Consider the following 52,393-nt stretch of genomic DNA (forward strand, 5'->3'; position numbering starts at 1 on the left):
GGAGGCTTCTCCATGGTCTCAGGAGAAGCAGATAATTCAGTTTTCAATATTATAACTATTACAACTACATATATGTGCACCCGAGGGATTGTCACTGCATTGTTGGTGCTTAAAGGGAAACTGTCACTTGTCATAAATATGTTTTTTTTTTTACTTGGACTAAATGCCACTGGCCTCCTGAATCCGGATATGTTTTTCTTTTGTTCCTGCGCCTCTCAGTTCCTGAAATATGGCCTATTCTTCTCAGCAAGGGGGCGTGGTCTTTTCCTGATGACCACACCCACTTAGCTATGAAAGACTAGACTTTGATACAGAGAAGAAGAGGCCATAGCTTAGGAACCAAGAGTTGCAGGAACAAAAGAAAAACATTGCCGGATTCAGGAGAACAGCGGCATTTATACCAGGTAAATAATAAAAATATTTATAACAAGTCACAGTTCTTCTTTAAAGGGATTGTCCAGTTTAGAAAACCCATTGTCATACACCCTTTTTGGTCATTTTTAATAGAAGGGTAACCTCTGTTCAGGATCCTCACCTCTTGGAGTAGAGGTCAGGTACAAAGAGTTTCACTTGCTCCGGAGGACCCGCTATGTCCTACATTACACGGATAACCCATTGTTATAAATGGACACTGTGCAATACTTCTTTTCTCCTGTGGTGGCGCTGTACGGAAATTATACACGTACAGTTCTTTTAGGCTTCCCACACATTACAATTATGCTGTGGATAGGATGATCAGCTTATTGTCAAGGAACCCTGCTAAAAATTAGAGAATGTCGAAAGTGGAAAACCCTTTTAGTACCTCTAGCAGATTTCCAGTACTTGGTATAAAAGAACATCTTTTTACAAATACAATATAAATAAAGTGCAAGACAAATAGATGCAAACATTGTAATAATTGCATCATAGTGACGCAGCCTGGTCACACTGCTCAGATTCCTGGCCGGGTCCGGGTCCCGATGCCGAAGTTGTCAAGTGACCTATAGAAAATGTAAAAAAGTAAAATGTTAGAAAGCGGATCAGAGAGGCCACCCATGATACAACTGCTATGGGGTCCGTAAGAAGCCCCTCTCGCTTTACCACCACAGCCATAGTAGTGAGGAACAAGCCAGCAGAGACTGACCTAGAAAGCAGAGACTGTCCTAGACGGCAGACACTATCCTAAATGGCAGAGGCTCTCCTAGACGGCAGAGACTGTCCTAGATGGCAGATACTGACCTAGATGACAGAGACTGTCCTAGACAACAGACACTATCCTAGATGGCAGAGACTGTCCTAGACGGAAGACACTATCCTAGATGGCAGAGACTGTCCTAGACGGAAGACACTATCCTACATGGCAGAGACTGTCCTAGACGGAAGACACTATCCTACATGGCAGAGACTGTCCTAGACGGCAGAAACTGACCTAGGTGGCAGAGACTGTCCTAGACGGCAGAGACTGTCCTTGACAGCAGACACTATCCTAGATGGCAGAGACTGTCCTAGACGGCAGAGACTGACCTAGATGGCAGAGACTGTCCTAGACAACAGACACTATCCTAGATGGCAGAGACTGTCCTAGACGGCAGAAACTGACCTAGATGGCAGAGACTGTCCTAGACGGCAGAGACTGTCCTTGACGGCAGACACTATCCTAGATGGCAGAGGCTCTCCTAGATGGCAGAGACTGTCCTAGATGGGAGAGACTGACCTAGACAACAGACACTATCCTAGATGGCAGAGACTGTCCTAGACAACAGACACTATCCTAGATGGCAGAGACTGTCCTAGACGGCAGAGACTGACCTAGATGGCAGAGACTGTCCTAGACGGAAGAGACTGACCTAGATGGCAGAGACTGACCTAGACAACAGACACTATCCTAGATTGCAGAGACTGTCCTAGACGGCAGAGACTGACCTAGATGGCAGAGACTGTCCTAGACAACAGACAGTATCCTAGATGGCAGAGACTGACCTAGATGGCAGAGACTGACCTAGACAACAGACACTATCCTAGACAGCAGAAACTGACCTAGATGGCAGAGACTGTCCTAGACAACAGACACTATCCTAGATGGCAGAGACTGACCTAGACGGAAGAGACTAACCTAGATGGCAGAGACTGTCGTAGACAGTAGACGCTATCCTAGTTGGTAGAGACTGACCTAGACGGCAGAGACTGTCATAGACAACAGACACTATCCTAGATGGCAGAGACTGACCTAGATGGCAGAGGCTCTACTAGGTAACAGGTGCCGTCCTAGGCAACAGACAATCCTAGACAGCAGAGGCTCTCCTAGATGGCAGAGACTGACCTAGACAGAAGAGACTGAACTAGACAGCAGAGACTGACCTTAAAAAAGAGCTTATGTTATTTCAATATTTATGGGCCAAGCAGCTGCCAGGTGCTTACGCTTATTCCAGTGGATGTAATGGATAGGACTGGTAAGAGCTAGAGTTGAGCGATTTTGTTCAGATTCGGTCGCCGAATCTGAATTTGCCATATTCGTGCCCAATGTTTGTCTTATGATCGGTTCCAAACATATTCGGTAATTTCTACTCCTATTGACTATAATGATGTTCGGCTGTGATTGACGAATATTGCAAAAACAATATTCGCTGCCGATCGTATTTGGAACTGAATCCGAACAAATTCGCTCAACTCTAGTAAGAACGCCTATCAGTCTGTGGCAGATGTGGCCGCACTGTAGGGTGAACTACCCATACTGCTCAGGTCTAACGCTTCTATTGACTTATAATAATAATAATCTTTATATAGCGCCAACATATTCCGCAGCGCTTTACAGTTTAACAGTTTCAAAACACAAGTCATAAGTAATAACATTAACAATACAATAATTAAAGCAAAATCAGACGACCCTGCTCGTGAGAGCTTGCACTCTACAATGAGGTGGGGGAGATACAAAGTACAGGTGTGTATTTACAATTATGTATTTACAGGGATGGTGTGGGAGGACTGGCCCCCGTCGAGTGTCCGGGCCGGAACCAAGGGTGCCGTCATCTGGGTTCCGGGGGAAACTGTCCCAGGGGGACAGAGTTCGGGGACAGTCCGGTGTGACAGACAGATGGGCTGGGGAAGGACCAGTATAAAGGAGGTGGGGAATTCCAGGGACTGAAAGCGAGAGCAACTTACCAGTGCCAGGGGAGACGCTCACTGAGGACTCCAGAGGGACGGCGCCAAGGCGATCATCCGAGACTTGCTGCCCCGCTTCAGCCCGCGGCCACTGCGGCCCAAGTTCAACCCGCTGCCGCTGTCGCCTCACCTCAGCCCGCGGCTGCAGCCTACCCGCGGTCGCCCGCGGCCGCTGCCGTCTCACTCCAGGCCGCGGCTGCGGCTTGTTCCCCGCCACCCGCAGCCGCCCTGCTCTCACCAGTGGCCGCGGCAAGTACAGTGCCGTCGGCGGCCACCACTGTCCCGCTCCGGTCCGCAGCAGGGGCCGAGCCTCTGCTGGCCGCGAACTCCCCGTCGCAGCCGTTAGCTGCGCAGGTGGCCTGTCATTCGCCACCCCACATCGCTGTCGCTTGCCCCAGTCCGGGGGGCTGCGGCCCATCCATCCAAGGACTCCGCCGGGGCCTGTGGGGCTTCAGTGTCATCAGCGCGCCGGAGTGCGCGAAGACTTCGTCTACGCCTCAGCAACTGGGCCCAGCAACTACTACGCCGAAAGACCACCATCCCGAACGGCGAGGGACCTCTGGACGGCTAAGTTGACTATATAATTAAGGACCCATAGTCGGCCATACCGCGGCCCTATAGTGACCGGCTATTGCCGGAAGTAGTCGTGTTCCACCCGTTTGTGTTTGCTTGTATAGAGCCCCTGCGAGGGCAACCCGTGTTACCCCTTTTGATATCAGGCCGTGACTGAAGAAAGTTCCCTCTAGTCTTATAAACGTTATTATAGAAAGAAAGCACCAAATCGTCTCGCGACTCATCACTGCATCCTGCGTACCTGCAAACAACACATTTGGCGTAGTCGGCAGGATGCAGTCTCCGAGCGCAGATGGAGTGCGCCTGATCAGAGTGCGGCTGCGGGCGCTGCTGATGATGGGGGCCCCCGCTCCAGCATCTCCCTTGGGGCTATGCTAAGTAACTTGCCCCGGTTTTCTGGCTCCGATACGCTGTTGTGGAGCTGGACAGAGCGTATGCAGGGCCTTTTCCGCATGCACCCCATGACCCCCGATTTAGAGGCTGAGGTGGCCCTTATGGTGCTAGATGGGGAAGCCCAGATGTCGGTAATGTCGAGACCCCCGGGGCGTCGCAACACCTTCGCCAGGGTCTTGCAGATCCTGGAAGAGACCCACGGGGAGCCAACAGACATGGGGGGGTTGAGAACCCGGTTGTTCAGTCGGATGCAGGGGGAGGGGGAGACACTGCATCCTGCGTACCTGCAAACACCACATTGGTCCAGCCATCTTGAGGGAGTGAGGGATAGATGGGGATAGTGAATGGGCTACACATACATATAATTACCTTGATTAGGGAACCTGATAGGCCGCGCTGAAAAAATGCATTTTGAGGGAGCGCCTAAAACTATGCAAATTGTGGATAGTCCTAATTTCTTGGGGTAGAACATTCCAGAGGATTGGCGCAGCACGGGAGAAGTCTTGGAGTCGGGAGTGGGAGGTTCAGATTAGTGCAGAGGTTAGTCGAAAGTCGTTTGCAGAGCGCAGCGGTCGGTTAGGCTGATAGACAGAAATGAGGGAGGAGATGTAGGCGGGTGTAGGGGACTTGTTCACCTATTGGAGGACCCCGAGCTTCTTGGCCCACATGGGTGTTTTAGTTTACATGACTTATAAGTGGACCACAGACCAGTCCCATAAACTAATACAGATCCTAAACTATACAGTGGGAAAATGATATTGCAATTGCATCAAATACTTATTTAATGCAAGGATACATTAAAGGACAAGAATACAAAATTATATAATGGCTTTGACTGTTCCTGGAGATACAGTTTGACGGAGGTCACAAATTCTATCTCACAGGAACACTGACTACACTTTACAGATGTGGGAGAGAAAGGAAGCTGTCACTGGCTGCTACCAGAGTTCAGAGGAGGCAGTGGTCAAAAGCCCTGGAGTGATTGCCTAAAACCTGCAGCAAGGTGCATAATAAACGCTGAAGGTCTCCATGTTTGGTCTCTAAGACTTTCTTTCTTCTGACCCAAAAACACAAGAAGTTGGCTCCAATATGCTCAAAACTATATAAATAAGCCACAGAAGTTTTGGGATTTTGTTCTGTGGAGTGATGATACAAAACTATTACTCTCGGGACTATGGATCACTGTATGTCTGGGGGGATGAAGAATGAAGCATCTGCTGAAAGAACACCCTGCCTATAGAGAAACATTGTGGTGGCTTGATGATGCCTACAGTGAAGTATTATGGTGTCTCAGTGATGTCCACAGTAGAGCATGGTGGTGGCTTGGTGATGCCTACAGTGAAGCGTGGTGGTAGATCAATGATGCCTACAGTGAAGCATGGTTGAGGCTCAGCGATTCCTACAGTGAAGCGTGGTGGTACCTCAGTGATGCCAACAGTGAAGCATGGCGATGGCTCAGTAATGTATACAGTAGAGCATAGTGGTGGTTCAGTGATGTCTACAGTCAAGCATGATGGTGGATATTTACAATGCAATAAGGCAATGAGATGAGAACAAGCAGATTTTGGGAATTTTGGGAATAAACCAAATTTTCAATAAGGGATGCATAATTTTGATTGAAACTGTAAAAACAGCTCCCAAACCAGACCAGGAATTGGATGATGTGAGCACATTTCACAGAGGATATATCACTGAGGTTTATTGCTGCTTTTCTTGGATTTCAGGAGATCTTAAGAGGACAAATAAATGAACATGACTGATGTCCTTTGAGCCGCCACCTCCACCCTGGCTCTGACTATTCAGGTCCTGGCACTCCTATAGCCTTACTCAGCTTTGCCCTGTAGTTGGCTGATGGCAGTGGTCTCCTGTCTCCACTAGTAATCAGTACAATCACTTATGTAGAAGATATACAAGTCAAACAGATAATGACTTACCTGCCCCACCATATAATCAGGCCGAATAATAATAATGTAACGAAGATTACCAGGATCATCACACTGCTCTGTATGCTGTCATCTACAAGAGAAAAATAATAAATATCTGATGCATTAATTACAAGCAGACGAAGACATATTTAAAGGGATTTTCCATTTTTATATAATAAAACTTAATGTGTTATTCCATGAAGGCAGTCCCTCTCCATATGTCCTGTTAGGCCACATGGAGAACATAAAGATAGAGGTCATCCGCTAAGGATCACCAATGGGGCCACTCTATACAAGAAGCTCCTGTTCCTACATTACAGGGAGGGGGACATTCATCTGAATAGCCGCCACATATACAGTAATGCTGCATGCAGCCGCCGATATGGTGAAAATGCCTGAATGGCGGAGGCGTTCCCTGATAGAATCAGCCATTTGGAAAGTGACAACCACTTTTTCGTTTATCCTATTTTCTCTCATATTAAAATAAAAACTGAGAAACGTATATATATAAAAAATTATTCTCTTTGTTTAGCAGCTATGTCCTCCCTACTCCTCCTGTGTGAGGCTGTAAGACACCTGGCTGCAGCAGGAGCCTCCCCCCACTGCGCTGTCTGCAGCAAACTAAAATCTGTCACCCTAAAGTAAGTGATGCCATTTCTGATTGCAACATTTTAACCTCTTAGATGCTGCTGTTGATTGTCCCGTTGAGTCTAGTGTCATGTTTCTAATCTTATGACGCCCAGCCCATGTAGATACCATAATAGATCTTTATGCAATATTGCAGTATTGCAGTGTATATTGTATTCGATCAGATATGTTCAAGCTCCCTAAGGGGACTAATAAAACGTGAGCAAAATTTTAAAAAATAACTTTAAAAAGAACAGAAATGTACTAAAAACACGTGTTTTTTTTGGTCTGCGGGTTTAATTTGCACAACATATCAATTTATGCTGTGGATAAAGGTGCGAGTTTGCTGTGCAAAATGCAAAATGAACGGCTTCTTTGCACCTCTTTGGCAGTGATATCTGCAGCAGTTAATACCTCTGCGTGTATTGCTGTGAGGGGTCAGCAGTAAATATGTTTCATGGGATTGCAGCCTCAGAAGCAGAGGGCAACTTACCCGCATCCTCCGAGTCGCTTTCTATAGCAGGTGTGAGAGTTGTTGCTATGGAGTCAGTAGACGGCTTCTTTACAACGTGCCTCTCTGTGGGTGCCCAGCTGTTAACATTGTGAGAAAAGCCACAAGAGTTGTCATCTATAAAGAAAAAAAAAGTTTGCATTGTATGAAAAGATCGGACAGATTGTAGCAGATGAAGTTGTCATGAAGCACTACCCACAGATAAAGAGATCACAATGAGAGGCAGCTGAGCTGCATGATCTGTCTTCATAATGTAGAAAATAGATGTTGAATTTGCAAATTCAGCTCTGCTGCATCTGCTCCTACATCCTAGAAGTAGATCTTATCAGATTTCACCATTGATGTCAGAATAATATGACTTTTAGAGAGCAAGTGCAAGATGAATGCCACAATAATATGGCTATTATAGATAAAATGCAAGTGCAAGAGTAAAACCACAATAATATGGCTATTATAGATCAAGTGCAAGTACAAGATTAATGCCACAATAATATGGCTATTATAGATAGAGGATATGTATGATGGGTATATGGGCACGGGCCTATGGGATCGCGGATATGTATGATGGGCATATGGGCACGGGACTATGGGATCGTGGATATGTATGATGGGTATATGGGCATGGGACTATGGGATGGAGGATAATTATAATTTGTTATAACTAACCACAGTTAGTTACTATGCCCGGGCAGCGCCAGGCTCTTCAGCTATTATAGATAAAATGCAAGTGCAAGAGTAAAACCACAATAATATGGCTATTATAGATAAAGTACAAGATTAATGATACAATAATATGGCTATTATAGATAAAGTGCAAGATTAATGATACAATAATATGGCTATTATAGATAAAGTACAAGATTAATGATACAATAATATGGCTATTATAGATAAAGTGCAAGTGCAATGTTAGTGATATGGAATATCCTGACGACAATATTAAAATGCTTGTACAAAAAACCCATAAGGAGAAGAATACATACAAGCATATAGACTATAGATGCCACAAGTACATGGCTATTATAATGGAAGGAGAATTGTAATCCTGGTTGTAAATACAATGCAATCCTCCCTAAATATAAGTTATGACTGGATTCTGTAAGACCCATCTCTGGTAGCAAATAATCAAATAAGCCGGCAATAAACAGTATATTACCTAGATCCTTGAGACCACCAGAGGAAAAGGTAGGTGCTCTATCCACCCCACACCCGACGCCGTTTCACCTACGCTTCTCCCGGGGGGGTGTCTAACTAGAAGGAACCCGGTAGTACATATATAATCAATCCACCAACAGGGTGTTGCCGCGTCATATAGAGGTAAGCCTCGTATTTGGCGCACATGGCATGTTTGCTCTGTCTCTTGTTGCAAAAGGGACTTCTGGGTTAGTGCGCGGTGGACAGTATGCTGGAACGCATATCTGTCACCTGATCTCGCACTCCAGGAAGTTAGAAGGGATAACGCCAGCGCGCATGCGCACAACCAAAGTCGACTCCACAGGCGGGGCAGAAGGCAAGAAAAAAGAATGGATTGGAATTTGGCAAACCACATGTCACTATCTCTTTTCCCATTTTAGGAATTTTTTGTGGGGTTCTCTCATTTTTTGTATTCAGTAATATATACTGTGACATAAATTTTGAACCGGGTTTTGGGGTCTCCCTACTTGTTCTCTTATATTGTATGCCCTCTGTTGATTTGTTCACATTATTATTGTCTTGATTATGTGTATTTATGGACTAATAAAAATAATTTTGTACCTTTTGACATAACAAATCTCTAATATACGTATATATACAGCTCTGGCAGAAATTAAGAGACCAAAATGTTCAGTTTGTCTGATTCTTCTCTTTATAGGTATATTTTTGAGTAAAATGTAAATTGCTCTTTTATTCTATAATCTACTGACAACGTCTCCGAATTTCCAAGCAATAAATTTTGTATTTTTTTTCTAAAAATGAGAAATGGTCAAAATTTAAAAAAAACAAAACAGTGTTTGCAGACCTCAAATAATGCAAAAGAAAACAAGTTCATAATCATTTAGAAACAACAATACTAATGTTTTAACTCAGGAAGAATTCAGAGATCAAAATTTTGTGGAATAACCATGATTGTTAATCACAGCTTTCCTGCCTCTTGGCTGCTTTCCACCAGTCTTTCACATGCTTCTGGTACAATTAGTAAGCAGTTCTTCTTTGTTTGATGGCTTGTGACTATCCATCTTCCTTTTGATTACATTCCAGAGGTTTTCAACGTGGTTCAGGTCTGGAAAATGGGCTGCCCATGACAGGGATTTGATGTGGTGATCTCTTAGTTTTTGCCAGAGCTGTATATATATATTTAGAGGTCAATCCATATCATTACGAGGATATTTAAACTCTCTACAATCCTTTGTTAGGGAATATGTATACTGTTATATCTCCTCATTCCTGGCATATTCTCGTGTATAATAATGAATTAATCATATATATTGTGGGTTGTCCTGATGAAGAGGTACCGTATGTATACCGTATGTACACCTCGAAACGCATTGACAAATAAAACCGCATCTGGTTTCCTATTGTATATTGGATCCTCGGCAGCGCAGGTTTAATGTCCACTTTCATCTCCAAGTTTGCTTACTCTCTGCTTTGGTGGATCTTCAGCAGGTGTCTATATTTAAAAGCTCACAAAGGGGTTGTGATTCTCACAACCGCCCTAGGTGAGCAAATCCCGTTTTACTTTTTCCTTTGTAATCCGGGTAAGACTCTATTGCACTTATTGTGATTCCCGGGTTTTATATAAATACAAAAAAATTATAAAATGTAGGATTCCCTACAGACCTACCATTATTGACCATCAAGTACCCACAACAGGACTGGCGACCGAGCTGGTCTTTTTCTACCAAGTAGGGATAATGTCCTAATGGCGACGTTGGATCAGGATTTTCTAATTTGGAAATAAAGTAAAAGTTTCATGTAGCTACATGGGTAATGTCACACGATTATCCTCCTCAGCATAAAGGGAACTGAAAACCTCAAATCAAATTCAATAAGAAAAGTAAAATTAAAGGAACTTGTCCAACAAACATCCCCAGAGAGGCCATTGGTAACTATAGGCCTGGACTATTGGATGCACAAATAAGCTAACAGGCTAAAGGGTATACAAACGGATTATACGCAAAAGTAAAACATCTCAGTAAAAATGCCCAAGGGGGACTAAAATCTGAAACATTAAGGTTAATAAAAATATGACCCAATGATCCCTTTAACCCCTTCACCCCAAGGGTGGTTTGCACGTTCATGACCGGGCCAATTTTTACAATTCTGACCACTGTACCTTTATGAGGTCATAACTCTGGAACGCTTCCATGGATCCCGGTGATTCTGACATTGTTTTCTCGTGACATATTGTACTTCATGTTAGTGGTAAAATTTCATTCAAATAACTTGCGTTTATTTGTGAGAAAAAGGGAAATTTGGCGAAAATTTTGAAAATTTTGCGATTTTCCAACTTTGAATTTTTATGCCCTTAAATCACAGAGATACGGCACACAAAAAACTTGATAACTAACATTTCCCACATGTTTACTTTACATCAGCACAATTTTGGAACCAAAATTTTTTTTTGTTAGGAAGTTATAAGGGTTAAAAGTTGACCAGCGATTTCTCATTTTTACAACACCATTTTATTTTTAGGACCACATCACATTTGAAGCCACTTTGAGGGGTCTATATGATAGAAAATACCCAAAAGTGACACCATTCTAAAAACTGCACCCCTTAAGGTGCTCAAAACCACATTCAAGAAGTTTATTAACCCTTTAGGTGCGTCACAGGAATTTTTTTGAATATTTAAAAAAAAATGAACATCTAACTTTTTTTCATAAAAAAAATACTTCAGGTTCAATTTTTTTTATTTTACCAAGGGTAACAGGAGAAATTGAACTGCAAAAGTTATTGTGCAATTTGTCCTGAGTACGCAGATACCTGATATGTGGGGGGGAACGACTGTTTCGGCGCATGGCAGAGCTCAGAATGGAAGGAGCGCCGTTTGACTTTTTCAATGCAAAATTGGCTGGAATTCAGATTGGACACCATGTCACGTTTGGCGAGCCCCTGATGTACCTAAACAGTGGAAACCCCCTACAAGTGACCCCATTTTGGAAACTAGACCCCCCAAGGAACTTATCTAGATATGTGGTGAGAACTTTGAACCCACAAGGGCTTTACAGAAGTTTATAACGTACAGCGGTACAATTAAAAAATCATATTTTTTCCACAAAAATGATCTTTTCACCCCAATTTTTATTTTCCCAAGGGTAACAGGACCCTAAAAGTTATTGTGCAATTTGTCCTCAGTACGCTGATACCCCACATGTGGGGGTAAACCACTATTTGGGCGCATGGCAGAGCTCGGAAGGGAAGCAGCGCCATTTGACGTTTTTGGCTGGAATTGAGATCGGACACGATGTCGCGTTTGGAAAACCCCTGATGTACCAAAACAGTGGAAACCCCCCACAAATGACACCATTTTGGAAACTAGACCCCCTAAGGAACTTATCTAGATGTGTGGTGAGAACTTTGAACCCCCATGGGCTTCACAGAAGTTTATAACATAAAGCCATACAATTAAAAAATCATTTTTTCCACAAAAATGATCTTTTCACCCTCAATTCTTATTTTTCCAAGGGTAACAGGACCCTAAAAGTTATTGTGCAATTTGTCCTGAGTACGCTGATACCCCACATGTGGGGGTAAACCACTATTTGGGCGCATGGCAGAGCTCGGAAGGGAAGCAGCGCCATTTGACATTTTGGGCTGGAAACTAGACCCCCTAAGGAACTTATCTAGATGTGTGGTGAGCACTTTGACCCCCCCAGTGCTTCACAGAAGTTTATAACACCCGGGCGTGAAAATAAAAAATTCGTATTTTTTCCACAAACATGATCTTTTAATCACCATTTTTTTATTTTCCCAAGGGTACCAGGAGAAATTGGACCCCAAAAGTTGTTGTCCAATTTGTCCTGAGTATGCTGATACCCCATATGTGGGAGAAAACTACTGTATGGGCACACGTCGGGGCTCGGAAGGGAAGTAGTGACATTTTGGAATGCAGACTTTGATGGAATGGTCTGCGGGTGTCATGTTGCCTTTGGAGAGCCCCTAATGTACCTAAACAGTGGAAACCCCCCACAAATGACCCCATTTTGAAAACTAGACCCACTAAGGAACTTATCTAGATGTGAGGTGAGCACTTTGAACCCCCAAGGGCTTCACAGAAGTTTATAATGCCAGGGCATGAAAATAAAAAAATCGTATTTTTTCCACAAACATGATCAATTAGTCCCCAATATTTTCATTTTCCCAAGGGTAACAGGAGAAATTGGACCCCAAAAGTTGTTGTCCAATTTGTCCTGAGTACGCTGACACCCTATATGTGGGAGAAAACTACTGTATGGACACACGTCGGGGCTCGGAAGGGAAGCAGTGACGTTTTGGAATGCAGACTTTGATGGAATGGTCTGCGGGTGTCATGTGCGTTTGGAGAGCCCCTGATGTACCTAAACTATTGAAACTCCCCACAAGTGACCCCATTTTGGACACTAGACCCCCCACGGAACTTATCTAGATGTGTGGTGAGCACTTTGAACCCCCAAGTGCTTCACAGAAGTTTATAACACTCGGACGTGAAAATAAAAAAATCATTTTTTTCCACAAAAATGATATTTTTGCCCCCAATTTTTTATTTTCCTAAGGGTAACAGGAGAAATTGGACCCCAAAAATTGTTTTGCAATTTGTCCTGAGTAGGCTGATACCCTACATGTGGGGGTAAAACACTGTTTGGGCGCATAGCAGAGCTTGGAAGGGAAGGAGCACCATTTGACTTTTTCAACTCAGAATTGGCTGGAATTGAGATCAGACGCCATGTTGCATTTGGAGAGCCCCTGATGTGCCCATACAGTGGAAACCCCCAATTCTAACTCCAACCCGAACCCCAACACGCCCCTAACCCTAACCCTAGCCCTAACCCTAGCCCTAACCCTAACCCTAGCCCTAACCCTAACCCTAGCCCTAACCCTAACCCTACCCTAACCCTACCCCAACACACCCCTAGCCCTAACCCTAGCCCTAACCCTAATGGAAAAATGGAAATAAATACATTTTTTTAATTTTATTATTTTTCCCTAACTAAGGGGGTGATAACGGGGAGGGGTTTGATTTACTATTTATGGCGGTTTTTATGTTTGGCGGCTGTCGCACGCTAAAAGACGCTTTTTATTGTAAAAATAGTTTTTGCATCACCACATATTGAGAGCTATAATTTTTCCGTATTTTGACCCACCGAGTCATGTGAGGTCTTATTTTTTGCGGGACAAGTTGACGTTTTTATTGGTACCATTTTCGGGCACGTGAAATTTTTTGATCGCTTTTTATTCCGATTTTTGGGACGCAGAATGAACAAAAACCAGCGTTTCATGAATTTCTTTTGGGGGGGGTGCGTTTACACCGTTCCGCGTGCGGTAAAATTGATAAAGCGGTTTTATTCTTCGGGTCAGTACGGTTACAGCGATACCTCATTTAGGTCGGTTTTTATGTTTTTGTCGGTTTTATGCAATGAAAACTATTTTATATAAAAAATAATTATTTTTGCATCGCTTTATTCAGCGAGCTATAACTTTTTAATTTTTTCGCTGATGATGCTGTATGGCGGCTCGCTTTTTGCGGGACAAGATGACGTTTTCAGCGGTACCATGGCTATTTATATGCGTCTTTTTGATCGCGCGTTATTACACTTTTTGTTTGGCGGTATGATAATAAATCATTATTTTTTGCTTCATTTTTTATTTTTATTTTTTAAGGGGTTCGCTAAAGGGGTTAACTAATGGGACAGTTTTATAGGGCGGGTCGTTACGGACGCGGCGATACCTAATATGTGTACTTTTATTGTTTGTTTTTTTTATTATTTCTAAAAAATGGATTTATTGGGGGAATATTTTTTTTTTTTTCTAATTTATTTGGCGATTTTTTTTTAATTATTTTTACACTTTTTTTTATTTATTTTTTTACTTTATTAAATAGTCCCAGGTGGGACATCACTGTCCTGTGACAGATCGCTGATCTGTCACGTCACAGATCACTGTGACAGATCAGCGATCTGACACAGGCACTGCAGAAGGCTTCCTCATGCCTGCGCTTTGCAGGCACTGAGGAAGCCAGCTTCCTGCAGGCCCCCGTCGCCATCTTGGATTCGGGGGCCTGGAGGAAAGGAGCGCCCCACAGCAGCGCTGCACATTGCGCTGCCGTGGGGGGCTCAGGGAAGCACGGAGGGAGCCCCCTCGCTGCCGATGCTTCCCTTTAACCCCCGGTACACCGCGATCGTGTTTGATCGCGGTGTGCAAGGGGTTAACGTGTCGGGGGCGGTCCGTGACCGCCCCTGACACATTGTGCCGGGTGTCAGCTGTGATAATCAGCTGACACCCGGCCGCGATCAGCGGCGCTCACCACGTGGGCGCCGCTGATCGCGCCGACGTACTATCCCGTCCCCGGTCATACGGGCCCGGGTACCGTGGACGGGATAGTACGTCGGATGGCAGGAAGGGGTTAAGAATGTTATCTCTGTATGAAACGGATTCAGGGCCTCTGTCACATGGCCAGTAACTGATGCACACCTCCCAACCGTCCTGGATCCAGCAGGACAGTCCTGAATTTGGGGAGCTGTCCTACTGTCCCAGGGAGGCTGGGAGTATGTCACAGATACAGTTAACCCCTTTATTACCAATGGTGGTTTGCACGTTAACTCCCGGGCCAATTTTTACAATTCTGACCATTGTCCCTTTATGAGGTAATAACGCTGGAATGCTTTCATGGATCCCGGTGATTCTGACATTGTTTTCTTGTGACATATTGTACTTCATGTTAGTGGTAAAATTTCATTCATATAACTTTCGTTTATTTGTGAAAAAAATGGAAAATTTGCAAAAATTTTGAAAATTTCGCAATTTTCCAAGTTTGAATTTTTATGCTCTTAAATCACAGAGATACGGCAAACCTTAATAAGTAACATTTCCCACATGTTTACTTTACATCACCACAATTTGGGAACCAAAATATTTTTTTTGTTAGGAAGTTATAAGGGTTAAAAGTTGACCAGCGTTTTCTCATTTTTGCAACACCATTTTATTTTTACGGACCACATCACATTTGAAGTCACTTTGAGGGGTCTATATAATAACACCATTCTAAAAACTGCACCCCTCAAGGTGCTCAAAACTAGATTCAATAAGTTAATTAACCCTTCAGGTGCTTCACAGAAATTTTTTGAATGTTTAAAAAAAATGAACATTTAACTTTTTTTCACAAAAAAAATTACTTCAGGTTCAATTTTTTTATTTTACCAAGGGTAACAGGAGAAATTGGACTGCAAACGTTATTGTGCAGTTTGTCCTGAGTACGCTGATACCTGACATGTGGGGGGAACCACTGTTTCGGCGCATGGCAGAGCTCGGAAGGGAAGGAGCGCCGTTTGACTTTTTCACTGCAAAATTGGCTGGAATTCAGATCGGATGCCAGGGTCAAGTTTGGAGAACAGTGGAAACCCCTCACAAGAGACTCCATTTTGGAAACTAGACCCCCCAAGGAACTTATCTAGATGTGTGTTGAGCACTTTGAACCCCCAAGGTCTTCACAGAAGTCTATAATGTACAGCCGTACAATTAAAAAATCATATTTTTTTCCACAAAAATGATCTTTTCACCCCCAATTTTTATTTTCCCAAGAGTAACAGGACCCTAAAAGTTATTGTGCAATTTGTCCTGAGTACGCTGATACCCCACATATGGGGGTAAACCACTATTTGGGCACATGGCAGAGCTCGGAAGGGAAGCAGCGCCATTTGACTTTTTTGGCTGGAATTGAGATCGGACGCCATGTCACGTTTGGAAAGCCCCAGATGTGCCAAAAGAGTGGCTAGGGCTAGCCCTAATGGGAAAATGAAAATAAATATATATTTTTTAATTTTATTATTTTTCCCTAACTAAGAGGGTGATAACGGGGGGTTTGATTTACTATTTATGGCGGTTTTTATATTTGGCAGCTGTCGCATAAGATGAGGTGCAGAGTGTACATTAATGGGAAAAAAATGAACTTTTTTGAATTTACCAAATGGCTGCAATGAAACAGAGAGTGAAAAATTTAAAGGGGTCTGAATACTTTCCATACCCATTGTATATACAGTATATTGTAAGACAGTAACCCGTGTCACAGGTAGGGGTCACTGTGTACTCTCCCCAGGATACGCATGGAGGCGTATTGAAGCCAGGGGAGTGCATTGCCCTCACAGATGTAGCTGTGATTGCAATGGTGAAGCAGTGACAGGTGTTATCTGTAGGGGTCACTGTGTAGTCTCCCCAGGATATGCGAATGAAGGCCATAGGAGTGCATGGCAGTCACGAGCGTAGCTGTGACTGCAATGCAAACCAAAAATAATAAAAGCAAGTGTAGGACATACTATTGTCCAAGACAGATGTAGGGAAAACCTGCTCTGGAATGTGGTGTTGTGCAGTCCGTTTCGTTCCAGGTCCCGGGTTTTCCATGTGGCTTAAGGCCACAGATTCTTATGTTAAAAGCCCTGCAGGAAAGGGTATAGGTGTGTCAGAGTCAGTGTCTGTCTGGTGTCTGGAAGAGGACAGAGCAAGAGTCTCTGCAGAGCTTTGCCGATGTGCAGAGACACAGGACAGAGCAGAGCCAAGCAGCCAGGGGAGCTGAGACGCCTGGCATCCGCAGCATACACAGCGCTGCAGTCGCCCACGGGAACTGGTCAGAGGAGGGTTAGCGTGTTTAGGGACTGAAATTTAAAGGACATCATGGACTATGCAATGCTGTGAGCAACGTGACCTTTAACATGGCGGTGCAGTCACCCGTGGCAACTGGTCAGAGGTGGACTGGCGTGTGTCTTGACTGCAATCCAGAGGACATGTGCCCAGCTGCTGGATACTGGGTACTATGTAGTGCTGTGCTTTTGTGAAACTGGACATTAATGATATGCATTGAAGAAAACACATTAAAGTGACTTTTGTATTTGAACGTTGTGGGTCCCTGCCTTGTCACTGCATACAGTGCTACCGCGGCACTACAATATATATATATATATATACTTAAAACTATTATTTGATGGACATGGATTATACAGTCTGAGCCTTCCTGTCTCCTACCGTCATCCATGAGCCGGGAATATCCAGATGACGCTCGGTCGATCTCTGACTCAGGAGGTGGAGAGGATAAATTGATGTTTCCTGAATCATCAAAACCTAGATATCCGGTAGGACAATTTAAAACATGTAAAAAATTAGCAAATGTAACCCAAGAACATAATCACAACAAAGGAATAGAAACTTTCACAGCTTTTTAAAAAAAAAATAATATGACCCAAGACCCTAATGTCAGTGCCCCGGAGCAAAATGAGCTCACAGATGATAGATATGATAGTGACTGTCCTATTATAATTTTAGCCTATAAATACAATACATAAATAATCATTATTATTATATTAATAAAATATTAACAACAAGAACAATAATAGTAAAAAAATATATAGAATAATAAAAATATAATGCAAAAATAATAAATAACAATAATAAATAATTAAATTAATCATAAAAATAAAAAATAATAACATAACCCGTATAATTATAGCAATTTAATAATAAAAATACAATAATTATATTAATTATGGTAAATAACCTATAATTAAAATAATAAGAAATAATTAAAAATAATAAACAATAAAATAACAATAATACAAATAATGTACTAATAAAAATAATAAGTAATATACATTGTAATACAATATTAATAACAATGATACATAATAAAAATAACAAACAAGAAGAATAATTATTGGAATAAAATAATAATAGTAATTAATAATCATCCAAATATAGTACCGGAGATCTGCTCGACCACAAGAGGTTCAATGTCATTTAGGTCTTCGTCACAGTATCCCTCATTGGGGAGATCGAGGCGTCTTTGTACCGGGGGTCTTCGTCTTTTCCTAAAAATCCTGAAAGGACAATAGAAGTAAAATCATAAGTGTCAGATTTGCTGTGGATTTCACCTGTGGATTCACCTAGATAAAATCCAAGGTCCCGATTCATCATTTACGTTATATATATTTATATATATTTTTTTGGCGTCAAATTCTTTAAAAAATGGCACATTCAGTTTGATGACTTTCTCCACAAAATCAAAGTTGCTGAGCCCGATTCATTATTGCTGTTGCGCCTATTTTTCCTCTAGTTTTTTTTTTCCTGCTTTGAGACTTTTTTGGGGGAAGAGAGGGGGGGGAATTTTTTTTTATTTTTTTATTTTTTTTTTTTTATTTGCACCTATTTCGAAGTCAATCATCTGCTTGTTATTTTCTCTGTTCACTATTGTGGCCGTTGTTTTTTTTTTTAATCCAGATTTTTGCCGAAAACTTTTTTTTTGTAAAAAAAAAAGTCTCAAAATCTTTCACAACTTTTCTCGTTAAAAAGTTGCAAGAACGTTTAACCCCTTCCTGACGGGGAGGGGGGGGCAGTTTCCGTTTTGGTGCTGTCATTTTTTTTTTTTCCTCCCGTCCTTCCCTTTTATTTTTCTGTGAGGGCTTGTTTACTGCGGGACGAGTTCTACTTTTAAATGACACCATTCATTTTACCAAATAGTATACTGGAAAGAGAGAGGAGAAATTGTGAAAAAACGTAATTCTGACATTGTCTTTTGGGAATTGCTTTTGCGGTGAACATTTTATGGTAAAAATGATCTTGTAGTATGAATCTGCTCATCAGTGCGATTACGGAGATACCTAAGATGTCCAGGTTTTTTTTTTTCTTAATTATTTTAATGATTAAAAAAAAAAAATTATTTGGGTTGTGTCGCCATTTTACAAGACCCGGAACGTTTTTATTTTTTAGTTGATGGAGCTGTGTGATAGGTTACTTTTTTGAGGGATGAGAACGTCTTTATTGATACCACCTTGGGATGGCTGTGACCTTTTAGTTGCTTGTTACATCATTTTTTGTGAAATTGAAGCGACAAATATAATCCTAATTTTTGCATTCTTGATATTTTTTTTTAACCGATTAGGTTAATTGTTTACATATTTTAATAGATTGGACTTTTCCTAACACAGAGATACCATTTAGGCGGATTTATTTAATATCTTGATTTTTAAAGTTTTTTTAATATTTTTTTAAACATTTTTTTTTTTTTTTTTTACTTTTGACTGTACTTGCAAGTCCCCTTAGGCTGCTAGAGGCACATGATGGCTGAATGACTCAGCCATCACCTGCCGGCAAAGATGCGGATTCAGCTTCTGAGCCCGGTTCAAAAACAGGGAGCTGATAAATGGCGTAACTGTACAAGGAGCCCTCTGTGAGCGCAGGGGTCCAGTGTACTCGTACTGATGACGGACAGCTTTCTCCCTATGCACAATAATAGGGAACGGTGGGAAGGTGGAGTCTCCATATCAAAAATACATTAATTCTATTTTTTTTTCCAAAAAAGTGGAATAAAAGTACAAAAAATTAGCAAAAAGTGTTTCTAACAAAATGTGTTACTTTTTTTGCTGGCAGAAAACGGGAGCAAATATCTTTGTCAACAGGTTTTTACTAAACATGATGTAGGGGCAGAGACCCTGATTCCAGCGATGTACGGCATCATTAGGACTAAGCTCACCTGACCATGTTCTCCTTGTAAGACACGGTACATTGTGTTGGACTGAACGATACGTTGCCCAGATCATCCCAACAGAAACTGTCTTCATCACATATGTAGTAGCCATTGGAGAGAAGGCGGAGGCTGTGGCGGCAAGGACTCGTATTAATGCCGGGTGGGATTGAGGAGGCGCTCTTGGGGGAGTCCATCTTCAGCGGCACAGAATTCTCTCTGTAAGAAAAAGAAGGTGAATGTTTTATTCTATACGTATAGAGTCATCACCACCATCCGCTTCTGTTATGGGGTCTCTGCTATCTAACTTCCAGATGACCCTCACTGACGTAGACTGAAAAATGAACTCTAAACATAATTCTCATTTTAAAGCCTCAATTCACACAATGCAGAAATGTACGTGGGTCATATGCTAGTTCTATACCCCTGCAGGTTCACTGTGGCACTACGTAGGGCTTTCGCCATAGACTTCAATCCCCGTCATTGCAGTTTTTACATCCTGAACGATATATAAATATACACATCCAGTACATACGGTCCCTTGAAAAGTCTTCATACCCCATGAACATTTCCACATTTTCTCAAGTTATGCTCACAAACTTAAATGTATTTTATTGGGATTTTATTTGATACCAACACAAAGTAGCAAGAGTGTGAGAAGGGCAAAGGAAATGATACATGGGTTTGCAAATATTTAAAAAATATAAATTTGAAAATTGTAACGTGCAATTATATTCACTCCCCCCCCCCCCCCCCCGAGTCTAAACTTTGTACGACCACCCTTCACTGCAATTACTTTTGCAAGTTTTGGGGGGTCTCGACCATCAGATGCCAGATGCAGAAGTGTGATCAATCAGTCCATAGAACACGTTTATACTGCTCCAGAGTACAGTGGTGACGGCTTTACACCACTCAATCTGACACATTGTGCTTGGTGATGTACGGTTGCATGCAGCTGCCCAGCAGGAGGCCGCAGGCTACAGTATATACTGGGAGTGAGGGGCCAATGTTATATACAAGCGGCCAGATGTTATACACTGGGGGGGGGCGAGGGGCCGGATGTTATACACCAGGGAGTGAGGAGCAATATTTTATTTACTGGGGGCAACTGGCCGGATGTTATACACCAGGGAGTGAGGAGCAATATTTTATTTACTGGGGGCAACTGGCCGGATGTTATACACCAGGGGGTGAGGGGCTGTTTTCATATACTAATGATGGATCTATTGATTGTGATCTGGTGATTTATTTCTATACTATGATAGTTATGATGCTGTATTCATGTACTGTTGATGGTTATGGTGCTGTATATCCTGTGTTGATGGTAGTTCAGATGCAGTACAGTATGCATGTTCAGATGGCGATTTGGGTACTGTAATCATACTCTGATGTTAAGTCTGGTGCTATATTCATGTACTGTTGGTGGTCCTGGTGCTGTGTTCATGTACTGATGGTAGTTCTGGTGATGTATTCTTGTACTGATGGTGGTTTTGGTTCTATATTCATGCACTGATGGTGATTCTGCTCCTGTATTTATGTACTGATAATAGTTCTGGAGCTTTATTCATGTACTGATGGAGATTATGATGCTGTATTCATGTACTGATAGTGGATCTGATCCTGTAGTAATGTTGATATAGTAAGCCTTACTTTGTCAGACTTGACCATAATAGGGTCAGTGTGTTGTCCATGGATGTTACAAAGAGAGAAAATACAGCTGTCTGAACAAGGCCATATATGTCAGCCAAGTTCACCTGGCAGCTATCTCTCCAGACTGTCCCATAAACAGAAGTGCTGGCTCTGCTGAGTGCTCCTGTGTCCTGTTCGAGCCATCTCTGGCATGGCTTATTTATTAGAGAGCAAAAAGGAATGTAACCCCTTTCCGACATTGGGCACAAATTAACGCCGATGTCAGACTCCCCTCCCTTTGATGTGGGCTCCGGCGGTGAGCCCACATCTTTCCCGACACATGTCAGCTGCTTTGAACAGCTGACATGTGCCTGGACCAGCTGTGGGTGGAATCGCGATTCACCCGCGGCTATTAACCCGTTAAATGCCAGTCAAACTCTGACAGCGACATTTAACGTGAAGTTTCGGCAATTGCGACAAATCCGCCCATCTGTGAACCCCGTCATGTGATCGTGGGTCACCGATAGGGTTGGCATGACAACAAGAAGTCTCCTGGAGACCTCTATGGTTGTCAGTGCCGGATTGCTATGAGCGCTGCCCGATGGTCGGCGCTCATAGCAAGTCAGCAATTCTGCTACATACAGGCGATCTGATTATCGCCTCTATGTAGCAGAGCCGATCCGGTTATGGCAGCTTCTAGCCTCCCATGGAGACTATTGAAGCATGCCAAAAGTAAAAACAAAAAATGTTTTTAAAAACATAAACAAAATAAGAAAATATAAAAGTTTAAATCACCCCCCTTTCGCCCCATTCAAAATAAAACAATTAAAAAAACATCAAACATACACATATTTGTTATCGCCATGTTCAGAATCTCCCGATTTATCAACATAAGAAAGGATTAACCTGATCGCTAAACAGTGTAATGGGGAAAAAAAAAAGTCAAAACACCAGAATTACGTTTTTCTGGTCGCCGCGACATTGCATTAAAAAATTTGCACACAAATGGTATCATTTAAAACGTCAGCTCGGCGCACAAAAAATAATCCCTCACTTAACCCGAGATCACGAAAAATGGAGACGCTACAGGTATCAGAAAATGGCACAATTTTTTTTTTTTAACAAAATTTGGAATTTTTTTTCACCACTTAGATAAAAGAGAACCCAGGTATGTTTGGTGTCTATGAACTCGTAATGACCTGGAGAATCATAATGGCAGGTCAGATTTAGCATTTAGTGAACCTAGAAAAAAAAAAGCTAAACAAAAAAAAACAAGTGTGGGACTGCACTTTTTTTTTTGCAATTTCACCGCACCTGGATTTTTTTTGCCGTTTTCGAGTACACGACATGGTAAAACCAATGGTGTCGTTCAAAAGTGCAACTCGTCACGCAAAAAAATCAAGCCCTCACATGGCCATATTGATGGAAAAATAAAAAAGTTATGCCTCAGGGAAGAAGGGGAGGGAAAAATGAAAATGCAAAACCAAAATTTAAGGAGTTAAGTTCTAAATCAGACATGCCAGATCTTTATCTTCCCCGGATAATTATCTGCCAGGAGCTCCCATACACATTAGTCTGTTGTCCAAAGCCATCAATATCGACCAGTTTGGCCGAATTTATGTATAGGAGACTTAAGTACTAGCTAAATGATGCGATGACTTTTAATTAAACTTACCCATAGGGGGCATGACCACTTAATGCGCCTAGGGCAGCGTGAATGACAAGTCCAGCCCTGCATATAGTCTATATTACATACATACATACATTGTATGCATTCCATAGAAGCAGGTGAAGAACCGTTGGGGCAGTTTTATCATTATTGCCATAAGTTTTAAGAAAAAACAAATATACAGTGCCTTGCAAAAGTATTCGGCCCCCTGGAACTTTTCAACCTTTTCCCACGTTTCATGCTTCAAACATAAAGATACCAAATGTAAATTTTTGGTGAAGAATCAACAACAAGTGGGACGCAATTGTGAAGTTGAACGAAATTTATTGGTTATTTTAAATTTTTGTGGAAATACAAAAACTGAAAAGTGGGGCGTGCAATATTATTCGGCCCCTTTACTTTCAGTGCAGCAAACTCACTCCAGAAGTTCATTGTGGATCTCTGAATGATCCAATGTTGTCCTAAATGACTAATGATGATAAATATAATCCACCTGCGTGTAATCAAGTCTCCGTATAAATGCACCTGCTCTGTGATAGTCTCAGGGTACTGTTTGATGCACAGAGAGCATCATGAAGACCAAGGAACACAACAGGCAGGTCCGTGATACTGTTGTGGAGAAGTTTAAAGCTGGATTTGGATACAAAATGATTTCCAAAACTTTAGACATCTAAAGGAGCACTGTGCAAGCGATCATATTGGAATGGAAGGAGTATCATACCACTGCAAATCTACCAAGACCCAGCCGGCCCTCTAAACTTTCATCTCAAACAAGGAGAAGACTGATCAGAGATGCAGCCAAGAGGCCCATGATCACTCTGCATGAACTGCAGAGATCTACAGCTGAGGTGGGACAGTCTGTCCATAGGACAACAATCAGTCGTACACTGCACAAATCTGGCCTTTATGGAAGAATGGCAAGAAGAAAGCCATTTCTCAAAGATATCCATAAAAAGTGTTGCTTAAAGTTTGCAACAAGCCACCTGGGAGACACACCAAACATGTGGAAGAAGGTGCTCTGGTCAGATGAAACCAAAATCGAACTTTTAGACAACAATGCCAAACGATAAGTTTGGCGTAGAGGCAACACAGCTCATCGCCCTGAACACACCATCCCCACTGTCAAACATGGTGGTGGCAGCATCATGGTTTGGGCCTGCTTTTCTTCAGCAGGGACAGGGAAGATGGTTAAAATTGATGGGAAGATGGATGGAGTCAAATACAGGACCATTCTTGAAGAAAACCTGCTGGAGTCTGCAGAAGACCTGAGACTTGGACGGAGATTTGTCTTCCAACAAGACATTGATCCCAAACATAAAGCAAAATCTACAATGGAATGTTTCACAAATAAACGTATCCAGGTGTTAGAATGGCCAAGTCACAGTCCAGACCTGAATCCAATCGAGAATCTGTGGAAAGAGCTGAAAACTGCTGTTCACAAACGATCTCCATCCAACCTCACTGAGCTCGAGCTGTTTGCCAAGGAAGAATGGGCGAGAATTTCAGTCTCTTGATGTACAAAACTGATAGAGACATACCCCAAGCGACTGCAACTGTAATCGCAGCAAAAGGTGTCGCAACAAAGTATTAAGTTAAAGGGGCCGAATAATATTGCACGCCCCACTTTTCAGTTTTTGAATTTCCACAAAAATTTAAAATAACCAATAAATTTCGATCAACTTCACAATTGTGTCCCACTTGTTGTTGATTCTTCACCGAAAATTTACATTTGGTATCTTTTATGTTTGAAGCATGATATCTGGGAAAAGGTTGAAAAGTTCCAGGGGGTTGAATACTTTCGCAAGTTACCGTGTATATATATAAAAATAAAAACTATTTCTAATGGTGCTGGGTATATTAGACACATTTCCTTACTCCAAATTCTGTCTGCACCTACATCAATTGCATGAGTTATTTTATGACGGATATAAGTAACACTTCTCTCTCTTTATACTTTTCAGAACTGTTGAGGTGTAAACCACAAAGTCCTGTGACCCCTGCAGAGCGAATACCGTATTTACCGCGGGCAACGTCCAAAGAGCTTGTATGGCAGAAGCGCAATCTCCTGGAAGAGGGACGAATCTGTAAGAGAAAGATCAGATTAACACTTACACCAAGAGAACACATAGAATTCTGCCAGGACCCGTATACTCCTCCATAGTATCATTGGGTCCTCGGGAAATTTAGCAAATGTTCTTCACCTTTCTTATATATTTTAAGAGAACTTAATAAACGATCGCACCAGTGCCGAATCTGGTGCATAATAATAATTTTATTTCTGTAGCACCAAACATTTTCCGCACTTTACAATTCACAGGGGAGATGTACAGACAATAAAGACAGAGTAACTTATAATTCAACAAATTCCAAGAGGAGCGAGGGTCCTGAGCACAAGAGCTGACAATCTGTGAGGAAATAGGGGGGAGACAAAAGGTAAAACTAATGGGGGCTTTACACATAGCGATATCGCTAAAGCGTCACCGATTTTGTGACGCAGCAGCTTTATCGCTTGCAATATCGCTACATGTGATACTTACCTCCGACCGGCTCCCCCGCCGGCTATCGCTGATCGCGTGAGATCGGCCGGGTCCATTGCTCGTCGTCGGCTTCCTGCTGGCGCCGATGAGCGAGCTATGGACACGGGCGGAAGACAGCGGTCATCGCTTCATCTGACAGGTAAGTACGACCGCCGAGCATCGCTACATCGCTGGTGAGATCTGCCTGTGTGGCAGCTCTCTAGCGACCATTTAGCGATGCACCAGTGATCCTGACCGGGTCATATCGCGGTCGGGATCGCTGGTGCATCGCTAAATGTAAAGGGGCCTTAAAAGTGCAGGGGTATTCAAATAAAGCTGCACAACCAGTCATCAACCAGTATTTGTACACATACAGATACAAAGGGCTACTGAGTGTGTGGAGGGCGTGGAAATAAATGAGCAGATTCTTAGAAAAAGTTAGAAAGGGAAAAGAGGGTATAATTGTATTAATAAGGTGAGGCGATATGTCTGTGGATACTGGAAATTAACTGGATTTTCCGGAGTAGTTCATTCCAGAAAACTCGTGCAGCATGAGAGAAGTTTTGGAAGCAAAAGTGTGGGGGGAGGAGTCAAATTATTGAGAATGTTTGTCTTGGGTCATTAGGAGAACGGAGAGCAAAGGTTGAGTAAAAAAAGAGCTTTGTGTGTGCATTCTGCACAGGATTGGCAACCAGTGCAATGACTGGCACAGGGTGGAGGCATTGGTGTAGCTGCTGGATAGAAATATGATCCTGGCTGCAGCATTCAGGATGGATTGGAGAGGGGAAAAGTTTAGCAAGAGGAGACTGATTAGTAGAGAGTTACAGTAGCCCAGAGAAGAAAGAATAAGAGCGACAGTAAGTTTTTGAAGAGCACAAGTTAAGAAAAGGGCAAATTGTCAAGATATTTTTGAGGTGCAGGTGACATGGGCGAGTGATTGGATGTGGGGGTGAAGGAAAGATCGAGATAAATATAACCTCAAGACAACAAGCGTGCTCCTGGGTAGTAATGGTAGAATCACACATGGAAATGGCAATGTCGGGCATAGGTCGGTTAGTAGAGGGAGGAAACACAAGGAGTTCAGTCCACGCCAAGGATTCAGGACATCTTCAGAGGTCAGCGGTGACAGAAACCAGTCAGGTATGTGCAGGTATGTGACTACAGCCCCGGCCTCCTGTGGTGTTTCCTCAAATAAAACATCACAGAAAGTGAAGAAAGAAAACACCTTTAGCTCTATAGAGAGAATCGCAAGATATTTTATAATAAAGTAAAATTACATAAAGCTTAGGGTGTAAAAATATATATGAAAGGTATCGGGCCAGCTTTACCTACAGCTCCCGGGTATTCTGCTTACAATTTCATTCTGCTGTCACACTGCGATTAGTTCTTATAGCAAATATAAGTCTCTGTTACCGCAGCGCAATGGTTAACATTGAGTAAGAAATGATGACAGCTATGATGGATCCGATTCCCAGCAGATCCTGACCTCTCCCTGTGATTTATGATGGGTTCTGTCAGGTTTCCGCTTATGTTTAATGGTAGCGATAGAGCTGCACGCTGCAATATCCTTGCGGTCAAAAATGCTGGAATCCTTGATGGAAGCCCAACTGGAAAACTAAGACTAATGAAACTGGGTCAGGGTAACTGGAGAACGTTCAAAAGTTTTAGTAAAAGCTTGTTTTTAGGGTTCAGCATGGGTAAGAAAAAAAATACCCAAAAATATTACCCAAACTGATCCCTAGGAGATCCCGTTTTGACACCGCCTGGTCCCCTGACAGGCTCCACTACTTGCTGAAGCAAAGATGTCCCAATAACTGGTTGCAGCGGTAACCAGTGATTGACTGCAGCGGTCACATGTCAGAACGTCATAAGAGCAGCAAATAGAAGTGATAGAAGTGATTGGAGGGGCACTGAGCAGGGACAGAACTGATCAGAGATGAGAGTATTTTTAGGAGAGCACTAATGTGAAGTAGATGTTAGGGAGGTCAGGCCTGGATCTGACCGAGAGAAGTGTCATGGAGACCAGACGAAGGTCATAGACAACAGGGTCCCCAGCAGCGCAGAGAATTTCAGAGCATGCCTCCTGGGCCCACTGTAGCTTACAGTTTTGGGAATTGTCCCTGGTTGACCTTAGCAAACGTCCAGTCTGTGATGGCCAATATTCCTGTGTGTGCAGAAAATGATTGAGTAAATGATCAGCGGGAAGTGGCAGATACCAAATAATCCTTTTCCTCAGGTCCCAGGTGAGAGCCAGGAGCAGAGATTAGCTAAGAGAATACATTTCCATTTTTCCCTCCGGTTAAGAAGATGATCCCAGAAGAAATCGGTTTACAAACCGGAAACTGCTGCAAACGCTGCTCTAAAAAGCTGCATTATCATACATCTCATAATGTAATATTTTGCAAAAGGGGCACAAAACCAACATTAAGTTGGCTCCACTTCCCGGTTGCATAAAGACAGCCACCAATTATGCCCATTTAGGGGGGCTCTGGACCCCCGCTCAAGGGCAGATCCAGGTGCTGCTTTGCTCCCGATCCGGCCAACCCCGAGCGTCTGTACGTGACGTGGTCAGCCATTCTTGTGATTGATAACGAGGTGGACGAGCACGCGCCATAACACTTCACTACAAGATGCCACTAGTGGAAAGATTCAGTTTCCGATGGAGGGAGGACATGATGTTAGAGATGGCGGAAAGACAATCACTGGTATCTGTAATAATTCAGGAGTAGAGGTTCTTTTTAAGAGTTGTTTTCTTTTCTTACTTGGTGCTTTTCCATTTTTTTGACTGCTGGCGTTTTTTTTTAAGTAACGTGGGTTTCGGAGAAAAATTCCCCCGGAGAAAAACAAAACATTGTGTGCACATATTCCTACACAACAAAAGAAAATAAATGCAAAAAAGCGGGCAAGGCTTAACAAGATGGGAAGGATTACCCACCACCGACCGACAGTTCTTAATCTTAAAGGGGTCCTGAAATCTAGGACTGGGTGTGATTGATGGTAGCTGTAAATCTTTAAATTTATAGCATATCAATGCCATAAAAAAAACAAAAATGTGCATATACCCCTTGAACATGACTTCCTACATGGAGCTGAGCGTCTGTTACAGTGTATCAGTGCAGGCAAAGCGATGTGAGCTAATCACAGTAACAATGCACATTTCTCTGCTGTCCCGGACCCCGGACTTGTAGCCCTCACCGCCTGTGATACATTATATACACCGGTCACTTATATAGTCTCCACATCGGACCACCACACTGGATTTATACTGGGATCTGCGTCACTCCGATGGTCGGGCAGCTCTCCATTCCAAGGCTGTGTGATGCACTTGTCACTGCAGCCATGATGTCATAATACTGTAGAATATTAAACCTCTTAAAGGGAAACGGTCAATTTTGAGTTTGCGTTGTAAATGTTTGTGCTGCTCGTGTACAGTTTCTCCATCATATCAGACAGAGGCCGTTCTCTGCAGGACAATGCGCTCGCGTTTAGACCCATTACATGTAAAATTTGGCGTAAATATATGTGCTGCGTATGCGCTATAGTGGCCATTCTTGGGTACTGCAGCTCAGCTACTAATGAAGTGAGCTGCAGTACCAGACAACGTCCACTATGCGGTGTATGGAGCTGTGCTCTTCTGGCTCTGAGTTCTGTGTACCCTTTCAGGCCAGGTATTCAGCTGATCATCGGGGGGGTGTCGGGTATTGGACCCCCAGGAATCTGATATGGATTATCAATTCTTATATCTCAGTTCTGAACAACCACTTTAAGCACTGTATGGTGCAGCAACATAGGTACAGTATACTATAATAATGGCGGGGGCACTGTACGGCACAGTGACGTGTTATTTGGCACCATCCTATATGTATAGAGATGACGGCACAGGGCGCCAACCAGCGGACGGGGTATAAATTAGAATTAACCCCTTCACATGTGCATATAAGGAGAAAGTAGTACAGTTTATCAGACAAGTCATCGCTTTACCCCGTCACCAGGACACGTACATTTCCCCTTTATTGGCGTTGACATCAGCGGAGGTCGTGCTGCCATCTTGATAAAATCCGACTCCATAATCTGTAATGAAGAACATGGCTGTTAGTACTGGGATTACATCGTATCCATCAGAGTCATCACATGTATGCGAATGGGGTGAGAAGATCGGGGGCAGACGTCAATCAGGGGGTCCGGCAGTGCCCTCTCTTCTATATATACCTGGGCGTAATCGGGTTGCGAGTATTAACCCCGTCTTGGCTTCTACCTGTTCCAATGTCTGAAGGTCACAACGTTCGTCTTCTCTCTTGTATCCGGAGCCACTTATACACATTCCTGTCCTATCTCAAGAACTTTCCATGTGCCGGGGATACGTGACGGAGGAGCCGAAGATTGCGAAATTGAGGAACACCGGCTTTATATAACGCGCCCGTGACTGCAGGGGTAGAGATGGAGATTTTGGTCCTGGAGACTTCTGGCTATCACTGAAATATCAAGTATTTGGCACAGGCTGCAACATGGGTAATCTAAGACTGGCAGACTATAACATGGGTCATCCACTTGCTGGCACAGACTATAACATGGGGCATCCATTGTTGGCACAGACTATAACATGGGTCATCCACTTGCTGGCACAGACTATAACATGGGGCATCCATTGTTGGCACAGACTATAACATGGGGCATCCATTGCTGGAAATGGCTGTAACATGGGGCATCCATTGTTGGCACAGACTATAACATGGGGCATCCATTGTTGGCACAGACTATAACATGGGGCATCCATTGCTGGCACAGACTATAACATGGGGCATCCATTGCTGGCACAGACTATAACATGGGGCATCCACTGCTGGCACAGACTAAAACATGGGGCATCCATTGCTGGCACAGACTATAACATGGGGCATCCATTGCTGGCAAAGACTATAACATGGGGCATCCATTGCTGGCACAGACTATAACATGGGGCATCCATTGCTGGCACAGACTATAACATGGGGCATCCACTGCTGGCACAGACTAAAACATGGGGCATCCATTGCTGGCACAGACTATAACATAGGGCATCCATTGCTGGCACAGGCTATAACATGGGGCATCCATTGCTGGCACAGACTATAACATGGGGCATCCACTGCTGGCACAGACTATAACATGGGGCATCCATTGCTGGCACAGACTATAACATGGGGCATCCACTGCTGGCACAGACTAAAACATGGGGCATCCATTGCTGGCACAGACTATAACATGGGGCATCCACTGCTGGCACAGACTATAACATGGGACATCCATTGCTGGCACAGACTATAACATGGGGCATCCATTGCTGGCACAGACTATAACATAGGGCATCCATTGCTGGCACAGGCTATAACATGGGGCATCCATTGCTGGCACAGACTATAACATGGGGCATCCACTGCTGGCACAGACTATAACATGGGGCATCCATTGCTGGCACAGACTATAACATGGGGCATCCACTGCTGGCACAGACTATAACATGGGGCATCCATTGCTGGCTCAGACTATAACATGGGGCATCCATTGCTGGCACAGACTATAACATGGGGCATCCATTGCTGGCACAGACTATAACATGGGGCATCCATTGCTGGCACAGACTATAACATGGGGCATCCATTGCTGGCAAAGACTATAACATGGGGCATCCATTGCTGGCACAGACTATAACATGGGGCATCTTTTGCTGGCACAGACTATAACATGGGGCATCCATTGATGGCACAGACTATAACATGGGGCATCCATTTCTGGCACAGACTATAACATGGGGCATCCATTGCTGGCACAGGCTATAACATGGGGCATCCATTTCTGGCACAGACTATAACATGGGGCATCCATTGCTGGCACAGGCTATAACATGGGGCATCCATTACTGGAACAGACTATAACATGGGACATCCATTGCTGGCACAGACGTTAAAATGGGGCATACATTTCTAGCACAGACGTTAACATGGGGCATCCATTTCTGGCACAGACTATAACATGGGGCATCCATTGCTGGCACAGACTATAACATGGGGCATCCATTTCTGGCACAGAATATAACATGGGGCATCCATTGCTGGCACAGGCTATAACATGGGGCATCCATTTCTGGCACAGACTATAACATGGGGCATCCATTGCTGGCACAGGCTATAACATGGGGCATCCATTGCTGGCACAGGCTATAACATGGGGCATCCATTACTGGAACAGACTATAACATGGGACATCCATTGCTGGCACAGACGTTAAAATGGGGCATACATTTCTAGCACAGACGTTAACATGGGGCATCCATTTCTGGCACAGACTATAACATGGGGCATCCATTGCTGGCACAGACTATAACATGGGGCATCCATTGCTGGCACAGACTATAACATGGGGCATCCACTGCTGGCACAGGCTATAACATGGGGCATCCACTGCTGGCACAGACTAAAACATGGGGCATCCATTGCTGGCACAGACTATAACATAGGGCATCCATTGCTGGCAAAGACTATAACATGGGGCATCCATTGCTGGCACAGACTATAACATGGGGCATCCTTTGCTGGCACAGACTATAACATGGGGCATCCATTGATGGCACAGACTATAACATGGGGCATCCATTTCTGGCACAGACTATAACATGGGGCATCCATTGCTGGCACAGACGTTAACATGGGGCATCCATTTCTGGCACAGACTATAACATGTGGCATCCCTTGCTGGCACAGACTTTAACATGGGGCATCCATTTCTGGCACAGACTATAACATGGGGCATCCACTGCTGGCACAGACTATAACATGGGACATCCACTGCTGGCAAAGACTATAACATGGGGCATCCATTGCTGGCAAAGACTATAACATGGGGCATCCACTGCTGGCAAAGACTATAACATGGGGCATCCATTGCTGGCAAAGACTATAACATGGGGCATCCATTGCTGGCGCAGGCTGTAACATGGGGGATGCATTGCTGGCACAGGCTATAACATGGGGCATCCACTGCTGGCACAGGCTATAACATGGGGCATCCATTGCTGGCACAGACTATAACATGGGGCATCCACTGCTGGCACAGACTATAACATGGGGCATCCACTGCTGGCACAGGCTACAACATGGGGCATCCATTGCTGGCACAGGCTATAACATGGGGCATCCACTGCTGGCACAGGCTATAACATGGGGCATCCATTGCTGGCACAGACTATAACATGGGGCATCCATTGCTGGCACAGACTATAACATGGGGCATCCATTGCTGGCACAGACTATAACATGGAGCATCCACTGCTGGCAAAGACTATAACATGGGGCATCTATTGCTGGCACAGACTATAACATGGGGCATCCATTGCTGGCACAGACTATAACATGGGGCATCCATTGTTGGCACAGTCTATAACATGGGGCATCCATTGTTGGCACAAGTTGTAACATGAGGCATCCATTGCTGGCTCAGACTATAACATGGGGCATCCATTGCTGGAACAGGCTGTAACATGGGGCATCCATTGCTGGCACAGACAATAACATGGGGCATCCATTGCTGGAACAGGCTATAACATGGGGCGTCCATTGCTAAAACAGACTATAACATGGGGCATTAATTGCTGGCTCAGACTATAACATGGGGCATCCATTGCTGGAACAGGCTGTAACATGGGGCATCCATTGCTGGAACAGACAATAACATGGGGCATCCATTGCTGGCTCAGACTATAACATGGGGCATCCACTGCTGGCACAGGCTATAACATGGGGCATCCATTGCTGGCACAGACAATAACATGGGGCATCCATTGCTGGCTCAGACTATAACATGGGGCATCCATTGCTGGAACAGGCTGTAACATGGGGCATCCATTGCTGGCACAGACTATAACATGGGGCATACATTGCTGGCACAGACTATAACATGTGGCATCCATTGTTGGCACAGACTATAACATGGGGCATCCATTGCTGGAACAGGCTTTAACATGGGGCATCCACTGCTGGCACAGACTATAACATGGGGCATCCATTGAAGGCACAGACTAGAACATGGGGCATCCATTGTTGGCACAAGTTGTAACATGGGGCATCCATTGCTGGCACAGACTATAACATGGGGCATTAATTGCTGGCTCAGACTATAACATGGGGTACCCATTGCTGGCACAGACTATAACATGGGGCATTAACTGCTGGCACAGGCTATAACATGGGGCATCCATTGCTGGCACAGACTATAACATGGGGTACCCATTGCTGGCACAGACTATAACATGGGGCATCCATTGCTGGCACAGACTATAACATGGGGCATCCACTGCTGGCACAGACTAAAACATGGGGCATCCATTGCTGGCACAGACTATAACATAGGGCATCCATTGCTGGCAAAGACTATAACATGGGGCATCCATTGCTGGCACAAGTTGTAACATGTGGCATCCATTGCTGGCACAGACTATAACATGGGGCATTAATTGCCAGCGCAGGCTATAACATGGGGCATCCATTGAAGGCACAAGTTGTAACATGTGGCATCCATTGCTGGCACAGACTATAACATGGGGCATCCATTGCTGGCACAGACTATAACATGGGGCATTAATTGCTGTCACAGACTATAACATGGGGCATCCATTGCTGGCACAGACTATAACATGGGGCATCCATTGCTGGCACAGGCTATAACATGGGGCATCCACTGCTGGCACAGACTATAACATGGGGCATCCATTGCTGGCACAGGCTATAACATGGGGCATCCATTGCTGGCACAGACTATAACATGGGGCATTAATTGCTGGCACAGGCTATAACATGGGGCATCCATTGCTGGCACAGACTATAATATGGGGCATCCATTGCTGGCACAGACTATAACATGGGGCATCAATTGCTGGCACAGGCTATAACATGGGGCATCCATTGCTGGCACAGACTATAACATGGGGCATCAATTGCTGGCACAGGCTATAACATGGGGCATCCATTGCTGGCACAGGCTGTAATATGTGGCATCCATTGCTGGCACAGACTATAACATTGGGCATCCATTGCTGGCACATGCTATAACATGGGGCATCCATTGCTGGCACAGGCTATAACATGGGGCATCCATTGCTGGCACATGCTATAACATGGGGCATCCATTGCTGGCACAGGCTATAACATGGGGCATCCATTGCTGGCACAGACTATAACATGGGGCATTAATTGCTGGCACAGGCTATAACATGGGGCATCCATTGCTGGCACAGACTATAACATGGGGCATTAATTGCTGGCACCGGCTATAACATGGGGCATCCATTGCTGGCACAGACTATAACATGGGGCATCCATTGCCGGCACAGACTATAACATGGGGCATTAATTGCTGGCACATGCTATAATATTGGGCATCCATTGCTGGCACATGCTATAACATGGGGCATCCATTGCTGGCACAGGCTATAACATGGGGCATCCATTGCTGGCACAGATTATAACATGGGGCATTAATTGCTGGCACAGGCTATAACATGGGGCATCCATTGCTGGCACAGACTATAACATGGGGCATCCATTGCCGGCACAGACTATAACATGGGGCATTAATTGCTGGCACATGCTATAATATTGGGCATCCATTGCTGGCACATGCTATAACATGGGGCATTAATTGCTGGCACAGGCTATAACATGGGGCATCCATTGCTGGCACAGATTATAACATGGGGCATTAATTGCTGGCACAGGCTATAACATGGGCCATCCATTGCTGGCACAGGCTATAACATGGGGCATCCATTGCTGGCACAGACTATAACATGGGGCATCCATTGCCGGCACAGACTATAACATGGGGTACCCATTGCTGGCACAGACTATAACATGGGGCATCCATTGCTGGCACAGACTATAACATGGGGCATCCACTGCTGGCACAGACTAAAACATGGGGCATCCATTGCTGGCACAGACTATAACATAGGGCATCCATTGCTGGCAAAGACTATAACATGGGGCATCCATTGCTGGCACAAGTTGTAACATGTGGCATCCATTGCTGGCACAGACTATAACATGGGGCATTAATTGCCAGCGCAGGCTATAACATGGGGCATCCATTGAAGGCACAAGTTGTAACATGTGGCATCCATTGCTGGCACAGACTATAACATGGGGCATCCATTGCTGGCACAGACTATAACATGGGGCATTAATTGCTGTCACAGACTATAACATGGGGCATCCATTGCTGGCACAGACTATAACATGGGGCATCCATTGCTGGCACAGGCTATAACATGGGGCATCCACTGCTGGCACAGACTATAACATGGGGCATCCATTGCTGGCACAGGCTATAACATGGGGCATCCATTGCTGGCACAGACTATAACATGGGGCATTAATTGCTGGCACAGGCTATAACATGGGGCATCCATTGCTGGCACAGACTATAATATGGGGCATCCATTGCTGGCACAGACTATAACATGGGGCATCAATTGCTGGCACAGGCTATAACATGGGGCATCCATTGCTGGCACAGACTATAACATGGGGCATCAATTGCTGGCACAGGCTATAACATGGGGCATCCATTGCTGGCACAGGCTGTAATATGTGGCATCCATTGCTGGCACAGACTATAACATTGGGCATCCATTGCTGGCACATGCTATAACATGGGGCATCCATTGCTGGCACAGGCTATAACATGGGGCATCCATTGCTGGCACATGCTATAACATGGGGCATCCATTGCTGGCACAGGCTATAACATGGGGCATCCATTGCTGGCACAGACTATAACATGGGGCATTAATTGCTGGCACAGGCTATAACATGGGGCATCCATTGCTGGCACAGACTATAACATGGGGCATTAATTGCTGGCACAGGCTATAACATGGGGCATCCATTGCTGGCACAGACTATAACATGGGGCATCCATTGCTGGCACAGACTATAACATGGGGCATCCATTGCCGGCACAGACTATAACATGGGGCATTAATTGCTGGCACATGCTATAATATTGGGCATCCATTGCTGGCACATGCTATAACATGGGGCATCCATTGCTGGCACAGGCTATAACATGGGGCATCCATTGCTGGCACAGATTATAACATGGGGCATTAATTGCTGGCACAGGCTATAACATGGGGCATCCATTGCTGGCACAGACTATAACATGGGGCATCCATTGCCGGCACAGACTATAACATGGGGCATTAATTGCTGGCACATGCTATAATATTGGGCATCCATTGCTGGCACATGCTATAACATGGGGCATTAATTGCTGGCACAGGCTATAACATGGGGCATCCATTGCTGGCACAGATTATAACATGGGGCATTAATTGCTGGCACAGGCTATAACATGGGCCATCCATTGCTGGCACAGGCTATAACATGGGGCATCCATTGCTGGCACAGACTATAACATGGGGCATCCATTGCCGGCACAGACTATAACATGGGGCATTAATTGCTGGCACATGCTATAATATTGGGCATCCATTGCTGGCACATGCTATAACATGGGGCATTAATTGCTGGCACAGGCTATAACATGGGGCATCCATTGCTGGCACAGATTATAACATGGGGCATTAATTGCTGGCACAGGCTATAACATGGGCCATCCATTGCTGGCACAGACTATAACATGGGGCATTAATTGCTGGAACTGGCTGTAACATGGGGCATCCATTGCTGGCTCAGACTATAACATGGGGCATCCATTGCTGGCACAGACTATAACATGGGGCATTAATTGCTGGCACAGGCTGTAACATGGGGCATCCATTGCTGGCACAGACTATAACATGGGGCATTAATTGCTGGAACTGGCTGTAACATGGGGCATCCATTGCTGGCTCAGACTATAACATGGGGCATCCATTGCTGGCTCAGACTATAACATGGGGCATCCATTGCTGGCACAGACTATAACATGGGGCATCCATTGCTGGCACAGACTATAACATGGGGCATTAATTGCTGGAACTGGCTGTAACATGGGGCATCCATTGCTGGCACAGACTATAACATGGGGCATCCATTGCTGGCTCAGACTATAACATGGGGCATCCATTGCTGGCACAGGCTATAACATGGGGCATCCATTGCTGGCTCAGACTATAACATGGGGCATCCATTGCTGGCACAGACTATAACATGGGGCATCCATTGCTGGCACAGACTATAACATGGGGCATCCATTGCTGGCACAGACTATAACATGGGGCATCCATTGCTGGCTCAGACTATAACATGGGGCATCCATTGCTGGCACAGACTATAACATGGGGCATCCATTGCTGGCTCAGACTATAACATGGGGCATCCATTGCTGGCACAGACTATAACATGGGGCATCCATTGCTGGCACAGACTATAACATGGGGCATCCATTGCTGGCACAGACTATAACATGGGGCATCCATTGCTGGCACAGACTATAACATGGGGCATTAATTGCTGGAACTGGCTGTAACATGGGGCATCCATTGCTGGCACAGACTATAACATTGGGCATCCATTGCTGGCACAGACTATAACATGGGGCATCCATTGCTGGCACAGACTATAACATGGGGCATTAATTGCTGGAACTGGCTGTAACATGGGGCATCCATTGCTGGCACAGACTATAACATGGGGCATCCATTGCTGGCTCAGACTATAACATGGGGCATCCATTGCTGGCACAGACTATAACATGGGGCATCCATTGCTGGCTCAGACTATAACATGAGGCATCCATTGCTGGCACAGACTATAACATGGGGCATCCATTGCTGGCACAGACTATAACATGGGGCATCCATTGCTGGCTCAGACTATAACATGGGGCATCCATTGCTGGCACAGACTATAACATGGGGCATCCATTGCTGGCTCAGACTATAACATGAGGCATCCATTGCTGGCACAGACTATAACATGAGGCATCCATTGCTGGCACAGACTATAACATGAGGCATCCATTGCTGGCACAGACTATAACATGGGGCATCCACTGCTGGCACAGACTATAACATGGGGCATCCATTGCTGAAAATGGCTATAACCTGGGGCATCCATTGCTGGCACAGACTATAACATGGGGCATCCATTGCTGAAAATGGCTATAACCTGGGGCATCCATTGCTGGCACAGACTATAACATGGGGCATCCATTGCTGAAAATGGCTATAACCTGGGGCATCCATTGCTGGCACAGACTATAACATGGGGCATCCATTGCTGGAAATGGCTATAACATGGGGCATCCACTGCTGGCACAGACTGTAACATGGGGCATCTTTGGTTGGTGCAAACTGTAACAAATATCTGTGGCTGGCACAGTGTGTAATGGTGGCATTTGTGCCTTTTACTGTTATGTTACAGTGTGGTTGATGGGTGACCAATGCCAGAAACATCTGCCCACCCCTAATGCATTGGGGAAAATAAGTATGTGACACATTGCTGATTTTGCAAGTTTTTCCCACCTACAAACAATGGAGAGATCTGTTATTTTTATCATAGGTACACTTCACTGGTGAGAGACAGAATCTAAAAACAGGAACAGAAAATCACATTGTATTTGTACATACAGTGGGTAGGGAAAGTATTCCGACCCCTTTAAATTTTTCACTCTTTGTTTCATTGCAGCCATTTAGTAAATTCAGAAAAGTTCTTTTTTTTCTCATTAATGTACACTCTGCACCCCATCTTGACTGAAAAAAAACTGAAATGTAGAAATTGTTGCAAAATTATTAAAGAAAAACTGAAATCTCACATGGTCATAAGTATTCAGACCCTTTGCTCCATATTGAGTAGAAGCACACTTTTGAGCTAGTACAGCCATGAGTGTTCTTGGGAATGATGCAACAAGTTTTTCACACCTGGATTTGGGGATCCTCTGCCATTCTTCCTTGCAGATCCTCTCCAGTTCCGTCAGGTTGGATGGTGAACGTTGATGGACAACCATTTTCAGGTCTCTCTAGAGATGCTCAATTGGGTTTAGGTCAGGGCTCTGGCTGGGCCAGTGAAGAATGGTCACAGAGTTGTTCTGAAGCAATTTCTTTGTTATTTTAGCTGTGTGTTTAGGGTCATCGTCTTGTTGGAAGGTGAACCTTCAGCCATGTCTGAGGTCCAGAGCACTCTGGAAGAGGATTTCATCCAGGATCTCTCTATACTTGGCCGCATTCATGTTTCCTTCAATTGCAACCAGTCGTCCTGTCCCTGCAGCTGAATAACACCCCCCATAGCATGATGCTGCCACCACCATGTTTCACTGTTGGGATTGTACTGGGCAGGTGATGAGCAGTGCCTGGTTTTCTCCACACATACTGCTTAGAATTATCACCAAAAAGTTCTATCTTCGTCTCATCAGACCAGAGAATCTTATTTCTCATTGTCTGGGAGTCCTTCATGTGTTTTTTAGGAGAGGCTTCCGTCGGGCCACTCTGCCATAAAGGCCTGACTGGTGGAGGGTGTAAGGGGATGAGAAAAATATGTTTGCTTATCTTTATGCTGGTACTGCTACACCCTTAGGTGTATTACTAATGTTCAGTTGTGGTACTGCTACACATCTAAGTGTATTACCATTTACTGTTAAATGTATAATGTATGACATGTATATTGTTACACTGATGTGCACAAGGTTAGGGAAAGTGCAGTTGGCAGAGTTGGCCACTAGATGGGGGGCATGTTCACAGTTCCTAGATAGTGTAGATAGTACTAACATATAGTTAATTGTAGGAGGGGCTGCTGTCGGATAAGCTAGAGACAGCCTTGGGTTAGCGCAGAGGGCCAGAGGTGCCCAAAGGGTCCACATTAAGCCCAGGACGAGGCCGCAGACTTGCAACATTAAAAGTGAGAAGCCCAGCCATCCACCGCACCAGCATAGCACAACAACGGGCCAGTATGTGGCAACTCATTGCTTGGGCACATACCTTTAAGACCGGGGCGAAACAGTCAGGGGTACCCACAGAAACAGTAAGTACAGATGGAGAAAAAAGGGGCCAGTACATCAGATCAGGTCTCATCCTCAGTGGCTACTGACTCCGGAGACTAATGATCTTGTGTCTGGGGCGAAACAGACCAAGGCATGTTTAACCATAGCAGAGATGAACAAAGAGTAAACTGAGAAACCGTCAGGGACGATCCAACCCCAGGCCCGAGCAGAGTAACCGTGAAAGAGAAGGAACTTTATTATGTGAAGTCTTTTTACATGCTGTGAAGACTTTGGAAAAGCTGTGTAATGAACCAAGTAAAGATGTCTTTGTTGAAGTTATGATGGACTGTGTCTCAGTTGATGTGAATTTTCCTGGAAATGGTCTCCCATTGCATAAGGAGGACCCTGAAGAAGCTGAATCCGGAGACAGAGGTATGCTGACTGGCGAGCATGATTTTTCTGTGAGGAGAGCTCAGGACACCAGAGCCCCGGTGTCCTCGGCTACGAATACGGTCCTGGCCGACTCTTACAAGGGCTCCAGTGATAGTTAACTTTGTGGAACATTCTCCCATTTCCCTACTGCATCTTTGGAGCTCAGCCACAGTGATCTTGAGATTTCTCTTTACCTCTCTCACCAAGGCTCTTCTCCCACGATTGCTCAGTTTGGCTGGACGGCCAGGTCTAGGAAGACTTCTGGTGGTCCAAAAATTCTTCCATTTAAGGATTATGGAGGCCACTGTGTTGTAGGAACCTTCAGAACTACAGAAATTCTTTTTGTAACCTTGGCCAGATCTGTGCCTTGCCACAATTCTGTCTCTGAGCTCCTTGGCCAGTTCCTTTGACCTCATGATTCTCTTTTTGTCTGACATGCACTGTGAGCTGTGAGGTCTTATATAGACAGGTGTGCGCCTTTACAAACCAAGTCCTATCAGTTTAATTAAACACAGCTGGACTCCAATGAAAGAGTAGAACCATCTCAAGGAGGATCTCAAAGAAATGGACAGCGTGTGACTTAAATATGAGTGTCTGAGAAAAGAGTCTGAATACTTATGACCATGTGATATTTCAGGTTTTCTTTTTTAATAAATTTGCAAAAAATTTCTACATTTTTTTTTTCAGTCAAGATGGGGCGCAGAGTGTACATTAATGAGAAAAAAAGAACTTTTTTTAATTTACCAAATGGCTGCAATGAAACAAAGAGTGAAAAATTTAAAGGGGTCTGAATACTTTCCACACCCACTGTAATTAATTTGCCTTTTATTGCATGAAATAAGTATTTGATCACTGAACAACCAGGAAGAATTCTGTCTCTCACAGAGCTGTTAGTTTTTCTTTAAGAAGTCCTCCTACTCAGTCTATAAAAGACATCTGTCCACACACTCAATCACACCCCAACCTCTCCACCATGGCCAAGATCAAAGAGCTGTCTAAGGACAAAATTGTAGACCTGCACAAGGCTGGGATGGGCCACAAGACAATAGGCAAGAGGTTTGGTGAGAGGGCAACAACTGTTGGCACAATTATTAGAAAATTAGAAAATGGAAGAAACACAAGATGACTGTCAATCTTCCTCGCCCTGGGGCTCCATGCAATATCTCAAACATTACTGCAAGGTCCCCCTTCTCACACCAGCACATGTCCAGGCCCGTTTGAAGCTACCCAATGATCATTTGGATGATCCAGAGGAGGCATGGGAGAAGGTCATGTGGTCAGATGAAACCAAAATAAAACTTTTTGGTATCAACTCCACTCGCTATGTTTGGAAGAAGAAGAAGGATGAGTACAACCCCCAATAACACCGTCCCAACCGTGAAGCATGGTGGGTGAAACATAATGCTTTCGTGGTACTTTTCTGCAAAGGGGACAGGACTAAAGCACCAAATTAAAGAGAGGATGGAGGGCATCATGTATCGTGAGATTTTGGCCAACAATTTCCTTCCCTCTGTATGAGCATTGAAGATGGGTCGTAGCTGGGTCTTCCAGCATGACAAAGACCAGAAACACACAGCAAGGCCAACTAAGGAGTGGCTCCGTAAGAAGCATTTCAAAGTCCTGCAGTAGTGGCCTAGCCAGTCACCAGACCTGAACCCAATAGAAAATCTTTGGAGGGAGAAGAACTCAATGTTGCTCAGCGACAGCCCTGAAACCTGGAGATTTGTATGGAGGAGGGGGCCAAAATCCCTGCTGCAGTGTGTGCAAACCTGGTCAAGAACTACAGGAAACGTCTGACCTCTGAAATTGCAAACAAAGGTTTCTGTACCAAATTAATTATGTAGAAATTATACAATGTGATTTTCTGGATTTTATTTTTAGATTCTGTCTCTCACAGGTGAAGTGTACCTACGATAACAATTACAGACCTCTCCATTCTTTGTAGGAGGGAAAACTTATAGAATGCTCAGTGTGTCACATACTTACTTTCCCCACTGTATATAGATGAATATATCATCACGTCTGACTGTCTGATGCCTCAGTTTTTAGAAATGTTACCTAAAACGTATCCCCGGCATTAACACTCCCAGTGAGTCCCAGTACAGTGCCAGTATGTACAGAGCAGTCCCACTCCACATCCTCACTACTGTCTGGAATTCCAGCAATGTGGCCGCCCCTTTAAGAATAACAAGAGAAGTGAATGGACTCATAAAGGCAACATGGATGGCAACTAATGAAATACGGTATATAAGGAGAGAAGAGAGAGAATCTACGTCATCCATTGTTCCATCCCATGTCACATGACTTGGCGAAGAAGACACAATTCTAACACTCCGAGGGTCTGAATTATTACTGCATCTGCACTTTTTTGGGGTGGGGGGGTCCTTGTTCTTGTCTTTTTTTTACACTTGTTTTTCATTTTTGCCTTTTGTAGTCTATTTTAGGTGTTTGTCTTTATTTGTAAGAAAAAAAAAATAAAAAATTGCTAATTTTTGCGCCAATATAGAAACTCCTTCCACTGGAGTACTTTTATATAAGCCTGATACTTTATTACTTTATTTATTTATAACCTTTGGTGCAAATGTTGAGCTACTTTGTGAAAAAAATGAATATTCAAGGGAGCGGCGGGAATAAAATAAAAGCAAAAAATGATCACTTTGGATCGGTGGTCGACCTTTCTTAAAAAGAGTTTATAACAAGGAGTTTATTCCAAAATGCCACCGATCACTGCACAAATGTTTTGGAGTTTATGACGCGGTTTTGGCAGCGGGTGTTGGAGACGATAACCCTAAATTCATGCAATGGTTAATAAATGCTGCTACAAAGAACAAGGTGTTTGCTACATATCCTGCGTCCTGTTGACAAATAACGCCTGATACTTTGTATACACAATGCAGGCTGCTCGGCTGAGGCACTGGGCTTCTTGCAGAAATGTCTTTTTGCTGCACTTATCTATTATTGGAAACTTGTTTAAATAAATGAAAAAATATTATTATTATTATTATTATACAGATGTGTTATTTTCAAACACTACATAAGCAGTAAGCTCCCTCTAGTGGTGGCTGCAGGTATCCAAAAATGTTATCATTTTACTCGATGGTCTCGATCATTAAAGGGAATCTGTCCGCAGATAATTCCAGGGATGCGTCACTTCATCAGCAGTTTGCTGTATTTTCTTTATAATCAATGTTTTATCAGCAGGAGATTATCATCGCAGGACTAGATGTCAGGTGCCAGGCAGTCCAGCTAATCTGTGTAACCCCGCCCCCACCACTGATTGGCAGCTTGAGGACAGTGCACAAAGGAAGCTGTCAATCAGTGCTGTGGGCGGGGCTATACACAGCTCAGGTAGACCTACAGCAGAGGAAACAAGAATTCTATCAAAATGACAGCAAGCAGCCAAGTAAGTGACACATCGCTGGAATCAGGGCCTCTGCAACTACATCGTGATGCTCTTGGATTACATGGGGTAAACCTGCTGACAGATTGACTTTAAGTTATGTTTTGTACGTCAGTCTTAATGAAGGGTGTGCCTGCGTAAGATCGGCCAAAGTCATTAGGAGGCACATCACTACTCTGATACTTTCGACAACTGAGTTTAGGCAGTAGATCGGGAGCTCTGGATTTGAATAATGAAGATCATTGTTATGATGTTAATTAGCAAAGAAAATGTCATCTATTTATAACTAATGATTAAGGACAATTATTTTAAAGGGGTTGTCGTCTTCCAGGAAATATTGATCCCTGAGCTCAGTTTGGCATAAAGAAAAAACGCACCACACTCACAATCCCCAGGTCCAGTGCTGAGGCTCTGCCGCTGCTCCCCATGTCTGCCATTGCTGACATCAATACGACAGTGTCAGTGAGCTCTGAATGGGCAGGGTCACTGTGCTCACTGCCATGTTGGGGAGGGAGAGTGTCTTGCTCTTTTATACCCCACTGAGTCTGGAGACCAATATTTCCTGAAAGATGACAACCCCTTTAAGCCTTTTTGACTATCCCTTTAATTTGGGGAATTCACTGTAATGTTCTTGTTCTACCCAGGAAAAGGGCCAATAGGTAATGTACCATTTACCTAAAGGATCGCCCTTTCCCAAGACTTTGGTTTAGGTTCCTTAAGAAATCAGTCATACATTAGATACATAAATCCTCGGATCGTCTTTCATCGTCCGTCAGTGTCATCTGTGATTTTCTCGTCTGATAACAATAAATAAATGACAATATCTTCTCTGATTCTAGTTTGCTTCTTTAACACTACTGTTTTTCACCAGAACTTTATCAATGGTTCTTCCAGCAACAATAACTTGCTGCTCTCCCCAAAATTGGCCGATGTGGTGCCCCCGTTTCCCTTTGATATTACTACTGGACTGACCCAATCCCACTTTATCTGTTACGACTCTGTTGTCGGGTATCCCAGGACCAGGGGCTCCTTCTCTGTCCCTAATGCTAGGGGCGCCCTAGCTCGCCCTGTTCCCTGGATTACTTCTGATAGTGAAGATGCCGGGGCCACGTACCTTGCCTTAGCTCCTGAATCTGCCCTCAATCTGTACCCTTCCACCACCCAGAGAAGAGGGGGAGTGGTAGTGTACCGTAATACACCAACCAGACTAACAAGGTAATACAAGCAAGGATAAAGGAAAATAATAATAATAATAATAATAATAAATTTTATTTTTATAGCGCCGACATATTCCGCAGCACTTTACATTTCAGAGGGGATTTGTACAGACAATAGACATTACAGCATAACAATAATCACATACAGTAGATTATAACAAATACCAAGAGGAGTGAGGGCCCTGCTCGCAAGCTTACAGTCTATGAGGAAAGAGGTAGACACGAAAGGTGGGTGGTAACAGTTGCCCTGATTGTATGAACCAGCCATAATGTTAAGTGTGTAACAGTACAGACACAGAGGGCTAATGGATGCATAAAGCATGTGGGAACATGATGCTGGGAACCTGGTTATGGTAAAACTTTTGGCTCTGCCACACAGGGATAGGTTAGGTTAATGTGTTGAGGCGATAGGCCAGTCTGAATAAATGCGTTTTCAGGACACGCTTAAAATTGTGGGGATTGGGGACTAATCGTATTGACCTGGGAAGTGCATTCCAAAGAATTGGCGCGGCACGTGTAAAGTCTTGGAGACGGGAGTGGGAGGTTCTGACTATTGAGGATACTAACCTCAGGTCATCAGCAGAGTGGAGGGCGCGGGTAGGGTGGTATACTGAAACAAGGGAGGAGATGTAGGGTGGTGCTGAGCCATGGAGGGCTTTGTGGGTGAGGGTAATAAGTTTATACTGAATTCTGGAGTGGATGGGTAGCCAGTGTAATGACTGGCACAAGGTAGAGGCATCGGTGTAACGATTGGTGAGGAATATGATCCTGGCTGCAGCATTCAAGACAGATTGGAGAGGGGAGAGTTTTGTAAGAGGGAGACCGATTAGAAGAGTTACAATAGTCGAGACGAGAATGAATAAGAGAAACAGTAAGAGTTTTTGCAGAGTCAAAAGTAAGAAAAGGTCGAATTCTAGAAATGTTTTTGAGGTGCAGATGACAAGAGCGAGCCAGTGATCGAATGTGGGGGGCAAAGGAAAGCTCGGAATCAAGTATGACCCCAAGACAGCGGGCATGTTGCTGGGGAGTAATAGTGGAACCACAGACGGAAATGGCAATGTCGGGTATAGGTACATTAGTAGCGGGAGGAAACACAAGGAGTTCAGTCTTTGACAGGTTCAGTTTCAGATATAGTGAGGACATGATATTAGACACAGCGTTTAGACAATCGCCAGTGTTTTCTAGAAAGGCTGGCGTGATGTCAGGAGAAGAAGCGTATAATTGGGTGTCATCAGCATAGAGATGGTACTGGAAACCAAATCTACTGATTGTTTGACCAATGGGGGCAGTGTACAAGGAGAAGAGGAGGGGGCCTAGAACAGATCCTTGAGGAACCCCAACAGTAAGGGGAAGGTGAGAGGAGGAGGAACCGGCAAAAGAAACAGTAAAGGAGCGGTCGGAGAGATAGGAGGAGAACCAGGAGAGAACGGTGTCCTTGAGGCCAATGGAATGGAGCATAGTGAGGAGGAGCTGATGATCCACAGTGTCGAATGCTGCAGAGAGATCCAAGAGAATTAGCATGGAGTAATGACCATTTGATTTAGCTGTTAGCAGATCATTAGAGACTTTAGTGAGGGCAGTTTCAGTGGAGTGTAAAGAGCGGAAACCGGATTGGAGAGGGTCGAGAACAGAGTTTTCTGAGAGATAGCGGATAAGACGGGAGTGGACCAGGCGTTCCAGGAGTTTAGAGATGAAGGGAAGATTAGAGACAGGTCTATAGTTAGCGGCACAGTTTTGGTCGAGGGATGGTTTTTTAAGTAGTGGATGTATGATGGCATGCTTAAATGAGGAGGGAAAAATACCAGAAGAGAGAGAGAGGTTAAATATTTTAGTTAGGTGAGGGGTGACAGCAGGGGAAAGGGACTGGAGGAGATGTGACGGAAATGGGTCACTGGTGCAAGTAGTTGGGCGAGAAGATGCAAGGAGCCTGCTTACTTCTTCTTCTGTGACTGGTTCAAAATCAGAGAGTGAGTTAGATGCAGTGGGGGAGGGAGGACAGTGCATGGTATGAGGGGATTTGGAGATAATTTCCTGTCGGATCTGGTCAATTTTTTCTTTGAAGTAATTGGCCAGATCGTCAGCTCGGAGCTCCGTGGTTGGGGCCTGTACTCTTGGATTGAGTAGAGAATGAAAAGTGTCAAAGAGACGTTTCGGGTTATTGGACAGTGAGATGATGAGGGTGTTGAAATAGGTTTGTTTGGAGAGGTGAAGGGCAGTGTTGTATGTTCTAAGCATAAACTTAAAATGGATGAAATCAAAATACCAAATATACAAGCATATCCACATAAACAACAGAGGTAAACACTGGGGAGTGGAGGATGGGAAAAAGCATAGTAGGAGAAGGGGAATTAGCACACACCCAAAACCTAGCAATAGTCTCAGATAAATCCACCAAACGCTTTCTCAAACAACCACAACAACTCACCATATCCTAAACCATAGAGCAGGAAGCTACCTCTGACAATGAGTGCTAGCCAGGACCCAGTTTATATAGGAGATGGGAGTGGCTATCAGTGAACAGCTGAGAGCCTTAATGCAGGAAAGCTTCCAAGAGCTCTCAACTGAGCAGATTAACCCCTGCACTGCTAAAAGAAATCTGCACGGTTTAATATGAAGTTGAAGTGCTTCTAATCAGTGCTGGAGTAAGAGAAATCAGATGCTGCAGTCTTTTCACTCCTCTCTGCCACGGTAAACCCATGACATTATTCTACTGTCACCTATTGTTGTGCCTGCTGTTACCTATTACTGTTCCTGCTGTTACCTATTGCTTTGCCTGCTGCCCCTCTTCAGCAGTGTATTATTCCCTCTTGTATCCTGCTATCTGTCACTTTTCACTGTGCGAGTGCTGTCCTATTTTTACTGTGCCTGCTACTAACTATTGCTGCACCTGCTACCCCCTTTTAAGTGAAAACTTCCCTCTTCTACTGTGCCTGCTGCTCCCTTTACAGTTTTTTAGCACTTGCTGCCCCCTTGTCCTCTGCCTGCTGCCCCTTTCCAGGATGTGTACTTTCCCATGTACTGTGCATGCTGCCCCCCTTTATAATATGTACTGCCTCCTTTAATGGTGTATACTTCCTTCTTATATTGTGTTTTTGTTCCCTTTTACGGTGTATTCTGCCACCTTGTTTTCTGCCTGCTGCCCCCTTTCAGAGCATATACTTCGGTCCTGTACCGCGCCCTCTTTTATAATATACTGTATGCTGCCCCCTTGAATACTGTACTGTGCCCTCTTTTATAATATATGCTGCCCCCCTCTTAAGGTGCATGCTGCCCCTTTTACAGTCTATGCTTCCCCTTTCCTGCCAGTGTTGCCAATCTGAATAATGGGCCCTATTTTTACTGATTGCCCAGGAGTTTCCATGCGGTTGGCCGCTCTGCCTGGAGCCCCCTTTGCATTGTGAATACCGCCCCTATAACTGCACCTGCTCCTCGCTCTGTTCTCACTTCCTCAGTAAACTACAATGTTTTTGCTTTGATTATAAGAAGATTGGGGTAAGGATGGGCCCATGACAGTAGGAGGGACCCTCAACACTGGGCAGCCCAGGGGTACCATAGTGACCTTCCTGCCTTTGACATTCTCCACTAGTGACAGATGACAGAAAAATAGCTGCACTTAAATCTGCAGCGTCTGCACCATCACCGATAAAGCCACCAGATTGCGGCTGGTTGTAATGGACCATTGTACTGACATCTACAGTGACTGCACTTTAAAAACTTTTGATCTGTGACTGAGACGAGATGGTCGTCAGTGGCAGAGACCTCAGCTGGGGGGGCCGATGTCTAGCACAACGAAAAATGGGCTCTGAATTAATTTTTGGAATTAGATACATTTAGGTACAGCAGAGCTGAGTTTGTTTTGGATTTAGATACATTTAGGTACAGCAGAGCTGAGTTTGCCATTGTTTTGCACATGGTAGCAAATAACGCCCTCTTCTTTGCTACATGAGTATTTCCAGGATCCATGATTCTACATCCCGACAAGTAACAAACTACACCGAATACACTGTATATCCTTCTGCACAGCAACCTCCGAGAGGATATTGGGGAATCGCTTAGGTAGCAATTCCATAACATTCGGTCATTAATGGGATCGCTCTCGTTAGCTGCGGGAGGCATCTGATAAATCCGTGGGATTAAGAAGTTCTGCAGCTTCCTTGTCTATCTCATCACACTATGAACCAGAGGGTTGTGTACTGAGGGATTCACTGACGGGGGGGGGGGGGGGGGGGGGGGGACACAGACAGGAGGTGGCCCTGGTGCAAAAACAACATATGGGCCCTTTGTAATCCAATAACTCGTCATGATGCGCAATCCCACCTGCTTTATAGATAGACGTCCCCCCCCTTTACCTCTTCAGCCCTTTTGTGGTTGCACCAATCATATGAGGGATTGTACTTTAAGCAATTGTCCAATATTTTGTAAAAGGGGCACCAAACTGGACCGATGTGATCCAGAAGATGTGAGAAGTACGGGACGTTACTTACCGATCTGATCAGCTCCTGTGTTATATCAATGCTTGGAGGGATTGGATATGATCTAGTAGATGGAGCTCATAGATCCTGATGGTTTTGGGTATTTCTGCAGCATCCGTAATCCGGGAACCTCCCAGTGTCACCTGTCAGTGACTTGTACATTCATCCAGTGGCTCTGGAGCCTCATTCAGTCTATTCCATAGAACAGGACCCCCAGCACCACAAAAGCCCCCCACAATCTGGACCGCCTTGTCTGGGGGGAGGGCTGTGCAGTCTCTGACATCCAGATCACTTCTCAACTGTCTTGTTTCTTTTCGAATCCAGTGTGTGCTGTCGTCAGCGGCTGTCAGTGAGGTCACGCTTCCTGTCAGGCTGCAGCTAAGAGGCTTTCGTAGGGAGAGATGCAGCAGAGCCGAGAGGGTGAGGCGGCAGCGGCGGACACAGACAGAAGAGGGCCCCTGTGCAAGAACAATATATGGGGCCCTTTGTAGGCCAATAGCTCATCATAATGCACAATTCCACCTGCTTTAGATGGAAAAATGGGGCCTCCTTACAGTCCTCACCTCTCGGGCCCCTGTGCGGGAGCACCAATGATACGTCCACCCCCGTTAGGCAGCATACTGTAACTTGTCCTGATGGTAAACCAGTAGGTTAAATTATAAGTGTATTCAAAAAGTTTTTAAGTTCTAAAAAGTTTTCTAAAAGTTTGACAACTTTCTAATCTACCTTGTGCACGGATTCGTCCCCATTTTTACAAGATGTTTAGCAGTGGCGATCATCAATGTATACAGCTGAGAAGTGGATACCATTGTATCCAGGCTGCACAATGCTCTGTGAGCTCAACAGCCCCCCCCCACTCCTGACTGATACATTGTAGCAAACCAGAAAAGAGATTTTTAGCAGAGGATGTCCTGCACTGGACACAATGGCGACCACTACTCTCCTGAGAGCAGGATTGCATAGGCACAGGATTTATATCATTCAAAGGCAGCAAGCAGAGATCGTGGTGAAGACTGTAAACTCGCAGGAGGCGATTCATCAAAGCTTTTTCTCCAGATTTATGGTGAAAAAAAGCTTTGAAAAGTCGCGATATTTTTGAGGTTGTGAAAACAAAAAAAGCAACTTCTTGTGCTTTCACATCCCGAAAAAAAAAGGGGGGTGCGGAGATGGGGCGGGATGGGGGCGACCCCCACTCATTTGCGCACCCACTAACCGCCTCACCTGATTCGTTAAGCTAAAACATGGTCCTCATCAAGACCGGCGAGGGAATCGCCATTCTTGATGAACTGCCCCCAATGATCTGTTTGCACCAGAATTATCATATAACACTTATTCAAAATGTTTCAAAAGTTTTCTGCAACTTTTGAAGTCTTTACCCCAGTGCCGGGGCAGCTATGCCAACACTGTGAAAAGTGGATGCACCTTAGCAGGAAAGGGGCCTGACTGAGCATGTTTGAGAAATTTATGCCAAAAAAGTTCCTGACTGGAGGACATTTATTGAGCCACATTCAGTGTTTGGTCAGTATTTTACATCAGTATTTGTAAGCCAAAATCAGGAGTGGAAGAATCAGAGGAAAAAATATAATATTGTAGACACACGTCACCACTTCTGTATTTATCATCCACTCCTGGCTTTGGCTTATAAATACTGATGTAAAATACTGAGGAAATACTAAATGTGTGAACACGGCTTTATACTCTGACACGAGAGCTGATAGAGGCGCCAAATTCATTAAGAGGCAAATCTTACTACAGATCGCCCCTCATCACATACTGACTGTAAGGCCCCATTCACATGTCAGATTTTATTATATCTTGTTGCGAAAAAACAGTCCGAGGTTCATCAGTGACCGGTGTCATCAGAGTCTGGTCTGTGTCATTAGAGTTTGGTCCGTGTCCTCAGAGTTTGGTCTGTGTGATCAGTATTTGGTCCGTGTCATTAGAGTTTGGTCTGTGTGATCAGCGTTTGGCCTGTGTGATCAGCGTTTGGCCTGTGTGATCAGCGTTTGGTCCGTGTCCTCAGAGTTTGGTCCGTGTCCTCCAAGTTTGGTGTGTGTGATCAGCGTTTGGTTCGTGTCATCAGAGTTTGGTCCGTGTCATTAGAGTTTGGTCCGTGTCCTCAGCGCTTGGTCCGTGTCATTAGAGTTTGGTCTGTGTCATCAGAGTTTGGTCCGTGTCATCAGAGTTTGGTCTGTGACATTAGAGTTTGGTCCGTGTCATTAGAGTTTGGTCTGTGTCCTCAGAGTTTGGTCTGTGTGAT

At 44.4% G+C, this 52,393-nt stretch overlaps 1 protein-coding gene across 1 annotated transcript; it reads right to left on the bottom strand.

The window, feature by feature from the left end:
- Positions 1-5,802: 5,802 nt before the first annotated feature.
- TMEM71 (transmembrane protein 71) lies at positions 5,803-50,427 on the bottom strand. Its single transcript, XM_073590434.1, has 10 exons — positions 50,146-50,427; positions 29,662-29,731; positions 25,166-25,226; positions 19,856-20,065; positions 18,088-18,203; positions 17,356-17,451; positions 9,989-10,090; positions 7,150-7,284; positions 6,039-6,120; positions 5,803-5,833 (listed from the first exon to the last, which is right to left on the bottom strand). The coding sequence occupies exons 2-10, from the start codon at positions 29,726-29,728 to the stop codon at positions 5,803-5,805; spliced, it is 900 nt and encodes a 299-aa protein (XP_073446535.1). The 5' UTR covers positions 29,729-29,731; positions 50,146-50,427.
- Between the last annotated feature and the right edge of the window lie 1,966 nt (positions 50,428-52,393).

Source organism: Dendrobates tinctorius, unplaced genomic scaffold, assembly GCF_039654945.1.
Source record: "Dendrobates tinctorius isolate UK_male_01 unplaced genomic scaffold, ASM3965494v1 ptg000116l, whole genome shotgun sequence".
In the NCBI taxonomy this organism is placed as follows: Eukaryota; Metazoa; Chordata; class Amphibia; order Anura; family Dendrobatidae; genus Dendrobates; species Dendrobates tinctorius.

Excerpts from the sequence above, each read along its gene's own strand:
- TMEM71 (XM_073590434.1), bottom strand. The coding sequence starts at position 29,728 with ATGGAGTCGGATTTTATCAAGATGGCAGCACGACCTCCGCTGATGTCA. Across the intron at positions 20,066-25,165 it reads CTCTTTGGACGTTGCCCGCG|AGAGAATTCTGTGCCGCTGA; the intron begins GTAAATACGGTA and ends TTTTTCTTACAG. Across the intron at positions 17,452-18,087 it reads TGTGGTCGAGCAGATCTCCG|GTTTTGATGATTCAGGAAAC; the intron begins GTACTATATTTG and ends CCGGATATCTAG.